This window comes from Hesperophylax consimilis, chromosome 13, assembly GCF_061612785.1.
Source record: "Hesperophylax consimilis isolate HC1 chromosome 13, BYU_Hcon_1.0, whole genome shotgun sequence".
Lineage (NCBI taxonomy): Eukaryota > Metazoa > Arthropoda > Insecta > Trichoptera > Limnephilidae > Hesperophylax > Hesperophylax consimilis.
In genome coordinates this window covers 5464280-5536368 of record NC_142848.1, presented here as the reverse complement: position 1 = coordinate 5536368, position 72089 = coordinate 5464280, and the positions used below count along the sequence as shown (strand labels likewise).

Here is a 72089-nt window from a genome sequence, read left to right as displayed (position 1 = left end):
GTTGCACAGTAACTTTGCGCATACATTGCACCCTGTTTTGGTCCATAAAAGAGTGTAATGTACGCGCAATTAATTTCTTTTGGTCTAAATAAAAAATTGAAAAATTAGTTAAATTACTCGTAGTAACATACTGTAACGTAGTTACTTCAAGAAATGTAGATGCACCTTGTTTTTGTGTTATGGCAAGTTTACCGGTGGAAGTGGCAACAGCGAAGGAAGGGCAAAATGGCGATCGACCTCAATTTGGGTTTTTGCGGGCTGGCGAATTTTCCCTGGAATATCGACGCAGTTTTAAAAGGGATGTTTTTATTTCTACCTAGTGATGGTATTGAAAGGAGTTTTTAAACAAGTTCGGCATTCCTCCCATTAACGGCGTGTTCAGATGCGCTCAGTGTCTCATGTTGAGCGTTGGGTGCGCAATCGGTTTTGAAAACAAGCCCTGAATATTGTGCCGAGAGCCACGCTGTCATCCTCCCGCTTATGAACCCAGTGGACTGGCTGAGAAAGGATCGAAGCTGGGGCTGCTTAATTCACGGACATGAGGGATAGACCTCGTTGCCATAATTCCAGAAGAGGTCCTGTAAGAGCACGCTTGGAAGGGAGTGATACCTGCAATTCAGAAGAACTCGCGTTCATAAAATTACTCTCTTTCCTGTCTTCCTGGTTTTATTTGCCAAATGTATTGATTATTACGAGCATTTTTTTCTTATTTTATCAACAATCTCTAGACTGAAAAAAATATCGTGTCGTCCCACGAATTCTGAGTTTTTGTTGAGAGTGATATTATTGTACGTCATATTAAATATGCGTGACATTACAACATTATATTTACACCAAACAAGTGAAAACACAAAAAAATAAAAAATCAAAATATTTTAAAATTCTTGTGTTTGTGTAAATAAGTAAAAATACAAACTATACTTACGTGAGTAGTCGCGCAGTGAGCGATTTGCCGCCGCGCGCTACTTTTAGGTAACAACCTTTTCTTCCGCACTCTCAAACATACAAAACTGCTAGGCGAGGAACGGAGGGGCAGCTACTAGGCTATGATCTCGACTAGTGCATATTTCAAAAAATAGTTACATTTAGTTGCAGAGGGCGTCAAAATGCTCATCTAACGCTAGCACTAGCACTCTAGGGTTAAAAAGCTTTGTTTTCTAAAACAAAACATGATTTTAATATGTTCGATGAATGCAAACCATCATTATTAATACCATTCAACTTTTCATATTATTTTTATCACTCGGTTTTACAATATAAGTACTTATAAATGTATTTATGATTTATGAAATCATTGACACAGTGACGCAGTCAGATCCTTTTTACATCAATGCTTTTGGCGTTGATAGGGTGTGATGACAAAAAACATATACTTTTGACTGTCCTAAAACGGGAATTCCTCCTAGTTGGGCAGTCAAAGTATTTTTTTATTTATATGTACAAGTGTCATTGTATCATCACCTGTACTAAATAAATAAAATAAATAAATAAATATTCTAAATTATACTATTATCATCCGGTTTATCTACTATGATCATACATTTGTATAATATTATGTAGAAAGAAAAAAAATAAGACAATTTTTTGAGAAAGGAACGAAATAACTGGATAAACGTTGATTCACATTGGAGATGAGTATTAACTTGTTTTAAAGTCGTTTTTCGTACAAAAGAACTGAACGAGAACCAAACCAATATTGTCTTCATTCCCTTAAATGTGTCATGAAAATGTTTGGTTCTGAAAACGGTTTGCCCACTGCGTCCTTCAAAAAATAATCTCTACATAAAAAAATCGATTAAGACGTTTTTAAGTTATAACCAAAATGGGAAAAGAAGCCAAATTTAATGTAAGAGGAAGATTAACATCCCTTCTGATTCTTCTCGGTATGAGCAAAATAAAGTCGGCTTAGGACTCGTATTCTAGTCTACGCGTTTCATCCCCTTTATTCAGAATTCAAAATCCACCCTAATTCTTAAAATATAATAAATTCTGCTATTTTGGGCACTTATTCAAAAGCGACAGTTATTTAAGGTCCAATTTCATTAATTATTATAAAAGCTTTTTCTTTTTGTCTATAAAGGTGGTTTTTTTCTTTTTTTTTTAACTTTCAAGCTTTGTAAAAAAATAAAATAGTAAATGCCCGTATTCTATGGGTAGAAAACTTGATGGAGTTTTTCTAAAACAGTTCAAATTTCACGCTTTTAGGCAACTTATTTATGGCAACTTAAAACTTAGGAGACAAAAATACAACTCGCGTATCATATCTTACGCCGAAATATTCGGTCAATGTTTTAGCCAAACAAAATTTAGGCGGGTCCAAAAGTTAGTTATTCACTAATACGAGTTATTCGCTAACACTTTTTTGACAACGCTAAATTATTCCCTCCACGCAAAACATGTTTACATGGGTGGTCTTTCTAAAAAAACGTGGTGAAAAAATTTATTCAATTGATAACGTAACGTTAAATAGAAACTGACATAAAATAGTTCTGGAAAAATATATATATCTTTCCAGAACTATTTTTTTTTCCAAGGCATTTTAAATGTTCTACGTATGTCGATGTCGGATGTCATACAAACAAATACCATTTTAGAATTAAGATAAAATGAAATTTTAGATTTTTGAATTTGAAATATTATTTTATATTTAGAAAGTGCAATATTTTCATTTCAAATACGGAAAAACTTTCCATAAACATTTTGATCAAAGGGTCGCAAAATTAAAAGAAAATAATAAAAAAAACAGGTCCTTTTATTGTAGTAGTTTGCAAGAAAACTGTCTCTTTGCTTTTTATCGTTCACACAATTAAAAATTATTAAAAAATAATGTTAATTATATTATTAAGGTATTTATATATTAAACAAACAAATATTAATTTCACGGAAGTTTTAAAAATTCACGGAGTAAAAGCAAATAAAAAATAATATGTACGAAATAACCTGACTTTTCCATGACATGAAACTATATTCACAATATTACATTATTAATACATTAAAACTGACTTCAAATATTGAATTATACTAATATAATAGGGATATGGTCATTAGAATGGAAAATATTAACGAAAACATGTTTTAACTCACAAATCAAAACCGTCATTTTGCCGGAAAAAACTTGCGCATGGTTTCTTTTAATGTTTTTCTTATAATTATGATAACAAAAGTTACTTTAACTACCTTTTTATTTTACCACAAAATAAAAATTACATAACTCTTTTTATCAAACTCCATTGTGTAACTTTGGGTGTATCTTTATATCGTTCTGCTTCTTTTATGGCTGTATTACTTAAGATATGTTCTACAAAACACCCAAGCAGTCGTAATAATGGTTTGCTAAACATAAACATGCTTTACAACAAACTATTCATGTTTACTTTCATAAATATCAATAAAGTTACTACATGTCGCTATGTAACTACTTTCATAGTACCCTAAGTACTTTTTTTATACTCTTTAGTATATACTATATTTATATAGTATAAATATAAGTACATATTTTATACTGTTAGTATTTACAATTTTTTAACTTCTTTGTAAAGCAGAACTTTTTATAATAACTTGTTTTTACCTGCTTTTTATTATACACTTATTATTGTACTCCTGAATAACAACCAATAACCATAACAACATACAGATGTAAATGCCTTCAAGTCGTGAATAAATAAATAAATTTATTGTGCCATAGTTCTGCTCACACCATAAGTTAGATCTCGTGTTTGGTATTGAAAAAGGTACTAATCGCTCAACAAGTAACCTAATTGAAACAATATCATTATCACGTCAATTATATGGTGTTCCTCGTTCCCTTAACCCTTGTCAGCATCATGGGCGAGTCAACCAACGCTCCATTTAAAGAGTACAGGGTGTCATAAACAGAATTTGTAATATAATGTTTAACACGATACAATTACATTGTTTTCCGACCTTTAAAATTGGACATACAATGTCAAGGGACGAAAAGGGGCATAGCTCTTTGTGGAAATCCCTTTGAAAATTTGAACTCACCATTATTTGTATCGAAATTTGAAATACACATTCGGGCAATAGCAAAATAACAGTGATCTACTTATGGTCAATTTAATATGTTGAATAAAGTGGGTACTTGATTAGTTAAATAAGCAGCCATTTAGAAATGCACGCAAGATGAATAGTTTTTTTATACAACCATCGACCAACAATTAATAGTCCAAACTATTAGGCCAATTAAGGGAATGGATTGATGAGAAGGATAGGAAGAAAAAGGGGATTAGAAATATAGAAAAATAACTGGCTACAGAGCCTAATCCAAATTACAGCCATTTCAAAAAACGTTTCAATCTTTCTACAATTACCTAATTGTATTAGAAAATAATAATGTTGTTGAATGAGCATAATTTTTTAGCACAATTGTATAATGTGTTTGAATATTTTTTTCCTTTTTACAGTGATGAAAACAGATTTTATGAAAACATGTTTTTAAACATTGGTTTCTTTTCCTTACGCCGTATACGTCAGATAAATATTTATATCGTCTTAAAGTGATTTATTTTTGGGGTATTATGTCGTGTGGCGCTATGGACACTGTAATGCTGTCCGAAACGTTGGCTAAAGAAGGAGGTTAAATATATATTGACGCTTTCAGTTTTTATTACAATTCGTTCGTCTTAAAAATTCCAAATCAATTCTTCATTTCGTTCCATTTCCTTATTTTCCTTGTAGAGTAGGTTGCTAGATTAGGTTGTAGGGTGAGATCTATTGTATCAATAACAAAGGAGTCACCCTAATCAAAGTGCTTAATCTCAATAATAGCATATAACAGGAGATCATAGTTTTTAAACTTTTTTTCAAGCAACTGTTAATCTGAAACATGATATTAATAGTAAATATTATAAGTTGTTTAAAAACCAATGTTAATTAGAAAATTTTGATACCAAAATCATCGCCGTCACTAACGAAATAATAAAAATAATTATATTTTTAGCTATTTGTTGATTTGAGAGGAACCAAATTACAAAGAGTGCAAGCAATAAGTATCATTTAAAAATGATTAACTTAAAATTTGTAATTAATAGTTAGTCACGTTTAAACTCTTGGCTTTGTTTCTTAAAGGGGGAATTACATGAAAACTATTTTGGGAATGATATAAAATACGTAACAATGATTGCATGGGTTCATTAAAAAAATGAAATACTGTTTCAAAAACATTATTTTGATTTATCGCTAAGAATAAACTTTTTTTTGCTGCAACACATTATCGATAGAAAAAACCTATGAGAATCTGTACCAAGTATCTGTACGTGTATTTCAATACAATATAATCTACAACTACACAACACACATACACATCCTTAAAGTATGTGTTTGAGAATGTTGGGATTTAAAGACTGAGCACATGTTCCCTCTCGTTCGGGAAAGAATCCTTAATTTTGAATTACTACAAATCCATTCTGCCAGCAGCCACCCCTCATGCCTTATTCACAAAAAATCCAAAGAAATTCAATGCAAACATTAGCCAGAGTGCACCGATGCACGAATACATCTGAGTGCACCACTACACCCATAACACGATATGCACACACTGCCAAGCCGCAGTGAAGAGTAGTTACGAAGAAAGAACTTAAGACGAAACAATACTCTAAAATAATGCCAGAAACGACGTAAATAAAGTCGCCGTACACAAAAATATGCGACGCGCGGCCCATGTGTACTGAACAGACCTGCAGTTGAATTTTCCTCATCTAATCTTTAAGATAAAGTAGGAATCTTAACGACATAAGTGATGGAGTCGTGTAAAATCAATGTTCGGCGCGCGGCCCGGCCTAATGGACGGACTTGGAATGGAACTTCGTCATAGCAGGCCTACAAAAACGATACTTCCGTGGGGTTTATTTTAATTACTTCTGTTGAACATACTACTTAAATCTCAAATGTTTCTTTAGGGATCCCTTGCGAACTTACTAATTCATCGTTTAGACAAATAAAATCTGGTGCTTCCCGCTAATTTATAATTGAAATTTTTTTTATTTAACTTTTAAATCGTTTTATTCAAAATATGTTAATGATAAGGTACTGTTTTTATTCATCTAAATTTAAATACTGTACATCAGTGGGGATCCCTCTTCAAACATTTGAGATTTTAGTAATACGTTTATCAGAAATAATTAAAATCAGAGCATCTAGCAAACTCCAGTTGTTAGAGTCTTATGTCGCCTTAAGTCTTAAACTACACTAATGCATTTACACTTGAACTTACATTATTTATTGACCATCAAGCGTAGATTTGTGAACATCAAGGATATTATAATTTTACATTGTAGAAGAAGATAATAATAGTAAATCTAAACAAAACAAGAAACAGAACAAGACTCTAAAAAATAAAAAAAGGATTAATGGCTCTACTGGGAATAGAACCCGGGATCTATGTATTATCGGGACAACGTCTTTAACCACTCGACCATTTGGACCTAATTATTTAAGGTCATTTTTCAAATTCATAATTAGAAATATCATTTTATTCAATTAATTCAATTTAATTAAATCAACTCAATTTAATTACACCAGTTCAATTAAATAAAATCAATTCAATTTACTTTAATCAATTCAATTAAATTAAATCAATACAATATAACTAAATCAATTCAATTAAATAATATCAATTCAGTTCATACAATTTAATCAAATCAATTAAAATACTTATTTTAATTTAATTAAATTAAATCAATGTAATTAAAATAAAACAATTCAATTTAATTGAATCAATTCAACTCATTCAATTTAAATTAATCAATTCAATTCATTCAAATTAATTGAATCCATTCAATCAACATCACTTAATTAAACTTAAGTCTACTCATTCTTATGTAAAATATTTTGTATTTACTTTTTTCTCCTTCTAGAGCTTGTATTAATTGTATACTTTCTGTCGTCATTTTTGATCAAATGCGACATAAATTTTTATGCTTGTTTTCTTTGACACGTAATTATTCTGTATGGTATATTTATGTAGTGGATATTAAATGAATCATCTTGCAACTACTTTTCCATATTTTGGCAGTTATCTTTTTGAATGATTAAAAATAACTGAAGATTTTTTATTGTATCCTAGATAGTGGCTCGAATAATCTTATTCGATTTTTATTTATATGGGATACCTATTAAGGTTTTCTTAAAATTTAATTGAATATTCAATTTCTTATTGAAAACACTTTTCTTTAATAACTTTTGATATAAAAAGATAAAGTTTGATTTAAAAGAAAAATAACTTAGATTACATCACATTATTTTTATATATACGATCTAAATGTTTCGCAAACAACGTTCTGGTCATCAAGAGGAAAGAAAAGAAAACATATTGTTTATCTTCTCAGAGGAGGCAAAAAATGCTCACCCTCTTTCAACTATTGAATCACTTCCCAATCTGTTAGATTCAATTGTTTTTTTTTTTTTTTAAATACATATTTTAAGTATCGCCTTGTTGAAAGATAACCATTGTTCCTTGCAATGGTTCTTCTTTCCCAATCCCTTCCCCTCTCTACTACCTTCAGCCTCACAACAATTGGAGATGCCATAGTATCAATGGCTCCAGAGGGTTGATAGCAGTTAGAACTCTTATGCGGTACTCACATAAAAATATTATATTTACTAAATCCGACATACTTCAGGGATAATATTAGAATTCCACATTGGACTGAAAGCTCTGAACAATTTGGAAGGATCTTTCGCAATTACACCATTCTCAGTATTTGTAAAAATTCCTAAAAAACAGTAATAAAGTCGTAGTTTTTCTTTTCTAAAAAAATCAATTGAAAATAGCTATCTCTATTGTTATTGTCAGTACCTGGTGGAGGGAACTAGTCCTTCTCTAGCCCCGCCACTGTACGTTCCTACCCCTTCAACCACCCACCCCACAGTCGGTGAACCGAACGAGTGAACTCGGGGAAGGTTGGGCTGAAACGGATAAATTAAATGCATTTCACGTAAAATTGGTAGCTATTTGTTAATCCAATGGGTTGCAGCGGTGCAGACAAAATACCAAATGCAGAATAACTCAGCTGGGCGCAGTTTCGTCTCGCTGGAATTTTTTTATTATGCTAATTTCCACGAATATTTCAAATAACAACGCTAACAGTTTGGAATGATTTTGCTTTGAGAGGATTTTGTCGGAATTTTAATTTGATTTGCGTTTCTTTTCATGACGTGCACGATGAACATATTAAAATAACAGTACTGATTTTAGTATTTACAACAAAAAATATTAAACTTTTTCATCGTGTATCTTTTAGTGGGGACATGCAGTTTACAGATTTCGCAATTGGAACAAAAAATACCTGTTTTTTTTGTTCGGATGTTGTCTCTTGTGCTACGGCTATAGTATTACTGATTGACTTCACATTTTTCATCATATTTTCTAAACTTCGATAAATAATGGCAGAATACCTTCTGCATTTATTTATCTCTTTATTCTGAGAATGTGTTCAAGAGTTTATTCCGTCATTATTTTGCGATTCATTTCATACTTAATATTTATAAATTAACGTTTTTTTATAAACTGCTGATACATAAGTATTCATCAAGCAGTCGTCCACACTTCAGAGACCTCTTATTTTGATTTTGTGACCAATCTTACAAAAAATCTTTGAATGTACATAATGCTTAGAAAAATATTACGCATTGTGTAAAAAGGGGATATTAGAAAAACTATTCGATATTTTAGACAATTCAGTCAAATAAAATACAATTCGGATAAGCCTATCCGAGACAATACCTAGGTTACAAAAAAATTCATGTAGAACTTCGTAATCATACAAAAAAATAGCAGTAAAAAATGTCCGGAAAATTAGTTAAGGATAATATTTTTAATTCTGGGATTGAAATATGAGAATGATAAAAATTACGTTAAAAAATTAGATCGCAACGGTCGAGTGGTTGGAGGCGTTGTGCCGATGAGACACATATCCTGGGTTTGATTTCTAGTTCCTTTTTTCTTTTCTATGTGTTGTTCTTTTTCAAATGCTGTTTTATTTGTATAAGTATTATTTTCTTCTTCTATTATTAAATTGAGTAATCATTTTATCTAGAAGTTAGGATTAATAATAATAATAATAAGAAGAATTTATTCCGGATTGTATGCAGGGGTAGAGCAATGCAATACATTCCATATTTGAAACAATATACATAATTAGAGTAAGAAAAATAATAATAATACATAAGTGATTCCGATAGGCACAAAAAAGCGGAATTTAAGTGAAAAAAGATAAAATATAAACACAAAAATTAGTGTAAGCAGCCGTTAATGGAGGATATTTCGACATCTCCCGTCTCCAGAGGGCCATCAGAGGGGACTCCATCCAGGCAACCATGGCAGTGATGATTTTGTTACTTGATTGGCGTAGTCTGCGCCATAAGCTTCCCATGTGGTGGCGATGAAGCGCTCTGAAAGAGTGTACTCATCCCTCCAGGAACATTTCCGTGGCGCTGCAGTATCTCGGTAGGCGGAATAGTTGGCGATAAGAATTATTGTAAGCTACTTTTAGCTTATGCCATTGGGCTGCAGTGTAATCCACCTACAGTTCTGACGTGTACAACGAAGTGCGAAATGCGTTGAAAAGTATCTTTTTCACGTTTGTACTGAAAAAGTGAGAACGCCTTGACAGCATACCTGCTATAACAGATATCTCTCTTCTTTGCCTTTCCATATCATCGATGTCTGTCAGGTCGTCTGTGATAATATGTCCAGGTATTTGACGCTACGACTAACATCCATTTTCCTTCCATCTAGCCACCAAGGTAGCCACCCTACTAACTAGGTATATTTTTAACAGTTCGGTTTGGACAGCATTTGCCTAATTAACAACAAAAAAATTAGTTTCATGCATCTGTTGCGATAGATTAAAGATTTTTTTCTTATAGAGTAATCTACTTTATCTTCAATAGCTTTGAGGAGAAAAATTGGACAGTTGGGAGAAATAGTCTGTCCCTACCATTTTTCTGTATTCTATACTGTGAAGTATATGAGTTCAATTTCAGAATTTATCCATTATACTCTCTCAACTTAGGGCACTATTCATTAGGATAAACTTCAAAATAATCGTAATCGTAAAGAAAAAATATAACGACCTTTTAAATGCATATTTTTCACACTAATAGCTTTCTTTTTAAGTGCTGAAAAGTCTTTAAAGCAGAGTTATCATTAATAATTGAAAGTCATAACATAAATCTCGCAAATAAAAGATAATATTTAAGGGCTTAATTCCGAAGAACCGTTGCGCAATCTCCCCTAACTTTGACCGCAAAAAAATCTGACCGTAAACTATCTCGATACAATAACACATAAACTAGGAGATATCATCCCTTTTAGGAGAGAATTATCTCTTTCGCCCCCTTTGGGTCTCTTTCGCTAGTTGTCCCTTTTTCTCAAAGCAACTGCCTGCCTAGTACCTACTCCTATTCCAAAGGAGCTACCTATCTACTAAGGGTTTCAAAAACCCTCCAGCGCCGAATAATAATGCCTGTACGGTTTGTATAAGTTATGAAATTTTAATGAGACTGTGAAACATGTCGACATGTCTTAAATTTCTAAATAAACAAATAAGTTGAAGTATTTCTTTTGAGTTATAAAACTAGAAGATCCTTAGTTAAAACTTGTAAATAATAAAACAATTTCATGGACAATTTCAAAAAAACATCTCGGTTACCAGATTGGTTTTTTTCGTAAAAAGCTATTAAATTTTGTTTGTTTTACGTAAATCTCGATGGTATGTATTATTTTCTAAAAACAACTGTTCACTGTGTTTTTCAATAGGAGTAATGAAAAACTTGTTTGTTAAGATGGATAATACAACACAGTGTATTATTTTACAACTTTAATAACATTTCGGTCAGTGGTTGAGTGGGCATAGCGCTTGGGTCTCACCCGAGCGTCGCGTGTTCGATTCCTCGGCTGGCTAAGTCCTCCATCACAACACAAGCAACATTTTCGGCTTTCTGTGGTGGTAGTAGGAGATTTTCAAACATTGTTGGGTTATTCGTAACCCGGGAATGTTTGTCTTTCTTTAAAAAAAAAAAAAAATTTAATCGATATGCTGGAATCCATAGTCCCATCTATGAAATTATAAAAATAACTCTCAGCCGCATGAGATATATATTGAAATTGTTCCTGAAACGTCTGAAATTTAAATTGTTTTTATAAATCATCATCATACACGGAGAAAATTTACTAATATAAAATATTACTAATTTACTAAGAATTTTTTTAATTATTCGTAATACGGTTAAAAATTATGGATTGACATGTCTCTTAATAAACTTTCAGTAAAATACGAATCTATTATCGTGAAGTTCATGAAAATTCTAATATTTTCGCATGTATATAATGTGAGTGCATGAACACGTCTTCCGATATATTACGGATGTACCAAAAGTTTATTAGTAAACGGTCAGCAGTCTCGTTTTCAACGGGATTTTAATGAATCAGCAATACTAATTTTTCTCCGTGTAAAAATGCCATCGAGGAGCTATTGGTTTATATGGAAGACAGTTCAAGCGTCAAGTTGTAATCTAATCTCTTTTCTCACAATACTTATATAACGCCGTTTTCGTAAACTAAATTAATAAACAAATATTAAAATGGCGATACTAAAAAAATAAATTTTATGTTTGATTGGAGAGATAGAATCCAAAAGATTATTTGTCAACCCTAGGCGGCAGCAAAATGAAAAGTAAAATGAGAATTTTAAAAATAAAAATGTATTTCATAAAACGTCTGAATGCAAAGTGATTTTTAATCCTGAAAATAATAATCATGGCATTTATTTAAAATGCCTGAATTGTACCGAACAAAGCTCGCGATCGGAGGGTTACCCCCTCCCCACCCACCGGCCCACAATAAACAATTACCCCTCGGGACAAGTGCCGCACGAAACCGGGCAATAAAACCCTCGCATCCTCTCGATGCAAAACCGAATGGCACCAATTGAATTTAAAAGCTCAAACTGCCTGATGCCACAATCGGACTATTTGGATCGGTCACGGAAATAAACATGCGAGGAACAAGAGGCGCCCATACTGCCCCTCCCCTTTCCCTTCTCATCCCTTTGGAGCACACTTAGCCATGGCTAAACCAAACCGAATCTACGAGCGGAATGATCATTTGCTTTCCGAACTTTTTAAAAGAATTTCGTAAATCGAGGCGGAACTTTTGGTACTTGGTGGACCCTTGGTGGGTTATTTGTAGAAAGGCGAATCTACAAAAGTGCTCACCGTTTTACTGACTCATACATATTATAATATTATTCTAGGTTTCTTTATAACCTATTTTTTTACCAACCCATCAGTTAAGTAAACAACTTTGTATCCGCAGTCGAGCGATTAGTTGTTAGATTTAAATGTATATTTCTATATTATTCAATTAATACCATTTCTCGAAATATTCATATGAAAACATATCAAACTGTTTACTGCGGTTTAGAGCAAATAAATGCATCAAGTTTTTATCGCTAGAAAGCGATAGCTCAAAACGTTTTTGCAAACTTGGCATAGTATGCCAAAAATCGCTCGAGGCACTTAAGGCGATGCACCACGTCGTGTAACATTTAGAATTTGGCGGTTTACAATAAAATTCCTCGTGTAGAAGGCGATAAGGTTTAAATTCCTGCCTAACACTTGCCAACCGCATTGGTTTTGAAAAAAAAAATCTCAAAAAAGTATGTTTTATTTTGTTTTGCAAAGTTCAAGCAAAAATATTTAAATTTTGTAAAATCATTTTATAAACAACTTCATTTTCCACGTGACTCAATAAAACTATTACAGAAAAAGGGTTCGTTAGTAAGAGATTTTGAACTTTAAAGCAGCCTTTATGGACCTGATACTTTTTTGTGGGCTTATAAAAATACTCGATTATTTTAGAAGTCAAGATGTGTTCTACTGTGCAGTATTTAATTAAAGAATTTAAAATATTTCTAAGCGATCAAATGTTCAAATCAAAACACATGATTTTGCATTACCGCATAGTGTTTTTTTTTTTTTTATTTATTCTTAAATATATTTGTATTACAAAGGTATAGTAAGTATAGTTTATTGTCCTCCACGTTAGGAGTTCACCTGTGTTGTGGAAGATTTTTTCAATTGTAAAGTAATATAATACTAAAACAATACAGTGGAGTTAGTTACACAGAGTAACAATAAATATTAAAATATAAAATAGATTTTTCCATAGTTACAACAAAAAAAAGTGTGAAATATAAAAAATTAAATACTTAAAGGATTGTAGCCAGTTCCATATGTGTTTTTTTGTGTTCTGTAAGATTAGATGTTTTATATTGTGTTGGAAGTGAATTGTATAGTTTTATAGCCTGGAATCTGTAGTGTTTTTGTCCAAAGGATGTGTTGGTTTTTGGTATTAGTAGTTGGTGTGTAAGTCTTGTTCTAGTATTTCGGGAAATTTGTGAAGTTTTAAATGTGTTTAGGTTCTTGTAAAGGAAAGTAAGTATTTGTTTTGAATATAATTTTTGAATCTTCAACACTGGGAATTTTTTTTAATATGGTTGAAGTGGATGTTACTTTAAGTATTACTTTTATGTTAGGTACTTTAAGTATTACTTTTATTAAGATTTTCTGAGCTTTATACAGTGTGTCTATGTATTTTTTACTGGCATAGCCCCAGGCAATAATGCCGTATTCCATTATGGATTGTGCTTTTGCGAGGTATATATTCTTTATATCACATATGTTTAGTATATTTCTCACGTTTTTGAAAAAGTAAATCAACTTGTTTAGCTTTCCTTTAACCGACTCTATATGTCTGTCCCATTTTAAATAACGGTCGAAGTATATATCAATATATTTGATATTTTCGGTTTGTGTGATTGGAGGACAATTGCATGGAGTGCTCGCTGAGTGACAGGAATTTATTTTAAGGTAGATGTTTTTGGAGGGTTGGCCTCTCGAGTTTATGCTAAAGGTTATGAATGTAGTCTTATCTATATTTAAAGTTAATAAGTTAGAGTCAAGCAATTTTTTTGTAATATTTAGGCCAACTTCAGCTTTTGTGATTAGTGTGTTCCAGTCAGTGGCCTTAAAAAGTAACACAGTGTCATCAGCAAAGCTTTTAATTACCCCGTCTATTTGTAGGTGACATAGATCGTTAATATAAATAAGGAATAGGATTGGGCCAAGTACGCTGCCGTATGGTACTCCGTAGGATACTTGTTCCTTGTCACTACATGTGTTTTCTATTGAGGTATATTGGGTGCGATTTTCCATGTAGCTTTCAATTAATTTGAGTTTTGTTCCCGTGATTCCGACATATTTTAGTTTATTGAACAGGTTTTGGTGGTGAATTGTGTCAAAAGCTTTTGCCAGATCTAGAAATATTCCAAGGCATTTATTACCCTGATTTATATTTGTTTTGAGGAAGTCTGTTACTGAGGCTATGGCATGTGAGGTGCTCATATTTTCCCTGAATCCAAATTGATTTGGTGATAGTATATTGTTTTTGTTAAGAAAAATAAAAAAGGTGGTTTTTGATATGTTTCTCGAGAATTTTTGAATGCGTGTTCAGAATTGTAATTGGAATGGAATTATTAATTTCTTCCTTGTTTCCATTTTTGTGGATTGGAATTACTTTGCCCGTTTTCAAAATAGTTGGGAACATCCCTTCTTTAATGGACCAATTTATAAGTAAAGTTAGTGGGATAAGAAGTGCTGACTTTAATATTTTTAGTGTCATCAGTGATATTTTGTCGCTAACCTGTGAGTTTGTATTTTTTAGTTCGTTTATAAGTTTTAGTGTTTGTGTTTGGGTAATGTATAGAATTTTAAAGGGAGAAACACCAGTGTGTGTATAGCGGGTTGAGAATTCTGGGATATCTTCATTTATAGTGATTCTGTTTGCTAGTTCCTTGCCTACGTTAGCGAAATAGTTATTCACAAAATTACATACTTCGCCTACTTACTTACTTTCGCCTTGAACAAAGGCTTGGTTAAAAATGTGTTTACTCGTCTAGACTTTTTTTGTTAAATTAAACTGATTTTTACATAATAAGGTTGTGACTTCAAACTTAAACGTTAAAAAAATGTTGAAAATTGTACCTTAAAAAATATTAACAATTCCACAAAATTATTAAATATGTTTTATTATTCACGTTAAATGTAAAAGATTCTGATAATAATAAAATGACAATCGAAAGAATGTATGTTTTTCTATCTTATATTTGTATAAATCACGTGTCACTGTGTTCGTACACGCTTTTGTCGATTTTTTCGGCAAACCGAAAATTTTTCACACTTGACCTTCAAAAAAAAAGAATGTGACTTTCTTCATAAAATTTCAATAAACTACTTCATCTCCCATTTCCCACCACTTACAGCAGAATTTCGATACTTATTGATGAAATTTTGCACACTTTAATTTTTAATAAGATAAAAATCTTATGTGTGAAACCTGTGAAACGCCGGGGACTTTAACTAGTGTTTAGCCGCATCTAGTCGAAGGTTAAAATTTATGTGAGTAAATTTCGAGGTGAACCAAAATAATTATAATAATTATTATAGTTTGCATTCGCGGACAAATCAGTATTTGCGAAGACCGTGAAAATTTCAATATTATTAACAACATCGCCTCCGCTTATTTTCTTGGTGATATATTCAACAATACAAGCAATGATATATTTATTTTGTGTACGAAAGGAGAAATTATTTTTTGTGTATTTGTATTTAAAGTTTGATCACGTACCATCACGAATCAAAGCCCTACACTCCCACACTATCTTATTGAAAGTTGCATCTGATTTAGGAAACTTTTGACCCCGATCGCCGCAATAATCATAACTTTCACTTGTTTCACCCTTATTTTTGAAAATGCTTTTGCAAAACGTTTGAAAAAACGCACGAATATTTCAAAAATTACCGGACAGGATAAATAAACAGAAATAATGCATCATATTAATTAAGCATACTGAGGACAGAACTTTTATTTATTTATTTTGAATTTCACGCCCAGCTTTCAGATGTGTATTTTTTGAAGCAAATAACATCTAAATAAGCACAACATCACAAAAACTAGACAGTCTTCAATGCAAGATGGAAGAATAGCTGATTGGGAATAGTACAACAAATAAATTAAAGAAATTGAAGCAGAGCTAGACAGTTTGTTTAGTTAGATTTTTGTTCTGCTTGCCGATATTAATTCCACTAAGACCTGTATATATTTATACAGTGTTATTTATATTATAATTATTAGTGATTGATTCGTTAAATATGTCAACAATATCCTTATGATCATTGCCCAATTTCTGTATTTCGGCAAACCGGATTATGCAATTGTAATTACCTGTTTTTGTCACCATCAACAACTTAAGTACCGTTTTCGATATAGATTTCATGTATAAAAAAACTCCATTTTTAGATATCGTCATACAACGTTTTCAAAAATTTTGTTTTCACCATTTCCAAAAACTAAAAATTATTTAAATCACTTTTTATTGGATACTCGTAATTTGGATTAGTATTGCATACTTCGTTCCCTATAAACTAATCCCCCGTTTGATACATTGAATATATTATTATCACGTCGTGTGGGTGCGGGAGGAACGTCAGAAGAGGGGGGGATAACGGGGGATGAAGGGAATTTCAAGGGGGAATTAGGGGGATTAAGGGAGGAGGGTGCTACAGGATGCACCAAATGAAATTGCTCCCAGCGCTGTCACCACTGGGAATGGATATTGAGTTAGTCTTTGATGCCGACTGATTTGATGAAACTAGCTTTTTTTAAAGTGGAACTGTTCGTCAATTATTTTGATTAATGGAATTATTTACTGGATAGTGGATCGAATGGTGGATTTGATTTATGCTCGGTTTAGAAATGGATTGTATTATACTCGTATAAATTATATCATGTCTGCGGGTGCTAAAGTATTATTCATTTAACGGGAAATACACAGCTTGGGTATATAATACAATATCCATGTGTTTTTTTTGAATAGTGATGAAATTTCGATTCCTAAGACTAGTTGTTTTTTCAAACAGGTCTATGATTACAATTTATGAAAATGAATGAAATTCAATGGTTTTGGTAACAATATGTTTCTAAAGAAATGCTCGTCATTATTAATTATTATTTTTAAAATAATATATTTATCAGTATTTTGTTGTAAAAACGTGCATAGGTACGAGTATATTGATAGAGTGCAAAAATTATAAAACAAAATTCATCTTGAATTGGCAAGAGAAATAAACAAAAAAATATGCTTTAAATATCTATCATGGTTCCAAAAGTACTTAAACGAGAGATTTCAATATGTCAAAATCAATAATACCCTTAGTGAACCCAAAACCTCATCTTTTGGCATAGCGCAAGGAACTGTCATCGGTCCAATCCTTTTTATTATATATGTAAATCAAATTTTCACTCTTCCCATTGTTAGAGATATCATATTTTACGCAGACGACATTGTAGTTATCACAAAAGGAAAATCATGCGAGGAAACAATGAGGATAGCCAATGTCAATATAAACTTACTCAAAACATGGTTCGACCTAAATTGTCTCTCACTAAATACCGAGAAAACATATTTCATCCCATTCTGTTTGCAGGAAAAAAAATTCGAAAACAATGTGATAATTAAAATCCATTCTGATGAATGTGATCAGTGTGGAAATAAAAAAGAATGCGGCAATGCAAATTGTTTACCAATAACATGCAAAAATAGTATAAAGTATCTGGGTATCATAGTAGATAGACACTTGGAACGAACAAGTCCAAAATATGGCAACCAGAGTAAGAAAACTTATTTATTTATTCATTAGATTGAGAAACATCCTATCATATAATATGACTAAAACTATTTATTTCTTTCTTGCCCACTCTATTCTACAATATGGAATAATTAGGTGGGGGAGACTTCCAAAACTAACCTCGTAGAAAAGGCACAGAGGTTGATTCTAAACATCATCCTACGTAAACCATCTATATTTCCAACAACACAGTTATTTAATTCTTTTAGGGTTCTCAGTCTTAATAATATATTCAAAAAGAACTCAATATCATTTCCAAAAATAGGTAACAGATCAAGATCACGTGGCAACTTATAAATCCCTAAATTTAAAATGAGCGCTTCTCAACACCATTATATTTATCAAGGTAAATTTTTTTTTAATGCACTCCCATATAAAATCAAATAAAAAAATTATAAAGCCTTTAAATTACAAATAAAACAATTTCTATCAAACAAATAATAATTATAAGTTTTAATTTAATTAATAAAATAATTAAAACACTTTGTTTTTACCACGATAATCCTTATTTTTTATATAAAGTCAACATGTTTCGAGAACGATGTTCTCTTCATCAGGAATATTAATGTACTAAAAACTAAATTGTCAAGTATATAGAGACAGGTGTGGGTAGAAAAGGAAGTAGTGTGGGGGGGGTTGAGGGGAGGGGTGAGATGTGGAAAGGGGAGGTGCTTAGAAGATCAAAGACATAAAATTACAATGGAAATATGTTTAAGACAGGGTTATTCACAAAATTAGTTTGATTATTAATAATATTTAAATTTCTATTGACATTTTTCCTAATTTCTAATATTTCTAAAAGGTCTAACTGAAAACCACTAAAATTAGTGTGTAAAATTTTAAAACCAGTATTTATGACAAATGAATGGTTGAATTCAATTAGATGGTTAGCAAATTTAATTTAATATTTAAAAATTAATATTTAATTTAATTTTTTACGTATCTTTTAATTACAGGTACATATTAGTAGTAATTGATCAAAATCAAATTTTAATAGTACGTACTTAGTTTATAATTAACTATTTAATTTCATCATTAATTAACAAAAAAAAATATTTTTCTTCTTTTACCATATCCTCTTGAAATATTATATCAGCATTCGAACCACCAATAGCTTATTGTCGCAATTTATTATTTACCTTCGCTTGTAATATCATCAGTTCCGTTTGCTCCAAATGAATAAAATAATTCCATGTACTTATACCACCTACTACCTACTTATTAATCGAAATGTAATAATATTATTTTTATTTTACAACTGTTCTTAAATTAATGTTAAATGTAAAAAAATATATTCTTAAATTTATTTACATTTACTGTGTATCTAATTTAGTAACTGCTATTTTAGCCTTTTTTCATTATGTATACTTTTGTTATCATGCTATATACATTTAGTTTATTTCGAACTTTATAAATAAAAACTTTTTTTTCTTTTCTTTACCCAATGTATATTGTAATGGCACTACTCCCCAACTCAAACACGAGAAACGTTCTTCTATATTGAATTGGGTAGTTACGTCAAAAAGAAAACATTTTTTATTGTAATTAGTTTCTTTAGTATAACATATTTATTTTATTATATAAAAGAAATATATTTTTTCAAATTAAAAATAAAATAATGCTATGAAGGGTAAAGAATTTGTGTTAAAAAATGTAGATAACATAGAAAAGGTTAAAAACAAAAAATCCTTCATGGACAACGCCATTTGGGAGTCAACCTGAAATAGTTCAGTTTTTTACATATTTTATAATATAAAATATGGAAAAAAAAATCTCTTAACTTTATTGCCTAAACACTCTATAACTCTCTTCCAGATATGTATAAAAACACCCAGTATATACCAAAAATTAAGAATATTCTTAAAAACACATAAAAACCAAAGTACGTAATTCTTGTCGTGTTGTATTTTGTCTTTTTTATCTTTCTGTCTCCTTTTCTATCCCCTGTATTTTTAAATGAGCATAATTTTCATAACCTTCTTCTAAATTTCTATCCTGACTTTGTGCTTTTGTGTACCAGTATATCCCTGTCTGTTTCCTTTTTTGTTTCTTGTTGTTTGTTCTACTTAAATTCCCTCTTTCTATTTTTGTAATTTTTCGTATGTGAAACTTATAATTTCGATGTCAAAATACCAATGTAAAATTTTACTTATTAACTCCCACCTATAATATTGTAAGTTCCTCTTGTTTTAAGTTTTGCAACTCATCGGGATTGCTCTAGCAAGAAATAAAAATAGTAATAAATGAATAATAATAATAGAATGCCAACATTTTTATAAATCCCAACCAGGAATTATTAGATTCCTGGTCAAATAAAATTTTACACGCAAAACACTTCAATTATCTCAACCAAACGTATGTTGACAAAATTTCGTCAAACAAATGGTTGAGTATTGGAGAGTTGAGCGCAGAAATAGAAGGATTTATGCTTGCCATTCAGGATAGAGTCATTAATACTAAAAATTATAGAAAGCATATAATCAAAGATACCAATCAAATTGATGATTTGTGTAGAAAATGTTTGGCTTTTCCGGAAACTAAGGAACATATTATATCGGGATGTTCTATATTAGCACCGTCCGAGTATACATTTAGGCACAATCAAGTTTTAAAAATAATTCACCAAAATTTGGTAATTAAACATAACTTGATTGACTGCCGTAATGTAGTACCATATTATGAATATGAACGAAATTCATTTTTAGAAAACGAATTTTATAAAATATATTATGATAAAACTATACTAACAGACCGAGCGATTAGTCATAATAGACCCGATATAGTTTTACATGACAAAATTTAAAAAATAACTTATATCATTGATTTCGCTATTCCAAATTCCTGTAATATTCAAAAATCTGTAAGTGAAAAAATAAGAAAATACACAGATTTAGGAAATTAAATAAAAAGAATTTGGCATTCTCAGACTACAAAAATATTACCATTCGTTATTTCGGCTACTGGCATTATACCTAGCTCTCTAATTAAAAATTTAGGCGTATTAGATCTATCAAAAAAATTATATATTAAGATGCAAAAGTCGGTCATTTTGAATACATGTAGGATAACAAAAGATTTTTTAAATATTTATGTTGAGGAATCAGTAGGATTTATAGGCCCTGTTAGAAGTTCTACCGAGCCGAACCCTCTGATATGAAAATATCTGGAGTCGGTGAATTATTTTCCCATTTGATCTCTGGTGAGTTGACGTGTTGTTCTTGTATTGTTTTGTATTTATTTTGCTTATATAATGCACTTACATAATGTTGATTGACTAGATGATCATTTGTGGAAAAGTGAGTGGAAGGGTTAAGTTTTTCCTTTGGGGAAGATTTAACCCGGACAACTAAATCGGAAGTTAAAAAATAAAAAAAAAGTATTTGCATGGGAATGATATTAGTTTTTATTTAAATATAAATTCATACTTGATATTAGCATAAAATAAGAAAAATAAAACAGAATTCATATTTACGGAATAAAAAAAAATAAAAAATTAATCTAACGATTAAGAAATTGTACCTAACTGAAGTGACAGCAGGTAAATATTAGAATCGTTGGTTGTAATACACCTGAATTAAATGTTTAAGAACTAGACCCTGCTATTAATATGATCCATTGTAAATATTAATGTTTATAAAATCTGTTAATTCTTATAGAATATCCTAGCAAAACAACAAACAGGCGTGAAACAGGCAATATTAAACTGTAAGACTAAAATCATTGGACCTATGAAAGTAATTACCTATGAACCGTTGAACATTTGAATATTTAAGCATATTAAATATTGAATCTATAAACTATTGAACCTACGCACCTTAGAACATTCAACATTTTTAAAACTATGAATCTTTAAACCTACAAAACTTTGAACCTATGAACCATTGAATATTTAAATTTTTGAAACCATGAATCGCTAAGCTTACAAACCCATACACTTTTGAGTGTTAAGTAACTTAACTTAACTTAACTGTTAACTTTTGAATCGTTAAACCTACAAACGTTTGGACCTGTACACCTTCGAATATTTAAATATTTAAACATGTGAATCTTTAAACCTACAAACCCTTGAACCTGTGCACCTTCGAACATTTAAAATTTTTAACCTATGAATCTTTAAACCTACGATCCTATGCACCTTTGAATTTTTAATTACAGAATTAATTTCTATTACTTTATTATATTTTATATAATACTTGAACATATGAATCTTTAAACTTATGAACCTATACACCTTTGAACTCTTAAATATTTGAACATATGAATCTTTAAAACTACAAACCCTTGAACCTGTGCTCCTTTGATCATTTAATAATTTTGAACCGAAGAATCTTTGAACCTACAAACCTAAGCACCTTTGAACTTTTAAAGTATTTGAACTTATGAATCTTTAAGCCTATGAACTTACTCGTATTTGCTCATATACAGCATTTTCCCAGACACATCGCGCTAAGCTTTAAATTCCCGAGAACTCAAACGGCTCCAAAATGCAATCTAATTAAAAATATGTGATTGCGAAACCTTATTCGGCAAAAAGAAATGAACTCGTGCTATCGCATTTCTTTGATTAAACTCCCACTGCATGTTTTATCTGCCGGGTAGATTTTGCCACCGGATAGAGGAAATGCCGGATAGGTAGTTAGTAGGTATGGAATAGAAGCTGGATTGCAGACAAACCATTTTAATTGCGAACCACTTTGTTTGATGCACACTTTACTTAACGGCTTCGCGGACACACCTACCAGGCAGTAACCAGGTAAAGGGAGAACGTCTCCTAAATCCGTGGGCCGCGATAAACTTTTCATCGTTAATTTCATGCTATCTGTAGGGACTGTAGGATAAATCCAGCTGATGAGTAAAACGATAACTTTTTAATAACAACGCATCTCAGTTTTGTGTAAACTTATATTTTGAAAATTGAATTGAGTTTAAAAAAATTAAAACCTAAAAAACAAAGTTTTAATAACGTTATTTTAAAACGTATTTGAATATTTTTTATTTGGTTTGGCTGAGGATCAAACCTTCTTTCCCAGAGACTGGAATCAATCGCAATGCTAACCTCGCCAGATACTGAGTGGGTAGGATCGACATTTATTTCATATATGAAGTGCTGTATGTCATCAGATTTCAGAGAAATGCGTATATGATACCAAAATTGATAGAATGCATTGTCATCAACAACGAGTTTATTTGCCAAGTTTCAGCTAGAAACTGAAAAGTGGGTCGATTTATGCTTATCGAAAACAAAAGTACAAATGAAATCGATGTATTTAAAAACGTATTTTCAGATGCTCTTCTGGTTGTCATGGTTTATCTATTGGAGATTTTAGAGTGTGTCATGGCTAGACTAAATTTCTTTTTCAAAAAGTACCAAAACCGAGACGTTAGAAACGGTTTCATTTTTTCTGTATAGACATGCAGTTTAACACAACGAATATTTGTATTATTAATTTAGATATAAAAAACGGATTTTCCGGGTCTGCATCAACTTCTGGAAACGTCTAGAATGACTAACAAATACTTTATACTGATGTCTAATATGTTTACTGGGGAAAAACATTCTGAAATACAGTTTTTTATGGCCATGGGCAATCGTTAGTGGTAAATTTATCAATACTTAAGTTTTTTCGTACAAATCACATCTAAGAGTTAGGTATGCATTTTATTGTATGTTAGGAGAGCTGTGAATCAGTAATTAAAGAATCACAACATCCGGATAAAAATTCCTTAATACTGTAACAAGATTCCGTCCAAAGCGATGTTGGTACTTCAAGGAACAATTGAATTTATTGCACGAGAACTGGAAAAACAGCAAACACCGAGGAGCTGTACATTCCAAGAGTTAGTTCATTGTTTTCTGAGGCAACGGAAACAGAGAATTGGCCACAGTTGAATTTCAAGCTTTTTAGCTTGAAAGAAACTGCAAAAAAACGTGACAAGAAGAGTGACATACAAATTAAGTCATACATTATAGGCAATTGAAGAAAACGTGATTTTCATTTTCGGAATATTTTTTAACACTGAAGATGTTTGTGTGCGTGTCCGAAGAAATGACAATTTTCTCTTACTTCGTGTGAATTTGATTACCTTTTCAAATATCGATATCACTTATTGAACAGATAACCAAAATCATTAAACTTTCGTTAATTTAGTAGTAAAAATATCTTGTGTGTGTGTCAAAGATATCAATTTTTATAGCTGAAAACCATGAATATTAATAAATATATATATATATTGGAAAATACTTTTGTTTTTTTACATTAGTTCCACACAGGAGGCTGTGAGGAAAATAATTTCCCTCTTGACCTACATCACATTGGGGCTGCTGTGTGGAGAATCATTTTAAGGAAATAAAGGAGGGAAGTTCTGGGAAGGAAACAAGTATGAAGGGTGGGTAGAAATCTGAGGTTCAGTATGTTCAGGAGTGATGGACGTATGCGTAAAATAGAGTCATTTTGGAGAGGTCAAAGGGTCTCCCTCAACTAATGTCTCATGGTCCAGCCTGCCACGCAATAATTTGGCAGACGCGCCAGCCGCCAAGACCTAGAAAAATCTCTCCCATGAATCGGGTACTCTTGCTACATCACACTACTTGTGAACCACTTGGGGTGACATAATATAGCAGAGGTGTTGGTTAAATGGTAAATGGTTCCCGGGCGGTGGTACCCATAACCGCCTTCCAAATTGTGATTGGTAAGGTATATTATTTGGTTTTTCACATATTGGTTATGAAATGAAAAAAAATTCAATCATTATTTGAACGCGAATCTAACCTTTTTAGTATTGAAGGAGTGTAGGGTTGACAGCTAATTATACAGTTGTACAGAATCCGGAACCATCGTCCCATAGTTTCAATTCAATCATCTGCCTGCAGCGATCGGCTACTGCGCGGACTTTATGGTCTCCATAAAAACAGCCATAACATATTTATAGGTGATAACGCTTCAAGTAATTGCCATGGGGCCAAATTTATATTTATATAATCCAGTTTTATGTTGGGACGGTTTGATGGCGGATGTATGAACTCTGGGCCTGTAAAACAAGCGATATATTTATTCAGAGATCAGCAGTTAAACGCGTGGAAGGAGAGAATGTCGAAACTTGGCAAGTATGTAGGTACGTAACGTGACCTTGGATACTATATGCTATAAGTTATGTACGTTCCGTGACCTTAAATACTATACGCTATAAATTATGTATGTGACGTGACCTTGAATACAATACGCCATAAAGTATGGACGTGACGTGACCTTGGATAATTTATGCCATAATGTATGAACGTGACGTGACCTTGGATACTATTCGCCATAAAGTATGTACGTGACGTGACTTTGGATAATATACGCCATAAAGTATATACGTGACGTGACGTGACCTTGGATACTATATGCCATAAAGTATGTACGTGACGTGACGTGATCTTGGATACTATATGCCATAAAGTATGTATATGACGTCACCTTGGATAAAATACTCCGTAAAGCTATTACGGTTGGAAAGCTTGTAATACTATACGCCAAAAACATAATAATTTTTTTATTAACATTATCATTATATATGAGGAAAACAAATTTCAAAGTACCCCACAGAATCTATTGTCACAATTACTTTCTGAGTAAATCGGTTTAACCGGTAATAAATCATTTTAGACATCATAAAAATGAAATTGAAATATTATCATGTAAATAACTCGTCTCAACGTGGCCTAACCACGCTTTTAAGATGGCCTTGAACGCAGGAACAGTTGTCACAATCATAAAATTTAAAAAAAAACTATAATCTTGCAGAACTTAAATAACATTATTAAATTAGATTTACATTAAATTTAAAAAAATATATATAAGAATAATAAAAAGTCATGAATACGTCAGAAACGATAAATCCTTTTATCAAATCATAAGTAAGTGCGAAATAGAAGCAACATTGGTTATGGCTAATAAGCTAACAAGTGGAATGTTTCCTCCATGAATCAGTGGAGTACGTACAAGAAGAAAGTTAGACGTACGCACTGAACAAATAATATCTAAAACCTAGAAGTGTTATCTCTTAAAATTTGAAAGAAAACTTATTTACACAACACCTACTCCTTGGCTAAGGGCAGGTCAATGAAATCGATTAAACTAAACTCATTAATGCAATTAAGTCTGGTGTTTAAAAGAGAGAGTAGGGGAGACCGAGGGGTTTTGAAACAAAGGTGAGTTGAAACAGTACCGATTTATCCGAACTTAAAACCTTTGGCAAATTGGCAACGTCGCTTTTCAACCGTTTACCTCCGTCTGCTGGCTCGTCAGTTCGCTTCGGTGCCGCGAGTCGAGCGGTTGTGGAGTTGTGCGTGGCGTGTCTCAAAAATCGTCAAAAGTAAGTATTTAACGTTTTTTTACGATGCTTATATTTTGATAACGGTTTTTGTATTTTGGTTTAAGTTATATGTGTTTCGAAAGCTCATTAACTAACGATTTATTACATATGTTTGGTACAATTGATTTTTGTGTATTTGCTTCTTGATTGTGGATTAACTAAAAAATGGGAGGTTTTTTCGTACTGAGGAGAGTTGAAACAGACTGTTTCAACTCTCCTCGTTTTCAATTTTATTTGTTTATTATTTTACGGGCACAAAATAAAATGTTTTTGTTTGTTGATTTAATTTGTTTCAGAATGCCTACTTTTTATAAAAGAAAGACTGTCAGAGGTATGATGAGTCTCGAAATATATGATCTCGCAGCAGAAGAAGTAACTTTGCGACAGAAAAGTCTCCGTGACGCGGCTTCGAGTTACAACCTGAACCATACCTCCCTCTACAGGTATATTAAAAAAAAACTGCATATGAAGCTAAGGAAATGGCGACTGCCCCAACGGTTGGATATCCCGAAAAGACCGTTTTTTAAATCTTCAATTTACCGGCTACTCCTCCTCAAATCAGCTAGGAAACAGAAGACGTACCCAAGTCTGCAGAAAACTCTGATAAGAATTCACCTGATCTGGCGATATCTGAAGTAATGCTTAATACTATCACGATGCCTTCAACCACTGAAGATATAATACCTGTAGCATCTACATCACGAGATACTTCAGTTACTGTGACAGCAATTCCATTCTCACCTAAAACTCGTGGACCCTTGCCAAAAGCTCCACCAAGGAAAGGAAATCAAACAAACAGACGCAAAGTGAAATCCGCTGTCTTAACTGATACTCCCGTAAAGGATGAACTATTTGCAATCGAAGCAGCTAGAACGGCTAAGAAAAAGGTGAAAAAACCTAGCTTTAAAGAAACAAAAACAACAAAGAGATCAAAACCAGGCACTAAAATTGAAAAGGTCAAGGTTGTCAAGAAACGAAGACAGTGCAGAAGAAGAAGAATCCTTTTGCCTTTGTTGTTTAGAGCCATATTTAAATAGCAGAGCCAAAGAAAAGTGGGTGTAATGTCTGGAATGCAGCAACTGGGCTCATGAAGCTTGCACTAGTGGGGAACTTTCTTATGTTTGCCTAACTGCTTTTCAGACTGACGTTTTTTATTTTCATAATATTTTTATTTCTGTTAGTTTGTTTTGTACTTGAAAAGTTTAATTTTAATAAATACCTTTAAATTGTATCATCATTTTTATTTTACAGCCCTTAATACTTCTCAAAAATCATTTGTTTCAACTCTCCTCGACCCCTGTTTCATCTTACCTCGGTATGAGGGGAGTTGAAACAAGTTGACTTGTTACGGTTAAGTCGATTTTTAACCACAATATTTAACGCTTACAATTTCTTTATGTTAGTCATTCGCAAGGGTAAAGAATGTCCTATCGATTGGTACTAATATCATACGATTTCTGTCTATAGTATTTGGTGTATGAAACAAAATGTGAAAATTGTTTCAACTCCCCTCGGTCTCCCCTACGAAAACAGTATGCAATATCGTTGTTAATATTGAATACTTGGAGAAAGTGGATGAGTTTGTGTATTTGGGAAATATATTTACGAGAGATGGAAAGCTGATAGATATAATGAAAGAATGTTAAATACAGGTAACTCCATTAATATAGGACAGAACGCGAGTTGGTGCAAGCAAAATAATGTTCATTGAACGAAGCTAGCAGACCACCATGGAATGCTGTTACCTACCCCGATTTATGGAACTGGCAGAGGAAGGATGAAATTAGACTAAATGCTGAAAAAATGAGAATTCTAAGGCTTTATATGTGGTAAAACCATGTATGGTAGTGTGAGAAATGTGTAGATCCGCAAAGAAAGTAAGGTTAATGTAAGCTTAATTAGCGATTGGCCAATCTCATTGCTCTTTTCACTTAGAATCTAAATATTTAACCGAAAAATTAACAGTTGTCTCTTTTAGTTCAATCTGAATGGCCAAATTGCCATATCGGCAGAAATAGCCACTTCGTTGAAAAGTCAAATCAGATTTTATGTCGGGCGTCGAAGTTTTTGCAGGTACTTCTTATATTATCTTATCGAATTTTGTATTATAATTGATAGAAAATCAAAATTGTCAGTTTTTTTACGATTTTCAATGGAATAACTAAAGTGGGCAATCACTGTTATCATTATGGGCGACCACTTAAAGAAGTGGCGCAGTCGCAGTACATTTGGCTTTACTTTATTGTTTATTTATAAAAAAGGCATTTATTTATGGTACAATATAATCGATGGAAGAATTTTATATGTATTTGATTAAGTATTATGCAATTATGTATCATTTTTTTAACATGGTGAGTTGGTTCAAAACTGCACCCGTTCAAAGTTAAAATTTCCTTATTACTTTCCTTAATCTATTTTTCTTCTTTGTTCAAAAAGTATACATATTTCTGTAAATTTGTGTCCAATTTCACCAGAAACTTATTTCGGGTATGTAAGGCATAGTTCGGAAAATTAAATAATAATAATAAATGCTTTATTTACTTACTTTTTTGTAACAAATATAGAAAATGACACCCTCTTTGGTATATCTAGTGTTTAGGATTTCATTCATATATTAATATTAAAATTTAAAAAAATAAAGTAATCATAAATACCTTATGTTCCTTTTTTTCTGAAATAATTAAAAAATTTATTCTTGCAATGTGTTCAGGTATTATTTCATTTTTTTATTCAGTTGAGTGATTTCGGTTTCAGTCTGTATTTGGTGTTAGTATCTTATTTCTGATTTTATCAAGCTTTTTAGTTCAGATTTAAATGTTGAAATATTGTTGTGAGTTTTAAATGAGAGTGGGATTAAGTTGTAGAATTAAGTACTATAGTACTTAAGCTTAAAGCTTTTTTTACCAAATTTTGTATTTGTAATTGCTTGCTGGATATATTTTTGACCTTGAAATCTAGTGGATCTAATATACGTGTTAGTTGTTATCTCGTGTGTTTTTTTATTAATGTAAAAGAACATTGCTATAGAGTAAAGTTGCTTATTTGTCATGGTGTTAAATTTGTTGAAGATTACAGCAACTTTTAGAATAATTTTCATTATGGCTTTTTGGAATTTAATTTGTGATTTTAGAATACTTTTATTTGCACTGTCGTATCCAACAATACCGCGGTCCAACAGTTATTGACTAAGAGACATGTAGATCTTGATTTAGTCTTTTTATACTGAGAACATTCCTGATAGTTTTGAAAACCAAAAAAATCCTAGAAGCGTCATCCGTACCGATCTTAAAGAAAACTGATGTTGTCAGTTTTCATAAACCTTTCGACTCGTATGCCGCAGATCGCTGGAGGCCCTGAAATCGATTACCAGTACAAACATAAATTTCCGTAGACAACGTGATTTTACTTTAGGCACACTGACACGCCCTTAATGCACTTCTAACGTCGTATCTGTTCATTGAAGGTATGTGACGATTGCCCGGGGGTAAAGTGTACAACTGCCGCCCTCACTGCCGGTCAATATTGACTCTAATAATTAATAACCTTTGTGTTTGTTCCGCCCTCTGGTTCAACGTTACAGACCCTTAGTGATTTGGTAAAACTATGAAATTTTCTGCATGAAATTTCTTTCCTGATCATTGATATATTATAAAGAGATGTGCAATAAGGAATCAAGTCAGAAACAAATTTATTTTCCTGGCCATTATGAAAATATAATAATATATAAAATATATATTATACTAGCACAGACCCGCGAAATTTCATAGAATGTTTTAATTCCAATTTTGAAAAAACACACGAGAAATATGTTTCTCTGCAAATATTATATTATATCTAGGAACTATCTAAATTGACTTCTCTAAATTTATTCAAACAAAAAGTTCCAATTTTGAAAATGACATAATTTCCAAGTGAATCCGATTTCTAAAGTTCATTGTACAGAAGTTATACAATCGACATTAATAAACCATTTTATTGCTGATGTAATTCCCATTGTATGTTTATTCCAGATGTTAAAAATTTATTTGAAAATCAAGGTCTTTTATCGATTTGAATTTTGATTTTGTTTTCTTGAATTAATGATTAAAGAAATGAATTAATGTACCTGAGAAATATGTTTCTGTGCAAATATCATATTATATCTAGGAACTAGGTATCTAAATTGACTTCTCTGAATTTATTCAAACAAAAAGTTCCAATTTCGAAAATGACATAATTTCCAAGTGAATCCGATTTCTAAAGTTCATTGTACAGAAGTTACACAATCGAAATTAGTAAACCAAAATTAACCATTTTATTGCTGATGTAATTCCCATTGCATGTTTATTCCAGATGTAAAAAATTAATTTGAAAATCAAGGTCTTTTATCGATTTGAATTTTGATTTTGTTTTCTTGAATTATTTATTAAAGAAATGAAGAGGATTCTTGAAAAACGAAATTAACCCACTTCCCGTCATCTGATTGACCTGAAATTCGACAAATCGACTCGTTGTCGATGACTGCACATTTATTCTTTAGGTAGCTCTTATCGATACCAACGCACGTACAAACAGATGTTTCGGCATTTGGATGGTTATATTTAAAAAATGATAATTAATATGTTACAAGTACAATAAGTTTGAACCATTATAAATATACGTAATTGTAAAAAGCATTCACTTTGTGGCTCATCATAATTTACAATAAAAACACATAAATCTGTTTTTGACCACTATTGTTTTATTTTCACTCTACCGGTTTCGGAAGAACCCTTCAATAAAACAATAGTGGTCAAAAACAAATTTATGTGTTTTTATTGTACATTATAAATATGTTTCTGAACTACACTTTAAGTTACTATAATTAAAAATATAAATTCATTATTTTATTTGACAATCACTTTACAAATAACATTTAGTTGGCCTTAGCACGGGCAAGCCACCCAGTGAGGCCAACATTACTGGAAAACTTTGAAATGTAAAAAATATTGTACCAAATAAAAAAATAAATAAAAAAAAAACATTGAGGACAGAATCATTTAAATAAATAACATTCGTTTTCCCCAAAATAACATTGTCACTATTTTTTTTATCTGTGCCTATATTATTAATAAAGAATTAAATGTAACTCTCTAAAAGGTTGTAACTAACTAACCATCGCCGTTCAAAGAATGGATTGATTCTCGTTGGCGGCAAAACAGATACAACTAGCGACATCTATCGGTACAACGGAATACAAGAAAACTTCTTTCGCATTGCATACAATATTTTTGTTCACAACATCAACGATTGTGATTATTTAAAACTGAAGTTATTATTAACAACAACAAAAAATTATTTCAATGTACTCAATTAACTTGAAAATAAGGAAAATGTAATTGGATAATGAAAAAAATTGTCAGCGCTTTTGGTCTAAAAATTTAATAATGTTACCAAGATGAAGAAAATATTATTCATCATCAATAACACTGGTTTAATTTGTGAGTCTGTCTGTGATTATAAATCTGTTTAAATTATCTGAAATTAAAAAAAAATAAGTGTTATTTTCAAAATTGGACTTGATGTGCCAAGAATTCAGGTGACTGATAAAGTACCTAACGACCTATAATATGATATATCTACTATATTCCAGAAAATTATTTTACAATCCGAGTACTACACGAGTAAAGTTAGATTTGATGATATTTCAAGGGTCTGCCTTTTTAGCTAACATTCCATAAATTATAATTCATACAATTATAATATTCTGTGATTTTTCACTCGTCTGCCCGAGTACCTATAATATAAAAGGAACGCCGATGTCTTTTAGTTTATACCAACATGAGTAAAAATCAACCAATAAAAAACAATTTTGGTTTGACTGAGGGTTAAACCTTTCTATACAGGAACTGGAGTAAACTGCGTTGCCAACCTCGCCTAAATACCGTTAGGGTAGGACGGACATTTAATTCGTATATTAACTGCTCTAACGTTATCCGATTCCAGAAAAATGCGTATTTGTCATGTGAGCACGCGATTCCCACTAAAAGTTGTTATAAACTTCCTGAAAAAAAATCCTAATTGATTAAGAATCTCTTCAAATTATTCTAAATATAATATATATTGTGGGCCATTGACGAATGAATTTGAAGGTATCCTGATAAACTTTAAGTAAAATACCAAAGTTTTGTCAAGATGTCCGAACACGTGTTCATAAAAATCCTAACATTTTTGCATTTCGCAATGATATACTATTAAGACCAACGCAGGTGCTTGAACACGTGTTCCGATATTATTACGAATTTACTAACACTTTATCAATAAACGGTTTGTAGTTCCGTTTTTAAAAGAATTAGGTACCAATAATTTTCATTACTCATATTTTTTCTCCGTGCATGATTCAGATATATCTGCCTTTGTGCGATCACCATGCATGTTTGTTTGCTGTGATTAATACCAGTAGTTCCATCCTACCACGGCACGGCGAGAGTCTAGATAAAAGTTGGTTGCAGCCCCCCAACATCATTCATCCCTTGTGACGGTGACGTCATATCAATCACACCGTGTTGCACTGTGTACTTTTTTCGGCGAAACTTTTCCGCAAAACCTTGGAAATAATGTATGGCTTTGTAAAAAGGTAACCGAAACTATAAATTACTTGATGGTTTGAAAAGATAACATTTAAAAATATAACACGTAGTTTTAGGGGTGGAAATGATTAACAATAGAAATAAAGTAAATGCAGTAAGGAATTTGGTATTTGTATTACAAATTAATTTAACTTAAAGTTTTAATATTACTCTATTTTTAAATTAAAATAATTTATTAACGTTTCATTTCATGTTAGTACCTACTTATTATACAAACATTATTAATAAAAACAGCATCCTTATCTTTTCTGAGTCTTTTTCTATGTCACATTCTTAACCCCTTTCGCTTGTGATGAATATTCCCCATGGCGTCTATTTTTTCTGCTAGATTTACAATCCTTATTCCAACCACAAATATTGAAAATATAATGACAGATGCCGTTTCGACTAGTTTGCTGGGACTGGGTTCCATCATTATTTTTATCATTTTTGTGTTATCTTTATATTTGTGCATGTTACATTGAAAATCGATATTTTTAAAATTAATTAAGTAACAATTTTTTGTGTTATAGCTTTTTTTTCTTTGCTTATAAAAATAACCCTTTGAGGCTTAAAAATAATGAAAATAAGAGTTCTTTTAAATCTAAACTATTGAGCAAAAAATAATTAACTCAATAAATTATAAAATAATTATTTAAGGGTGAATATATATTTTTCGGAATAACTTTATTTAGTAAAACCTCAAATTGTAATATTTTATTATTGAAGACAATATTAGCGATTTCTAAACGAAAATCTGAAACAGAAAAATCAGAAAAGGATACGGTCACATCTAGGACTCGAACCCAGGACCCTTGTCTTTCCGGGACACTGCTCTACCAACTGAGCTAATGGGATCCTATCCCCCTCGGTCACTTTTAACTGTATCATACTTCGAATAAGAACTACCAACATTGTCTTCACCGCACATTTTTTTGCGATATTATAGCATACAAACAATTCAACTTTTTTCTAAAAAAACTACCTTTTTCACTTGTAGAATCACCTCCCGAAATGTTTTATATATTTTGGAAAAATTCTATTTTAATTTCAATTTTGGTTTCTCGATTAAAATAATAAATGAATGAATGAATAAAATGGAATGTTGGAAATGGAAATTAACCTACTTTGTGACATCCGATCGAGCTGAAACTCGGCAGATAGACAAGTTTTTGATGAGAATGTAGTCTATCAACTTTTGGTGACATTTACACAAACAAACTCGCAAACCCACGCATTTTTTTCCAATTGGATCACGTTATATTTTTAAAAATTACAGCAGTTAATATACTAAATAAAAATCGGTAATAATCAATTAAGATTTAGCTTAGATGTTAGAGGTGTTGACTTTGAAATTGGTTACTGGGTGACCCAAGAGATAGTGCAATAAATCGAAAATTGAAATTTCGAAAATGTTTTTTACCTTTTGTTTTTTTTCTTCTGTGTTAAAATTAAACAATGTATAGCGTAATACATTTAAAATGTCTTCCGACGATAAAAGTTCCGAGTAAGTAAACAAAGAAACTGAACACCCTCAAAAAAGGAAAACACAAATAAAATTAATCAAATAACGTTTTCAATGTTGATTTTCTTTTTGTCAGAAGCATTAGTTTAAGGTGAATTGACATTTGCTTTGTATCATTTTAATGGTGTTTTAAATTTGATTATAGGTGTGAGTCATCGAACTACGGTAGTGGATAGTCGTGCTCTGTGTTTGACGAATTGCCTACCTGCTGTCGCGGACTTCGTACAGATAAGAAATTATTGTTACATTTTTGTTTTCTATTATTTGTTTGTTATATTTAGGTTTTGAAATTCGTGTGTACAGTCAATCAAATAGACTGTATTATTGTTTTTTTTGTTAATTAATTTATAAATATGGAGGAAGATGAAGATCGACCTCCTGACCCCGAGTCCATATTTAATATTGGAGATGAGTATGAATCGGATGTTTCTATAATACTCCCTTCCAGAAAACGAAGACCATCGCTCTGTCTTAATGTACCTCCCAAAATTAAACCTTCGCAATCCGATGAAACCTCAAACCCTAAGGAAATTCGTAAGGATACCATATTATCAGAATCTAAAAATACTGAACTAAGTTATTCCCCATCCTCCTCGGCTCCATTCATTGTCAATGTCCAAAGTACTGAACAAGGAAAAATTATTCATCCTCTGGATTTCGGGAAATTCATTTTTAGTTCAAAAAACAATAACCTTGGCATAGTTAACGGATCTATTAAGCCGGAAGGCCGCTATAAGTTATCCCTAGAATTTAAATCCGCAAACTTTGCAAATGAATTTGTCCAAAAAATTGATACGCTTTCACACCACAAATTTAAAGCTTATATTCCAACTTACAACCTTACTAGAATGGGCCGAGTGAGAGGTATACCAACCGATCTCTCAGAATCTGAAATTGTTGATGCACTTAATGATTCTCAAGTGACCCCTAAGGTTTTAAAAGCACGTAGATTAAATTACAAAGATACATCTAATGGAACCACTACATGGAAACCCTCACAATCGGTTGTTATTACTTTTGAAGGCCAAACTTTGCCATCTCGGGTATTTATTTATTACAACGCACTCCCTGTGGAAGTATATAAATTCCCGACGATACAGTGTTTTAACTGCTGCCGTTTCGGACACTCTAAACCCATATGTCGTTCCCCTCCACGTTGTTTTCATTGCGGAGAGGACCACCCCTTTGATCTTTGCCAAAAATCATCGAATGATCCACGTTGCATTAACTGCAAGGGAAATCATACAGCGGTTAGTGTGGCCTGTCCAGAATTGACCAGACAAAGGAATATTAAACAATCAATGGCTTCAGACAACATTTCCTATTTCCAGGCATCAAAATTATTCCCACCTGCAATAAAATCGTTTGCAGAGGTAACATCTACCTCAATTCCTTGCAATCTATCTTACTCTAAATCTCCTCCATCATCTTCTCACAGGGAAACAATTTTTATACCACTAAAACCAAAACCAAAATTTATTGCTTCTATTGATAAAAATCAACATAATGATATTTTGTTTAACCCAAATGGGAATTATAAATCTCAGACACTCAATGGGAGTGCTTTAAATAGTTCCCAATCTTCCCCTAATTTAGGGAAAGTGGTGAATGAAAATTCTGCTTTCATTCAGACTTTAATTACCCTCTTAATTTCTATTCTTTCAAACAACAATAATATACCGTCCAACGCTGCCGATTGCATTAAATCTTTACTATCCTGTCTTCCTAATGTCTCCGAAACTGAACAGAATTCTTCAGTGGAATATCAGAAGTCTAATCTGTAATAAATTTGAACTTGTAAAATTACTCGATGAACATGAAATTTCAGTTGCCGCTATTTCTGAAACGTGGTTTAAACCCTCGTATCTATTTAAGATTTCGGGATATAATTGTCTTAGACATGATAGACTGGATGGTAAAGGTGGCGCTGCCTTAATCATCCATGACTCTATCCCTTTCAAACCAATCATGTTTCATACTCTCTCTAACAATTTTCAGATAGTAGCAGCTGTTGTATGTGATATTACAATACTATCAATATATGTCCCTCCCTCCACTATTTTTGATGAAAACGAATGGTCATCATTTATGTCTCAGATCCGTCCCCCGTATATGTTACTGGGCGACTTTAACGCTCATTCTACCTCTTGGGGTAGTGAATTAACGAATCGTTCTGGCCGTAATCTTTTAGATTTTATTGATTCCCATAATTTATGTATTTTAAACGACGGATCTCCAACCCGATTCACCCCCCCTCAACAAAGGAAAAGTGTGGTTGATTTATCTCTCTGTTCATCTTCGGTGATACGTAAATGTTCTTGGAACATACTTAAAGACCCCCTTTCCAGTGATCATTTCCCTATTATAATCCTCTTTCACTATCTAACCACCTCGCATTCCTTTACAATTAACAATAATTTTAAATTTAAAACGAAAGATGCGAAATGGAGATTTTTTTCTTCTGTATTAGACTCTCTTGTTCACTCTGTAAAATCTTCTCTTGGGAACATCAGAACTCAATGTGAATTATTTCCTAGTATAGTTATAAAAGCAGCAGAAAAATCCATTCCAAAGCGTAAAGTTAACATTAAAACTAAACATTCGACTCCGTGGTGGGACGAAGAATGCACTCGTGCTGTTAACTCTAGAAAAGAAGCAGTTTCCATTTACCGCAAATGCATGTCTTTTGAAAATTTCTTATCAGTAAAACGCGTCCAATCAGAAACTAAACGTATTTTGAAAAATAAAAAGCGGTCTGGATGGCGAAAATTTTGTGAAAACTTGTCTCCTGAAACTCCCCAGTCATCTGTTTGGACTAATTTAAAAAAATTCGGTTCGTCATATGCTCCGGAGCGTACCAAACATATTCCGGAGGAAATTATTATAGGTTTTGCTGATAAGATTGCCCCTCCTTCAGTTGCCAGATGTGAAGAAATGCCCTCTTTTATTTCATATCCATCTCACTCTAACTGGCTAGACTCTCCTTTCTTAGTTAGTGAACTAAAACGAGTAATTAAATCTCTTTCTGACTCTTCTCCGGGTCCTGATGGAATATTATATAGCTTCTTTAAAGCATTCTCCGACATGTCGGTTGAATATTTCTTATCCTTAATTAATAACATGTTTGAAACAGGATTTATTCCGGATGTCTGGAAAGTTCAAAAAATCCTCCCGGTTTTAAAACCAGGGAAAAATCCGTCCGAAGTCTCATCCTATCGTCCTATTGCTCTTTCGTCGTGTTTAATTAAAGTAGTGGAACATTTGATAAAGAACAGATTAGAATGGTTTGTTGAAAATCACAGTATTATCCCTCCTAATCAATACGGCTTTCGGAAAAAGAAATCTACTATGGATAATTTAAGTTTGTTAACAACAGATATCCGTATTTCTCAATCCCTTAACTCTTGTACATTGGCCACATTTCTAGATCTTTCTTCAGCTTACGACGATGTATTAATTGATGTTTTGAAGGAAAAATTAATTAAAATAAAAATCCCTATAAAATTAGTTCAATTTATTATCAACTTGCTAACAGACAGATCCATTATTATCCACTCTTCCTCAAACATATTGAAGCGCAAACTTTGGAAAGGGCTACCCCAGGGGTCTGTAATCAGTCCATTATTATTTAATATTTATATTAGTGATTTAGACATTGTAATCCCTTTGTCTATTAAGCGACTTTATTTTGCGGACGATTTTCTCATATATTTATCTCACAAAAATTTATCACATGCTGCGAAGGAATTAAATTTGGCCTTACATAATATTAAAGTTTGGATGTTGACAAATGGAATGAATTTAGCTACCTCTAAAACCAAGGTAGTGGCTTTTACTCGCAAAAGAAAACTGCCTCACTTTACAGTCTCTTTTGATAATTTCCCCCTTCAAATCGTTAAGCAAATAAAATTTCTTGGCTTGCTTTTGGACCATAAGCTTTCCTGGCTCCCGCATATTCAGAACGTTTCTGCTAAGTGTGAAAAGGGGCTTAATATGATGCGAGCTGTTTCCAGAGTATGGTGGGGATCCCATCCTACTACTCTTAAACTAATGTATAATTCCCTCGTTCGAAGTCACTTGGATTATGGCACATTTCTTTTCGACCCACTTCCTAAATATCTGGATAAGAAACTTGAAAGAATCCAATCAAAAGGGCTCAGAATGATTATTGGGGCAATGCAATCTGCTCCAATTAATGCTCTTCAGATAGAATGTGTAGATCCTCCCTTATTTTTGAGAAGACAATACCTCGCGGATAGATATATCTTCAAAGCGTTATCTTTATCGCGTCACTCATTGGAACAGAGTCTCGATCGTTTGTTCAGTATTTTGAATAACAGAAGGAGGGTAATAGATAGAGATCGGTTCCCTCTCTTATTAAAAAGTTTTCTATCATTTAGATCTCTGTCTTCTAACCTTCAAAATCTACAAGATGATCCAATCCTTCCTATTTACAGTACCCCGTTTAATGCTATTAATTTTATCCCAAACGTAATAATTTCTGACTTCCGGACGAACATTTTATCATCAGCTAATAACTTTAAAAATGTTGAAGAACATTTTAAAAACTTTATATTTTCAAAGTTTCCTGGATTTTCCCTCATATACACAGATGGTTCCAAATCCGACCACAAAGAATGTGGCGCATCGGTATATATTCCTGAATTCAATGTTAATCTGTCTTATAAATTGCCTAAAGAAATTTCCATATTTACTGCAGAATGCTTCGCAATTGAACAAGCTTTAATTCAAATCCAACTCCTCAATATTCGTCGAGCCTTACTGTGTACTGACTCTCTAAGTGCAGTATTAAAAATTTCCTCTTATATCGTTCGAAGTCCAGAAGACTATGTTATTTGTAATATTAAAAACATCCTCGATTCTTTAAACGAATCTATGTTTGAGACAATACTGGTTTGGGTGCCTGGCCATCTAGGAATTGAGGGTAACGAGCAAGCTGATTCTCTCGCTAAACTTGGAACTGTATCTGGTTCTATTCCTTTAGATTTTAAAATTCCTGTCTCTGACGTCTTCTCTATTCTTAAATCCAACATGTCTCGTTCCTGGGAAGAAAATTGGACAGTCACGAAAACTCAAACTGGATCTTTCTATGCTGGAATACAAAATCATATTCCAAGTAAACCCTGGTTCCACGGAATAAAAAAGTCCAAAAGATTTATTTCCTGTATCTCGAGAATGAGAATTGGCCACTGCTCTATAGCAACTCATTTGTTTAAAATTCGGGTACTCGAAAGTTCATTATGCCAGTGTGGTGTGGAGGATGAGACTCTTGACCATGTCTTCTTCAATTGTAAAAACCATTCTTCTTTCAAGGGCATGTATCGATTGCTTATTAAAATCACCCACCAGTCTCCCCTTAGTATTCCATATTTGCTGTCTCTCAACAACTCTCGCGTATATTCTATTCTTTATAAGTTTATAGATTTGAATGACTTTAATATATGATATGTCCAGTCCCCTTATAGATAATTCACATCAGTTTAACCATATATCTTAACCCAATCGGCACAAAGCACTCTCTTTAGGGTGAATTGCCTAATACAAAAAAAAAAAAAAAAAAAAAATTTGATTATACTTGAACCGTTATTTGGGCGTTTGATGTTTTATGCAAACTGTTTGTTTTTTTGGTATACTGCCATGTAATATAACCGGTGAGGAAAATTTGTTTTGTGTGTAGTGTCGATCGTAAGGTTTTGTTTGCCGCGTTTATTGTGTATGTTGTAAATACTTTTCATTACTATGCGTATTTTTGTGAAGACTGAACTAATAGATGTAGGTAGCAGAACTAATACACCTAGCTAATTGTATATATTGTGCATGAAGCGGTTGATATTGAGATTATCTTCACTGTATCACAGATATCGTCTAGTAACATTGTACCACCCCATGCCAAGAACGTTCTCGGTGAGACAGGCTAGGACTTGGAACACAAACTCGGAGGATCGAAAGGAGGTTGAATTTTAGTCGTCAGGTATACATGGCAACCTAATAAGCCAATATTGAAACATAGGATGGCAGGAATAAAGGAACTTATTGGTTCCCCCAGATTCGCGCTTCGGTCTTTCTTCACCACATCGCTACAGGACCTACTCACCTACACCCGGTTTTGCACGGACTATAATTATGGACTCCTTTCGATCACCTCAGCGCCCTGGCCCCGGCTATCATTTTTGGCTAGCGCTGACCTCATGCGCCTAGACCCTGCGACCACTTCGCCGGTATGCGCCTCAGTCCCGCAGCATTGTCACCGGCCTGCATCTCCCGCTCATCTGCCAACCAGGTCCATCGCACCTTCGGCTACTTCATTCACACTGGAGTACCCGGAAGACTACACGTCTTCATCAGTGCTGAATACATCCACGAGTCCGGTCTCCACCAACGCGGTGACTCACTGACCACCGCCTCGACCACTTCATCGCCGTCTACACCTGGTGTCATCCTCATCGGTCGCAGTCATCTCCCAACTGTGCAATTATACTGACTCGCAATAAACGCTGTGACACAACAACAACATCATCTTTCATTGTCTCACTACCAGATCCCCACACATCTTTTTGCCACGTTTTGGTTCTTCCTGGTTCATTTTGTCTCTTTTTGCCTCTTCTTGTCTCTTCGTGTCTCTCCTTATCCTTTCTTTTCTATGCTTGTCTTTTCTTGGCTCTTCTTGAATCTTCTTACTTTTTACACCGCTTCTCGTCTCTTCTAGTCTCTTTTAGTCTCTTCTTAGTTCTTATTGCATCTTCTCGCACCCTTTTAGCCCGTTTTGTCTCTTTTTGTTTAGTCTTACGTGTACTGTTCATAAAATAGTATTAAATAAATTATTAATCATACAACACGCCTTGTCTTCTAGATACAATAGGAAGAATAAATTAGGTGTAATAATGCTAAATGATTAAATAATAACAAAAATTCCGAGATAGCAGTGCTAGCTGAATTTCATTTTTACAGCGTCATTATAGGTCTAAAACAACCTGGTTACAAACGTACGAGTATCTCCCAAGTATTTTATTTTCATTTCAGTTTAATTCTTGCCTTCACCGTAATTCTCAGACGACAAAAATACGACTCCCGGGAGATTTGCCTTGGGAATCCTTGTTGCTCGGAAATTATTATACTTATAAAGCTGGGCTCATCATGCGTAGTGCAAGGGGCTTTCACCGACAGATAGTAAATGTATGTCTGCGTTAATTCATCACTTGAAAATACACATAATATGTATCAATTCGGAAGAGAAATACCTGTATATGTGTATGGAATGATGGTACTAACGATTTAGATTGAAACAGTGGTTTTAATAAATAAGTCACCAACAGAAATAAAATAAATATACCTTAGTGAGACAAATTGTTTTTTTTCAACTAAATTGTTCGATATACAGAGTAAGGCCATCTCCCAATTCACGTTCGTTTCGATATATTGTTTTTGTGTCAACTATTGAAGAAAGGGTGAGCTCACGTAGATGCGACGCAAAAAACGTGATGGATATTTTCAGTGTTTCTGCTGTAATTTCATGATAACTTGGAAGAAGTTGTAAGAAGAATTTGGAAGATTTTTTTCAAAAGATATAATTTTATAATTTCCTATGGGTGAATCTGAGTGCGCTTGTGCAAAGTGCGATATTTATGAGAAATGCACACCAGTTATACATAAAAGGGTTGGTGGGTTGTGTGTAGGTGATTTCTTTGTTGTTTTTGAATATCTTCCACCCTGAACTGTAGTTTATAGTAATTTTTACTACTTTTTAAGCTACTCTGTGAATTTAGTAAAGCAGTATCAGCAGGAACCTAAAAAAGATTTATTATAGACGGCTATATTAAATGGGTCATTTTCACAAACTATGAAGATAGTTGAAAATGTGTGGAAGATTAAAATTTATTTTTCTGAGTATAGTACTAAAAATAAGAAATTTACAATATTTTTATTGAAAATTATTGATTTTAACAACGATCTTATTTCACATTCCGAAACGGTTCCAACTGACTACAACGTCATTGCTACATATAAACGGCCAATATCTAAGACGACTGTCACAAACTTCACCCGGCATGAAGTTAAACGTGTTGTTTTGGCGCAGATCAAAAATGGCACATTTTTAATCATTATAGGAAATTTATTCGTCAACATAAAAATACCTTTGTTTTCGCAATTTGTTCCAGACTAAAAGAACAGTGAAAATATCCTATGCACTTGTTATTTTCTTTGCAATATTTTCGTAAGTCATGTCACAACCAGTCTGTACAATTCTTTCTACTGACTCGTTTCTTTGCCTTGTACACTTCTCCACTGTTCTCGTTGGTAGAAGATTACGCTGTCAGCCCGCAAAGGGCAAACTGCGCCCTTTTATTAGAATCTCTCCTGCACTTCTTTGAAATCTCGTGTCGTATCATTTTTGATGTGGGGTGTACAAATAAACAAAATATATGTGGGGTGGTTCATGGATGGGGGGTGTTTCTTTTTATGGTGTGTCTTTGAATGGGTGGTTAAGTAAAGATAATGCTTGATTAAGGATTCAGAGGTTTATAAACCCTAAAATTAAAATAAATTATTTATTTAAATGCACGTGAAGAGGTAATCGCAGTGTCGCTCTTTGAAATAATTCATTTTAATAATTCTTTAGTTGCCAAATACTGGATGCCTTAGCCCCACTGACCCTAGCTAGCTGGGAGCAGTCGGGCTCTTGTTCCAAAATATTGTTTATTTCTAAATAGTAAAAAATAAGGTCGCTATCGGCATCTGTCTGTTTGTACGTTTAGTTTTTCTAAACTACTCGACAGATTTTGATAGAATTTTCACTATGATACATGCATATTATACGTATGGAAAGTTGAGAAAAGTCGATGTGTCGATCAAGTCGTAAAAAAATGTTTTTGGGTGCTTACATTGCTAACGCTGGCTTAACCTTATGAGATACATTAAAATAAGCGCTTTACAGAATTGTATATCTTTAAAAGGCCTACAGTAAAGTCGGCTATGACATATGTCTATCTCCTTAAAATAACCCCAAGCAACGCTGGGTACACATCAGCTAGTTTTCACTACAGAAGACAATATCTCTTGTTTTTCGTTTAATGCCATACGTAGTAATGCAAAATCATGTGTTTTTGGTTTGAAAATTTGTTCGCCTAGAAATGTTTCAGATGCTTTAATTAAATACTGCGAGTAGAATACATCTTGGCCTTTGAAATAATCGAGTAGTTTTTAGATAAATCTTTTTATAAGCCCAGAAAAAAATAATGTATAAGGCCTATGAAAACTGCTTTAAAGTTGAAAATCTCCTACTTACGAACACATTTTCGGTTATGATTTTATTGTATAATGTGGATAATTAAGTTATTTCTAAAACGATCGAAAAAAATTAAATATTTATGCCTGAACATCCACAAAATAAAATAAAAGGCACTTTTTGGCCATGTTTTTTTTTTGCAAAAATTAAAACATGCGGATGGTGTTAAGAGGGAATTTAAACCTTATCGCCATCTACGTAAGGGTTGTTATTGATAGCGACTCAATTTAAAATACTACGCGACGTAGTGCATCGCCTTAATTTCGTTTCAGTGTATTTATTATGTTTATGGAAAACTTTATATCAAATGTTCCTAAATTAATGAATTTGATTGTAAGTCCATGGGTAAATAAGTATTCCTGCGTAATGCGTAATATTATTCAGTGTAGAATTAAGTTTAGTGAACTATTATATTAGACAATCGATAAAGTAGGTACAGTTATATTGTTCAAATGCTTGACAGATGCTTAGGTGAATTAATAAAGTGACGAATGTTAGGTCTAGGTCCAGTGGAAATACTTTAGCGGTCCATTCATCTAAACATAGTATTTAAATGACTATTCTTTTCAAAAGCGGTGCTACATTTTTTTCGATCAGTATGAATATAATGTGTCGTCTTGTATTCAATATAATAATTTATTCCACAATGTATGCAGGGGTAGTGCAATGCAATACATTCCATATTTGAAATAATATACATAATTAGCGCAAGAAAAATAATAATAATACATAGGTGATTTCGATAGGCACAAAAAAGCGGAATTGAAGTGAAAAAAGATAAAATATAAACACAAAAATGTGTGTAAGCAGCCGTTTATGGAGGATATTTGCACATCATCTGTCATTAAAAGTGTACCACCTACATGTAAAAGCCCTCTGGGCGTTAAATAAATACATAAATAAATAAAAGTGAAAACGCCTTGACAGCATACCTGCTCTAACGGATATTACTCTTCTTTGCCTTTCCATATCCTCGATGTCTTTCAGGTCGTCTGTGATAATATGTCCAGGTATTTGACGCTAGGACTAACATCTATTTTCCTTCCATCTAGCCATACTGAAGGTGTTAGTATGTTTTCTTTTTTGCATTTGAAAACCATAACTATTGATTTGGACGTATTATATACAAGGTTATTGTTGAAATGATAACAACAATATAAGACTAGTGCTGCCATCTATGTATTTAATATGTAAACTTATATAAAAAAAATGACAGTCTATTCTCCATCTTTGATCAAACAGCGTTTCATTACAGGTTATGGGCCGTTCGCTTATAAATCTTCGCGATTTTGTTGTTATTTTGTTTGACCAGTATAAAAAACACGATTACAAAACGCGATTGAACTGTGTCGTGACGGATTGTTATAATAAAAGTGTACAACTTTAGTATATCGCAGTTTAAAAATGTCGGCGAACTATCTTGTCAACGTACCCAAGCTAACGGGACGTGATAATTACGACATATGGTGTTTTGCGGCACATAATTTTTTAATCCTCGAAGGCATGAAGCATTGTGTGCAGCCAGAAGTCGGGATTGAAATAAAACCTGCAGATGATGCAAAAACCAAAGCAAAATTGATTATGACAATCGACTCGTCTTTATATGTTCACGTAAAAGATGCTACATCCAGTAAAGAGTTATGGGATAAATTAAAAAAATTATTCGACGACAACGGATTTTCACGGAGAATAAGTTTGCTGAGAAATTTAATTTCGATTCGCCGAGAGAATTGCAGTTCGATGACGTCTTATGTGACGCAGATTATCGAAACAGCACAGAAGCTTTCAGGAACGGGATTCGAAATTAATGACACATGGACAGCATCATTGCTACTCGCTGGTTTGCCAGATCGTTTCTCGCCGATGGTTATGGCATTAGAACATTCAGGAATTCCTATAACGACAGACTCCATAAAAACAAAATTGTTAGATATGGATTCAGCAAGTCATGACGGGAGTGAAGTTAGCGGAGCTTTAGCAATTCGTTCAACTTCAAAGTACAAAGAAAAAAATAATACGAATATGTCTATGGCCAGCAAAAGTTATGTTGGCAGCACTGGCTTGTCAAAGTCAAACGTCAACAAGCATATAAAGTGCTACAGATGTAAACAAATCGGGCATTACAAGAACCAGTGTACAAATACAGAAAATAACTTGTCAAATCAGATAAATAAGGATCGAAAGCAGTATAATGCGTTTAGCGCAGTGTTTCTGAGTGGAAATTTTAACAAAGACGATTGGTATATCGACTCGGGCGCGAGTGTACATCTGACAGCAAATGAAAGTTGGATTATAAATGCGCAGTATGAACAAGAAAAAATAATTGTTGTCGCAAACAGTGAAAAGGTGTCAGTATTGTGTTCTGGCGATGTAAAAATCATGACTAAAACAGATAATCATGAGTATGACATCATGGTGAAAAACGTATATTGTGTACCAAGTCTAACAACGAATTTATTATCTGTTAGCCAACTGATTATGAAAGGCAACCGTGTATCTTTCACTGGAAATGGTTGTTCAGTTTATAATAAAAATAACGAGTTGGTTGCTACGGCAGTGTTGGTCAATGGAGTATATAAAGTGAATTTGTTAAAACAAGACTGTTTAGCAGCATCAGTTGTGTCAGGAATGACTTGGCATCGAAGGTTAGGACACATAAACAAAGATTATTTGAATCAGATGGAAAAAGCTGTGCATGGTATGTCACTTGATAAAAAAGTTGACATAAGCAAATCTTCATGCACAACATGTTGTGAAGGCAAACAATGCCGGTTACCTTTTAAGAGCAGTGGCCAACGAAGCATTAATCTCCTAGATATTGTGCACACAGACATATGTGGGCCTATGGAGAATGTGTCTATGGGCGGCTCGAGATACTTCTTGTTATTTGTTGATGATCATAGTAGGATGACATTTGTTTATTTCTTAAAACACAAAAATCAGGCTTTGAAGTATTTCAAGATTTTTAAAGCTCAGGTGGAAAATCAAACAAAAAAAACAATCAAAGTATTAAGGAGTGACAACGGACTGGAGTATTGCAATAAAGAATTTGATGATTTCCTGAATAGTGCCGGTGTGATTCATCAGAAAAGCAACCCTTACACCCCACAACAGAATGGATTGTGTGAACGATTTAATCGCACAATAGTTGAAAAAGCAAGATGTCTACTTTTTGATGCAAACTTAGGCAAAGAGTTCTGGGGTGAGGCCACCAATACGGCAGTGTACCTGCAGAATCGGATTGTGGCAGCGGCATTGGAAAATAAAACTCCATATGAGTTGTGGACTGGCTCCAAACCGGATATAAGTCATATCAGAGTTTTCGGTAGCACTGTGATGGTCCATGTAGCTAAAGAAAAGCGAAAGAAGTGGGATAAGAAAACAACCAAATGTATTCTCATAGGATATCCAGATAATATAAAAGGATATAGGGTCTTCAATCCAGAAACAAGGAATGTAACGACTAGTAGAGATGTGATCATCATTGAAAAGGAATCAAAATCTGAAAATTTAATGGAAGTGCAAGGTCAGAATATTGATTCAGTGGGGGATAGTAAGGAACTTGATGATACAGAACAATGTGGTCAGAATGTTGATTCAGTGGGGGATAGTAAGGAACTTGATGATACAGAACAATGTGAAATTGAACCTGTGCCTAGTCAAGAACACTCAAGTTTCATGGACAGTTTTATAGATAATGATGAAACATATGTTCCCAGTGATTATGAAGATGCAGACAGTGAGAAAGAAAGCCCGCAGTGCCGACCTAACCGGGAGAGGAAGATTCCAGAGAGGTATGGGTTATCAAATCTGTGCGTTGACAGTGAGACATATGATAATGCGGCTGGTTTGTCTCTGCATGACGCTTTAAATGGACCAGAAAAAGAACAGTGGGAGTTGGCTATAACAGAAGAGTTGCAGTGTTTCAAAGACAATGATGCGTGGGAGTTAAGTGATGCTCCAAAAGATGGAAGAGTTGTACAGTGCAAGTGGGTGCTTCGTAAAAAGTATGATAGTGAAAATAAAGTCCGCTTTCGTGCACGTTTAGTGGCAAAAGGTTTTTCACAAGTTGAAGGTGTGGACTTTACAGAAACATTTTCTCCCGTAGTGAGACATACTACATTAAGATTACTTTTTGCATTGTCAGTACAACTAAATTTGAAAACAACACATCTTGATGTAACAACGGCTTTCTTGAATGGTACACTTAAGGAAACTGTTTACATGAAAATACCAAAAGGTTTTTCTGAAAAAACACAAAATGGTCAAGTACTTAAATTAAAAAAGGCCATTTACGGGCTTAAACAATCATCAAGAGCTTGGTATAAAAAAGTAGATGAATGTTTGTTAAGCATAGGTTATATTAGATCTAAAATAGAACCATGTATGTATACAAAAATGAAAGATCAGTTTAAAACTATTGTCGCATTGTTTGTAGATGACTTTTTTGTTTTTTCAAATGATACTAATGAAACTAAGCATTTAAAGGATGTCTTAACAAGTCATTTCAAAATAAAAGATTTAGGAGAAATAAAGAAATGTCTGGGTGTTAACATAACTGTTAACAAATCTAAGCAAACAATAATATTAAGTCAGAAAGATTATATTGATCAGCTGTTGCATAAGTTTAATATGAGCCAAAGTAAACCTGCACAGACTCCAATGGAAACAAAGTTAAATGTGTCAAAAAATGAACATTGTGTTGGTAATTTTCCATATCAACAAATAATTGGATGTCTTATGTATTTAGCGGTTCTAACCAGACCGGACATTGCATATACGGTTGGTTTTTTAAGCCAATTTAATAATTGTTATTCCAAAGAACATTGTTCTTATGTAAAAAGGTTATTGAGATACCTAAAATGTACTAAAGATTATGGTTTAAAGTATTCCGCTAGTGGAAGCTCAATATTAAAAGGGTTTGTAGATGCTGATTGGGGCGGAAACATTATAGATAGGAGGTCATACACTGGAATTTGTTTTACTTTATCCGGTTGTGTTATATCTTGGGAAACAAAAAAACAGAATACTGTTGCACTATCTAGTAGTGAGGCTGAATATATGGCCATCACCGAAGCCTGCAAAGAAGCAATTTATTTGAGAAATTTACAATATGAAATAACTCAAAAAATGTATACTATTGATATTTTCAATGACAATCAGAGTGCGCAAAAGTTAACAGCAAATCCAGTTTTTCATAAGCGCACCAAACATATTGATATTAAATATCATTTTTGTAGAGAATGTGTAGCAAATAATATTGTAAATGTTAAGTATTTGCCAACAGCTGAAATGCCTGCTGATTTGTTCACCAAAAGTTTGGGTTCCACAAAACATTATGAATTTTTGGATAAACTAGGTGTGCAAATTGTTTAATTTAATTGTATTTATATTGTTAGTTATAGTGGGGGTGTTGAAATGATAACAACAATATAAGACTAGTGCTGCCATCTATGTATTTAATATGTAAACTTATATAAAAAAAATGACAGTCTATTCTCCATCTTTGATCAAACAGCGTTTCATTACAGTTATGATTTTTTCCAAAATCTTCACATATTTGGAGTAGTTTCATTAGTGGGCTTAGTGACGGTGCTAGAAGAACCATATTATCTGCATAATTAATATTCTTTACAAATAGTCCTTGAACATAGCAACCTATTTTAGTGTCGTGACATTGCGATAATTGTATAATGTCATAGGATAGATATCATAATGTCATAGGATAGATATCATAATTTTTCAAGTTTACTAACGTTCAATATGTCAATTTATTTTTTTAGAAAGCAACGATCCTGACATTTTTTAAATACTTTCAGCTTCTCAAATCCTACAATTAAAATATCCCTTGATATTTCACGGCTCTTTTTTTTTCTTTAGTTTTGTAATAAAAAAAAAAGAAAGTCAAATTTATTTATTATTTTTTTGATAAATTAATGTTTTTAAGACAAGATTTTATTTATGCATAGCACAAAGGATAATAATTATTTTTATAAGCAATAATTGTTCGCCTGAAACACTCATCCACATTGAAAAAATCTCCTGATAAAAAATAAATGTCGCCAACGGGACATAAAATAAATAAATGTCCCGTTGGCGACATTTATTTTTTATCAGGAGATTTTTTCAATGTGGATGAGTGTTTCAGGCGAACAATTATTGCTTATAAAAATAATTGTTATCAAATTTATTTCCTGTTTGAAGTGTCGATATTAATTTGCTGTCGCAATTGTATAACTTTTATTTGTATTTTATTTCCTGTGTAGATTATGAAGTTATTTTGCAGAACCTTAAATAAATCACAAAGTTTCATGTAGCCAGTGACGTGCAGAAGAAAAAGAGACACAATTTTGTCCCCTCAGGACAGTGATACACAACCATTGATTGGTTTACGACTAACCGGAAAAAAAACTGGTTATAATTTATTTGTAAAAGATATTTGGAATCTTCATTACGCTTATCGCAATTCACGGCACTTGTAACGGGAAAAATATCGACACAACCTCAAGATAAAAATGGCGGGGTTAAAAAAAAGTTTTTTTACAACGATATTTTCATAAACGTAAAAACATACATATTACTACCAATTACAAAAAATAGGCCTTTAAATAAGCAGAAGAAGGCACATCATGATTTTGTCAATAAAAGAGTAATTAAGTAAGAAGTTGAAAAAATATACAAGAGTCTAAAGTTGTGAAATATATGTCCCAAAATGTGTACGAAGATTTTGCTAGCGATAAGTGTTTTTTTTAAGAGTCAAAACTGCTCCCCGCCGTCTGGAGCCAGTGAGACTATGGCATCCCAAGTTAGGGTATGGGTAGATTAGGGAGGAAGGTGGCAATGTACCTGACTATTCAGATTTGGTCACCAAATACGGCCAAAGCCATTTCAAGCAACGTTTCAATTCTGATTGGTAGTCTTAGACCAGGGCGATACTGGGGATATCTTCCACTCCAGAATGTGCCGTAAGTATACTATACATTATTTTACATGAATAAATTGTGAAAGACCACAAATTCGTCAAATAAAATTTACTTGCGTACGCCGGGATTTGAACAAGCGACCTTCGAATTGCTAGTCGAGAGCCTTACCCCTCGACCACGGAGGCCGAGTAGTAGTAAAATTATATCATAAATGTAGTAAATAAATTATAACAGTAAATTGTATCATAAATGTAAGTATCGCAGAAAATCTATTTGTGTGTCTCACTAAAAACTCACGAAATTACCTTAATCATCTTGAATTGTAATGTTTTCTGTTTAATTGAACTTATTTTTCTTCAGTTTATTCCTCATCACGATCTGTGCAGTTTTCGCGCATCCACCAGTTTGTCAAAATACCACATGTTTGACCACATTTATTTGGTCAACAATCGGAAAATGTCATAAATTGATAGTTAAAAAAAGTACTTTGGCAAGAGCGAGTTGTAATGATAGACAATGATGAAGTAAAATTCCAGCTGAGAGCTAATGTTTTTGACAATCTATCGTCACGGTAAAGTTTGTGAAGATCTTGTATTCAGGTTTCTCCTTACACGAAGATGACAAGGATCTAGTCCTAGCGTATTTTGTGTTTCAAAGCCAGTTTCTAAAGACTTACCCTTCAAGGAAAGTTCGCACGCCGCTGCCTTAAGCTCTCGGAGGAAATTAATTACGTCCCCTCATTGTCAAATGTTGGAAAGAACAAAATCCCATAAATAGTTTAGTAATTCTTAAGCAGTAAATCATGAATCCTCCATAAATAACAACAATATTTTAAGAACTTCGTTATTATGTAAGAAAACCTCTGATATGCTTAACGATATTTTTTGTTTAGTTTTTAACAACTTATCGCTGAGTAGGATTTGATTTACTGATATACGTTATATTTGCGAAGAAAAAAATGTTTCGGAAAATTTACATACATAACTTATTGCTGTGTTATTAGTGCAAGGAAGTAGAAACAATTCTTTCTTCTGAAGTTGCTTAACTTACATAATCTATTGCGATGTAAAGACAAAAGAAAAACATTTTTTATCGTTTTCGGACAGAAAAATGTTTTTATGTGTCCTAAATTTTATATAAATAGATTAAGAAGCCTTTTTTGTGAAATATTGAGACAAATGAATGTGATAAAAAAATCTATGGGCTTCCGCTCATAACTTTTATCTAAAACAAGGGGTAAGTCCTTGCAATGAAACGTCTTCAGGACCAAAAAGTCGCACATCAAATAAATTCTTATTTCACGGGAAATTGACACTGCCTCCCTACATTATTTGTGATTTCCGATTTATTTTAATTTTAAAAGCGTTAGATAAAATGCGAGGATTACTTAATTACCAAAATGTTTGTAATTTGAATAAAATTATTAACGTTAGAGGTTTATTACATTTTGGTAGTACGGGTTGTATCGTTATCTAGTCTAGCTTTAAATATTTTACTTATCAAAATTACACAAAGACGAAATTAAACGTCGAGAGAATTAAACATACTTAAATTGTGCATATTGGAATAACAAAAGACAAAAAATCATTTTTTTATAATTTTGAATTTTAGCCCCTAACTCATAAATATTACGCAGCGCGTAAGGTTAGAACACTTGGTTTAGACGGTCTTAAACCAGGCTCAAGGCCGGCTTCACCACACCAGCGTTAAACCGGCGTGTAAGAACCTAATTATTAAGACGGTTAATTTTGAAGAGTGTGCTAAATAAATTTCATTAGAAAGAAACAGTTAGGAGAGGTTAAGTTAAGTTTTTTTGACGTGTGTAATTACAATAGGTGTAATTTAATCATTTGTAATTCTCTCAGTGTGTAATTTCGACTTTGCATAAATCATTTCAGTGGAATTCTAGCTGTGAAATGTTGGTACATAAAATTCACGCTTTTTTAATTGTAATGTCACGTAGCCTTGATAATACCATGTATTGTTGCAGCTTAGTAGAAATTAAGACATTTTTATTATAGTATCAATATAAATGCGAGATACGGCATCTTTACTTGGTATTATTTCAAAATCACATAATTGAACGTAAAAAAGCTACTTTACGCAAACTGCCTGATATATGGCAATAATTAATTTTGGCTTATGACAGTCCATGTTTCCTCATTTTATTACTGTAAACAACCCTGCAGTGTTTACAATGGTACACCTTATTAACTCTGCAACTTCTATAAAACTAAAATATTTTTACTACTGTGAGTACCCTGCAGTATTGATAATGATATACCTTATTAACTCTGAAAACTTATAAAAAATAAAAAATATTTTTCCAGAAAGCCTTCGTTACGTTCTGTCACTTATCCCTTGATAGGCGTGCACAAGGGCGCTACGGGCGGTGGCGCTCAGGGCGTGCGCTCAGAGCGAAGGGCGCACTCAAAAGCTCCCCGAGGTCCGCTGCAATAGGCGGACTTCAGCGAGTTAGATAACCGTTCCCCTAAAACTAAAACAACAACAAAATAACGAAGGGGATTGTGACCACGTGGTTAAAACCATCAATGGTTGACACGTGATTTTTATTTTAGATTATTTGATTTGTATGTAGTGAGATTGAAGGTAGCAGTGAGGGGAAAGAGCTAGTGAATATGAAGGTGATGGAGTACCTGGCTATTTAGATAGTCATCAAACACGGCCAAATCCATTTGAAGCAACGTTTCAATTCTGAATGGTGGTCTTACACCAGGGCAATACTCAGGGTATCTTCCACTTTGAAACTTGCCTCAAAAACTGAATATTATTTTAAATGAATAAATTGTGAAATAACACAAACTCATTACTAAAAAATTACATTTTATACCCGCGACCTTCTGGTCATTTTATTATTATATCCCAACAATGTGGTATTATACATTAAATTATACCGGTAGAGGGTGTATTTACTGTATATTTTTTACAATGAAATTAAATTAAAATAACAATTAATAAACAACTTTAACACCCGGTTTATTTTTATTTTAAAAAAATACAATCATTCGTGTCATGCTTTAACGTTGTGAAAATGAAAATTATTAATCTTAACCCAAATCCAAATTAAAATAAATAATGTACGTCATTATTCTCCGGTGGTACAAAACATGGTCACTTCATTTATAACACTCCGGGGACTCTGATAAGAACATTATAGGCTCTGCCACATGTACACTTCGGAGCGGCAGTACCACGCACCGCTCCAGGCCATCGCACAGAAAAGTAAAGTTCCAAAGTAAGATGATGGTTTACAGCGCAGTCCGTTGTTAGACTTTTCTGCGCGGCGGCCTGGAGCGACGTGTGGTACATAATACTAAGCGCACTAATCGCGTAACATTGAGCCACCTTATAAAAAAGCTTTTTTTCATAAAACCACGTCTTTTTAACAGTGAATTGTTGATTATGACACTTTGACATGAATGCAGTACTTATCGGTATATTTGATTTTCAAAGCTCCAAGCTAAAGTCAACTCTTCTGCTATAAAAGTTAAAGCCGTTGTAAATCAACACCTTTTAATATGTGGATTGTGAATAGTTTTTTTCATTATATTAGTAAAAAAATTTCACATCGCAGTTTAATATATTTCTTTTCATTTGAAAATATATTTTTATTTAGTAATACCCTTTTTCGGGACTTGTATATATGAAAATTAAAAATTATACAGCATTTATTTTAGATAACTAAACTGCCTCAGTATTATTATTTGTTAATTGATAAATTGAAGATTTCCACTGATTCGGTATAATTATCTCACTCCATATGTATTCTGGGCAACGAGGAATACATTTGGTAGTTATTCATAGAATTTCTGCAATGAAATAAATCCCGACATTTAGTATTACGTAGTTGAATCCGAAAGCTTATCAATGCAAGCAATTCTGAACTATCAAACGCATCATTTAGAATTTAATGTAGAAATGTCAGTGAAAATCCTTCTGTCAGATAATTTGAGCATATTCAATTAATTTAAAAGAGTGTTGTAATTTAACAAAAATGATTGAATATCCATTTAGAAAACCAAAACTTAGAAAACCTAAGAATTTATTTTGTATTCTTTCAATAACGTGTACCTATGTAAACAACAACAGAAAAGTTACTCACTATAGATACTATTCGGTTAATTCGATGATTTACATGACTCGACCAAAGTTTTTTTAAATCATTTAAACACTCCGCTTGTCTTTCTAAGACGCTCCCAAACTACATTCATTCTGCGTGTATTCTTAAGACGCTCCTACCCTACATTCATTCCGCGTGTCTTCCTAAGACGCTCCCAACCTACATTTATTCCGCGTGTCTTCCTAAGACGCTCCCAACCTACATTTATTCCGCGTGTCTTCCTAAGACGCTCCCAACCTACATTTATTCCGCGTGTCTTCCTAAGACGCTCCCAACCTACATTTATTCCGCGTGTCTTCCTAAGACGCTCCCAAACTACATTTATTCCGCGTGTCTTCCTAAGACGCTCCCAACCTACATTTATTCCGCGTGTCTTCCTAAGACGCTCCCAACCTACATTCATTCCGCGTGTCTTCCTAAGACGCTCCCAATCTACATTCAAAATTATGAAGCGTTTTACAAGATATATTGTCTACAAAAAAAAAAACGAGACAGCTTATTAAAGTTTATACAATGTATATATATATCTTATATATAGATATCTTTCAATGCACCTTTGATTAAGTGTTAGACATGATTCGTAATAAAAAAACCCAACTCAAGGTGAAAAGCCATCTTTATTTAAAAATGATGCCGAAAATAACGTTTTTCTTTCAATGCAATTGATCATTTCAATAAAAACTAAAGTTATTTCTTAAAACGAAACATAAATAAATTCTTGTCAAAATTTTTTGGGATTTTTCTGTGAATAAGTGTTTTTTGCTCATAAAATACGCTTGAACTAAATAAAATCCAATAAAAATTTCACATAAATTCCTTTTAGATTTATAAGGTTAGCCTTATTTTTGTTCCTTTTTGTGCTCATTAGAGATCATTTCCACCAATCCTCGGTGGCAGCAAACCGAAATGTCAAAACTCTCCCCTAGCGGTTGTAACAAACAGTTGATTCGACACTTTTATTTTGGACAAATAACGGCATAAATAAGGAGGATATGTTTCATGGGTCACTTTAAAAAATGTTTCGTCAAAGTTATAAAGACACCTCAAATTAAGTTCCCCTTGTCCAATTCTGGCCGGAGAGAGACACATTAGGCTTGTCCACACGTACGCTTTGGAACGATCGTTCTTAGTGCCACCGCCGCTTCAGCCCACCGCGCCGAAAATTCAGCAAAGTAACAGTGAAGCGACGCGCCGAACGTTCATTACGAAACGTACGTGTAATGTACATGGGGCTTCCACGCATCCCTGTTCTATAGTCCTTCTGTGGCCTCCGTCCATTGAAGTTCCAGGCCTTTCTCCGCCTGAGGAAACCCATCATTCGTCTTTTCCTTATAATTTGTCTCTTCATCATTTCATGTTTACAAATACAAATTTCAATTTATTAAATGTTTCAGAAACTGGCCACCTATTCTGAAGCCTAAAGGCTGGCCAATTCCTGCCAGCTACTGACTGAACTGGCCACTGATGCTGACAACCCAAAGGCTGGCCAATTCCTGCTGGCTACCGACTGAACTAGTTTCTGATACCGACAACCCAAAGGCAGACAAATTTCTGCTAGCTACCGACTGAACTAGCCACTGATGCTCACAACCTAGAGGCTGGCCAATTCCTGCTGGCTACCGACTGAATTAGCCACTGATATTGATAAAATAAAGGCTGGCCAATTCTCGCTGCTGCCGATTGCTGGCCACCGATGCTGACAACCTTAACAACTGAACTAACCACTGCTGCAGCAGTCGCCTGCGCCATTTGCCGTATCGTATAGCGCGCTGACGCACAATGTGCTCCAATCTGAAATCATTCCGGTTTTCTCAGCTTCTATCTGTGTATTAAAACCCAGTTGTATTGAAATACATATAGCTATTTTTTGTGAATTGGGTTGGCTGTAAAAAATAGGAAGTACCTATAAGCTTTGTACGTTATGTATACCAGTACAATAAATGTAATTAAAATGTGAATTTTGATTTGAATCGTATTTGTTTTATGATGATTTGGATAGAACACCTAACGGTGTTTTACTTAAATCATTACCCAGGTTGAGGGCTGATGTGTGTCGGTGCTTATTATTTACAGTATTTTCTTGTACAGGCAAACAAGTCCCGTACAACAATTCTGCGTTTGATGGTACTGCTGTGATAATGTTAAAAGTCTGGATATTAATCTTAGTTATTAGCCACTAGTTACTAGCTATTAAACCTTGTTATAAACCACATGTAATAAGTTATAAGTCAATTTTATAGAAATACATTAAATTTATAAACTATTATTCTACACAAATTGGGTAACTTGGATTAATTTTGCGTTCTTAAGCCATATAAAGATTCACATCGCAGTTCTGCATCCTTACAATAAAATAATCTATGCGGTGGCCTTGTCGGGCCACTGCCGCTACTGCTTTGCTCGTTTGTCGTAATTTTTCCTAATGGCTCCCTTCCGATAGTTTCTTTCCTTTCACGACGCCTTTGGCCGCCCTTTTCCCTTCCCTTCTCTTTCCCTCTCCATTTTTCTTCTACACCTCTCCCTCTCACCTCCTGCCGGCCCTGCCGCCCTGATAAGAATTTCAGGACCGAATCGTAACTTTTTGAACATTAGATCAGTATCAGTGAGGTGAGATGCGGATTTTTAAAAAACTGGCAATGAATTGAGGTTATCGCAGAAAACCTCATTTTTGAGTGCTGATAAGAGCTTTTAATGATTATATTTAATTAGAAACAACTTTTTCTAACATTTATAACAATATTTATCTATTTAAAACAATATTCGGATTACCAAATTGTCAACAGCGAAGATAGAATTGAATAGAAAACTTTCGTTTTATTTAAAAAATTACGCAATTAATTATTTAATTAATTAGTGTACGGAACGAAGTTTAATTATTTTCCCCACTATTATATTAATTAAATATTTGCTAGTGATCAACCGAATTTTTTTCAGGTTATATTATTTAAATTGTTTTAGGTTTTGTAATTTATAATAATATAAGTCCTCGTCGTAAGACTTTCGGCTGCAATCCGAAGATTGCGGTTTCAAATCCCGGCATGCGCAAGTAAATTTTATTTGATGAATTTGTTTTATTTTACTATTTATTTATTTAAAATAATACACAGTGTAATTTTGGCATGTTCCCGAGTAGAGGATACTCTCTGTATCGCCCTGGTGTAAGACAACAATTCAGAATTGAAACGTTGCTTGAAATGGCTTTTTGCGGAGTTTGGTGATCAGATCTGAATAGCCGGAAACTCCCCACATTCTTATTCCTTATCTCCTTTCCCTCTGCCACTAACTTCAACATACTCCAAATGGGGACGCCATAGTCTCACTGGCTCAATACGTTTGGGAGCAAGTGTGGTGGAGGAGTTGCGCGGTACTCGCGTAAAAAGATTATGTATTCAAACAAATTTTTAAAAAATTCCACTTATTTTGTAATGTATCATTATAATGGAATTCCATAACAAATTGTCAGTATCAAAAATAGAAATATTACAGTACATTTATTTTATTGTTATTTTGATATGTAAAAAAAATATGTGTTAAATTTTCTGCCAACTAAATAAATTATTTATTTTCCAACCATTTTGTACATTTCTGTAAGTTAGCACATTTTAAGAACATGCAAACCTAAAGTATTGACCGCAACTTTTCACGAGCGTTTTTCGCAAGCTTGCAGTGAATAAAACAACACCACATCCATAATTATTTTCGTTGCGAAAGCTCACCGCGATTTTCGTCAAGAGTTATTTCCCGCTTCGGCGGTGAAACGTCGCCAATTAGGCCTCCTTTTCCGGATCAAATAAAGGGAGCGCGACCACTAAAAGATTTCCCAGCCGTAGACCAAAGGACGACGGGGAAATGTGGGAGGGGAGGTCCTGATGGTCACTTTGTGATTTGATACATCTTTTCAAAATCAAGCTTTGAAGTTCCTGACGGATGAAAGCTTCAAATGAAGCCAGCGGTCGATTGATGGTGCGATGGTAAAACGCTTGCTTTGTGATTACGGACTCTTTGTGATTGAGTTTGCTTCCTTTTCAATGGAATCTGACGTGAAGTTTTATTTTATGAACTGAATGAAAGTTTTGTGATTTAACGCGTTTTTTATTGTGACAGTTGTCATTGATTTAGTGCTATAAATGCTTGCAGCAAATATCATTTTACATCAGGCAGAATTTTCCTGCCAAGATCACATAACATGAAATTATCAAATATCAAAGATTTTTATATTGTTACTTCATGAGTGAACTATGTAAATTTAGTGTTATTATTTTGTTGTAGTTTCGATGGCGCCCACCAGATATCGGTAGTGTGTAAAGATCTTAGTTTTTTACTATTCAAAAAAAAAACTATTTAAATAATTTTAACTTAAAAGAAAAACATGCCGATAGTATCGAAGGTATAGTTAATCTCTTTGCTGATTCATAGCATAACATATTCATATTCATATTCTAGTTAGAAGCATAATTTAATACAACTCAGTAGTTTGGTCTCCCTCTTACAAAATTCACATTAATAACATTGAGCGAATACAAAAAAAAATTCTACGTTTTATAAATTTTAAATTTAATATCCCACTAGAAGACTTACAATATCATTTCTTATTAAATACTCTAAAAATACACACATTGCAAGACGGGCGTAAAATAAACGAATTAACTTTTTTATTCAAGATTCTTAACTCTAAATTCTACTGTTGCAAACTTTTGCAACTCATAAACTTACGAATACCTACAATAAAAACACGACAAAATACACTATTCCACTGCAACACACATAAGCGCAATTACATTTCAAACCCCCCAATACAACGTTGTCACACTATGGGAAACCCATACTTAGGTGATGTCGATATATTTAATATTAACTTTGCGAATTTTGTGGATCGCGTAAAAGACTTATTTCAATATTCCTAAATGGAAGTTATATTTTTTTAAACCAGTCAAATCGATGTATTTTTTAATTTATGTTCTTGTTATTTTTATTTTTTTTCTTGCATGTATTATTCTTTAATTTTTTCAAAACTGTCTGTCATTAAAATTGTACCACCTAAATGTAAAAACCCTCTGGGCGTTAAATAAATAAAAATAAAATAACTGTGCTAACGACGCAGTGCAGTTAATGTTTCTATCAATACTGTTCCCGATATTTCAGTGGAAGAGTTATTCAATCTCAGCCAATGTTTTATCAAAATAGAAGCCATAGAAAAAAGCATAAAAAATTAGATAGCAATAAATCTGCTGGACTGGATGGTATTCCTCCAATATTTTTCATAACTTGTGTTAGTAGTCTGATATATCCTCTTTATAAACTTTTTAACAAATCTTTATCTTCTGGGTCTTCTTCGTGACCGGGTTTGTCATCAAAATGACAATTCAATACACCTCCAAAATATGATATAAAGTCATGAAAAGTGATAGGTACATACACACTAACTACCGTAGTACCCTTGTACCTATCATCTATACCTACAATTTGGCCTACGCCAAACCAACTTTAGCATTTGGCATATTTGGCATGGCAGAACCTTTTTCTTTCCCAAAACTTCCCACCCTTCCTTTCACGAAATACCCTCCCACACAGCGTCCCCAATAATGACATAGGTCCTCTAAGGGATTGTTTTCCTCAGGGCCTCCTGTGTGGAGCTAATTTAAAAAATTACAAATTCAAAAAACACACACTGACTCGCGAATTGTGTTCAAAATTAACAAGACTTATTAAATTTGAACTTATCACTTCCAGATGCAGTAAGCACTGCACACGGTGCAGTTTACTACTCATCTCTTATTGCGCTAACTTCTAACTCTCAAAACCTTTGACTGACTCTAACATGGAAATCCACTACATGTAATTATTATTCCTCGCAAAGAGATCTTCTTTCACAGTAAGTTAGCATTAACTATTAAATGCACCTTCTCGGAAGACGATCCATAACAGAATTCTCGCTGATTAAAGTTACTTCGCTAGAAGGATTAGACTTACGAGTGAACTGTAGTATTCCTCTAACTTTCGTTTTGTGAAGAAAATTTATGAAGAAATTTTTGCTGGTGCAGTAAAACTGATGTTTAATATTCATTATCTCGCTTTAACTTCGTAAAATATATTCGCTTACCAACGTATTTTACTTAGTATTTATTTATGTTCTCCTTTAAATATTCTTTTTACATTTTTATCAGCATGTCAAAATATTACAAGAAGAATATTATAAAGCAGTTCTAGAAGAAAAACGTAGCAAAGGCGTTAATATTAGGTTGCAACATTATGTATATCTCAATACTTCTTTTGAAGTCGGTTTATTTTTAATCTTTTTTAATACAAGTGGCAGGATATTAAATAATTTTAGAACTATTGCATATTTCTTCGCCCGAAAAAGTTTCAGTTGTAGGTTGATGGAATGAATGTCGCAATAAGGATTTTGTGAATCATCCCGAGTTTGAATATGAAAATTTATCCTGGTTTTTCAAATAATTTTTCATAAATATTAAATTCAGGGTTCAACACTTAAACATAGACTGTAGGAGAATTGGGATCAGGTTTCATTTGTTTTTTTAATGTTAACTGATAGCTTAACTAAAACCTGCTTTTAAACATGCATTCGATTATAAAACCATTTAATTGAAAAGTCACAACTCCCTCGTGTAAAGTTTATAATTTTTTCTCACACCTCGGTACGTATAATAATCTTCATTTGTTTTCACTAGCACCAGTTTTCATTAAACTACCTTTAAAAAGTGGGTAAATTACTAAACAACTGTTTCACAACAAATTATACGTAATAAACGCCAAAAACGTATTAAAAGAAACCTTTCTTATTTTTACCTTGATAACAATCTTTCCTTTCTGTGAACTGTAGGTTAATATTTCATAGTCATTGAAGAACTAATGCATTTTTTTCTCATTTATTTTCCAATAGTATAACATCTTAAGAGAGAAGTCCAATATAACTAACTAATCATCACACCAATAACTCCGCCTTGGCACATACCTTTTGCTTCATTCACATTCATACATTGTCTCATACACACCCTTCTGTTATTCTGACTCTTGAGATGGCCCTACTCTAGAATTTAGTTCACTTGATCGTGCAATGTCTTTATCGGGCATCCCCTTCTACCATTCTAATGTATTTCATATATTCTTCTTACATTCCCTTCCTCCTTTATTTGTTCTACATGTCCAAACCGTCTAAGCGTTCCTATCCTAAATAATTAAGTTTACTTCAGCCTTGCATTCTTTGCGAATTACACTATTTGTTATACGGTCATACACGTTTTTTCGCCTAAGGGATTTTTTCTCTACTTTTTACGTAATTTAAAGACCGTTAGAAAGAAAACCGCTTTGCGGACAGACTATATCTTTGGTTCATCATCGCTTTTTGAATTTGTCGATCCTTTTTGATTAAATAGTGGTTAAAACAAAGTCTTTTTTTATGTATCTATATATATGAAAAATATCATCTGTGACAGTTGACGTGGATTTCATTTTTATACAAATCCACAGTTTCATTCCGAGATTGATAAAATTTTGCACACTTGACCATTAAACAGAAGAAAGGTCACTGTTTACATGAGATTTCTAAAAACCACGTAACAATTTTCCCCTCCCCAGATTTGTAGAACTATGAAATTTGTTGATGACATTTTCCACACATGAAATTCAAAATAAGAAAAAAATACTACATCTGTTTTCGAAAAACTCTTCATGAAGCCCGAGCAACGCGGGGGCTTTGGAAAGAACAGTTATAATTTCGCTTTTACTTATTTTACTTTGTCCAGTTACTAGTATATTCCGCACCATTTCATTCCGCAAATTAAGTATGTATGAGTAATTAATAAGTAACTTAACCGCAGTAATTTCCCATTCTTTCTTTTCCTTCTTCACCTCTAACCCTTTTCACAGCTGGTATTAATGTCGCCATATATCAAGCTCGTGCCTAAGCCTCGCACTGAATGCATAACGCAGATATACCAAAATGGCCAATGATGTTGAATTTTAATTAATTTACTGCAGCGCCTTTGAATATTTTAAGCAAATTCGGATGTAATTTATAACCAAACCAGACAAAAGCATGTTCTTTTTAAAAGCGTCTATTTGAACTTCACTTTTGTTTTCGTGTATGAATTATTTCAAATCTTGAAAGTGTAAATTAACACATTTCCCGATATCCGATTGAGCTGAATAGATTCATTGTCGATGACAATGCATCGTTTCATCTTTTGGTGACAATGAGCTACATATATGCGGACCTATACGCGTGAAATCGGATTACATCACTTGTTCAATCCAAAATAACAACAAAAAATGGAAAATACTTAGTACGATTTTTTTTAATTAAAACCTTTGGTTCCACCTTAGTTACTATAAAATGCACCAATTTGCAATTGGGAAAATTTTAACATTCTCATTTTTAATTACGTACGATGAAAATTGTATGGAATTACAACTATTTACAATATTTTTTGTCAAGTGTCAACGATATTTTCATATGTTGGTATTCCGGATACGCGGGGCTAGAAGAAACCTGTCCTACACCTATCCTAACCTAATCCAACCTATACTGACCTAATCTATAATAAACTAACTTTTTTTAATATTTTTTATTTATAAAACGTGCTTAAATTTAGTTATTTTATTTAGTTCGGCCAAAATAGTACCTACCTATTTCGTAAAGTAAGTGGTAATCACGTCTTTTCTAGCCACTTGTATTGTATCGAACATGAAAAATGATTTAATTGCATTTAATATCAATTGCGGCTAAAGTTGGACACCTGCAAGTGTGATGACCCTTTTTTCCAAATCATAATATTTACCAATTGAAAAATGCATCAATAATAATGTGTTACTAGGCGATTCAAGCCGCAAAAATGAATATTGAACACCTGCATTTTGGAAACGTAACCATGTTTTTGTAAGCTGACGTCACACGAACGATTGTAGGAGATATTATAAATAGCCCTTTAAAACAAAATATTGAAGGATTGAGTTTTAAAACTAAGAGGAGCGACAGCGCCGGTAACAACGCGATCTGTTCTTACAATAACTGTCAACTGAAAGCTGTATTCGTTTCTGTTCCTCCATCATGGCACAATCATTTTAAAGATTACAATCGTGTACAACGAGCTGTTTACTGCCGACACTCTATCAGCTGAGCCAGACGCATCTGACATAATTACAAGTGCCGGCCCTTATAATCAAATGACCATGCCGCCGCCGAATTCCTGCTGGCTACCGACTGAACTCACCAACGCTGTTTATCGCGTAAAGGCTGACCAATTTCTGCTACTGCTGATTGCTGGTCACCGATGCTGACAACCTAGAGGCTGGCCAATTCCTCCTGGCTACCGACTGAATTAAGAACTGATGCTGACAACCTAGAGGCTGGCCAATTTCTCCTGGCTACCGACTGAATTAGCTACTGATTCTGAACCTAAAGGCTGTCCAATTCTTGCTGCTTGCCACCGTTATTGATCACCTAAAGGCTGGCCAATCCTTGCTGGCTACCAATTAAACTGGCCACTGCTGCAGCAGTTGCTTGCGCCATTTGCTATATCGTATGGCGCGATGATGCACAATTTGCTTCAATCTGAAATTATCGCTGAAAGAATTTTAATTGTCTCAGTTTATATCTGTGTATTAAAACCCAGTTGTATTGAAATACATATAACTATTTTTTATGTATTGGGTTGGCTGTAAGAAATAAGAAGTACCTATAAGCTACACCCCTTTGTAAGTTCTGTATACCAGTACAATACATCTTTGGGGATCAATGGTGAGGCACGAGAATAAAAGGCGTGTCGTGAAGTTCACAGTGTTTATTGATGAGTCAGTTGCCGTGACGAAGAGATGATGTAGGACAGATGTTAAATACTCCGGTTGCTGCGGTGATGTGCTGGTCAGGCGCGGGTCAGTGAGTCGACGCCGGGCGCTGGTGACCGGGACTCGATGAAGGTCAGGCACTGGCGAAGAACGTAGGTCTTCAGGCACTCCAGTGCTGACGAGACGGCCGAAGGTGCGGCGGACCTTGTAGGCGGTTGAACGGGAACGGCGTGACCAGTGAGGATGCTGCGTGTCCTCGTGATGGTCATGATGGCGTGAAAGAAGCGCTGGTCAGAGACGCTGGAACCAGGGCGCTTGTAATCCGAGTGGCGCTTGCCAGGGACGGCGATCTGGACAAGGCGCTAAGATGATGTCCCGATAGAGTCCATGATGGTACGGGCGAAGCCGGGTATATGTCCTTCGCGGAGGGGCGCGGGGCGCACCAGTTGTCTCTCGTGAGATTAGTAAATCGTTGGCGGCAGAATGATGACTGACTGACTGACTCGCTGCGTTGGGCATATTTATACTACACGGCCGACGGTAGCAGTAGGTAGATGGACGGCAACTAAATCCTAGGCACTCGCACAGACTGTATGTTTCAGGAACCTTCGATAGCGCGGCAATTATGCATAGGCCGTAGACTCGAACCTTCTGGCGAGTTCTCGTAATGTCCAAGACTGACTGCGCGATAGTATTGTCGCGAGTAGATAAGTAGGTGTTTGTCTGCTTGTAGTACGTAGGTTGCTCTGTTTACGATGCGACTTGGACTGCAGGTACATAATTCGGGAGTAGATACTAAGTAGGTCGAGCGGTTTATTATTAATTAGTTAATCTAGATTTTTCTCGACGCTACACATCTAATTAAAATGTAAATTCTGATCTTGGTCTTTATTTTATGATGGTTTGGATAGAACATATATATTGATAGAATAATCATTACCCAGGTTGAGGGCTGATGTGTTCCGGTGCTTATTATTTACAGTCTTTTCTTGTACAGGCAAATACGTCCCATAAATATATGTTACCAGGAATACCAACATAAGAAAATTTCATCAAAAGAAATAATTTTGGCTGTCATCGCATACAAACAAACCGAATTTTCATTTAACGTAATTAAAAATGAAAATGTTAAATTAAAAATTTCCCAAATGCAGACAGTTCCCTTGTATGGTAATTAAGATAAATCAAAAAGTTTTATTTAAAAAAAATCGTATTACGATTAATCGTATTACTTAATTTTAATTTTTTTAAGTTAACTTTTAAATATATCTGTAAATAAAAATAGATGTATCATAGTAAAAGTTTACACAATACATAGTTTACACACAGTTTACACAATAAGTATCAATAATCACAAAGCACTCTCTTTAGGGTGAATTGCCTAAAAAATTTACAAAAAAAAGTATCAATAATTCAAAAATGCTAATAGTCAGTAGTCACTGTGTGGGTTATTAGTAGTGTTTTGTGAAAAAGCACTAGGTAAATCTGCACTGAGGTGATAGATAAAGGTTATTATGCCGTCACAGCATCGTCCTCATCATCAGCAAATTGCGTTTTTTTAGATATAGCTAATGAATAAAGATATTTAAATAGTTTAGGATTAATTCGGATTTTCAAGGCCAAAAGTATTATGGTGATTTATTTTTGGGGTATTATGCCGTGTTCTGCCACCTCCTCATTTAGCCAACACACGGACATCATTACAGTGTCCATTATGACAGCAGATGTGGACGATGATTATGGACACTATAATGCTGAACCGAAACGTTGGCTAAAGAAGGAGTTAACGCAACACGGCATAATACCCCAAAAGTGAATCTTTATAGTAGATTAATTCAATTGTTACGGATAAAGTACAAACGCACGCAATGACGTACCTAATAATAGTATTTACACATATCCAAAAAGCAAATAAAATCAATTGAATGAAGCAAAATAACATTCTGTTTACTAGTTGTTTTAACTCGACCGGTTTGCGTTTCGTCTGTCTGTATATTTGTTTGTAAGTTCTGTTTCTAGTTCAAAAAAGTTTTTAATGGTTCCATAATTTTTTTTTTCAAATATGAAATCTTCGTGTTTCGTCAAGTTGAAAAAAGAATTTTCATTGATATAGTGACGTTTATTTGGTTACATTAAACAAAAAAAGGAATGAAATAAAAATATTAGGTAGATACATGGTTTATAAATAAGTAGGTAGGTATTACGTGCTAACTTTCAAATCTTATGTTTTCAGAGGAAATACTTCGAATTAGAACTAACAACATTGTCTTCATTTTTGAAGACAATGTTAGTTGTTTCATTCATGAAGACAATTTGTTAGTTCTTATGATGCAGTTAAATATGACCGAAGGAGATAGGGTCACATTAGCTCAGTTGGTAGAGCGGTGCCTCGCCAAGGCAAGGGTCCTAGATGTGATAGTATATTTTTCTTATTTTTCTGTTTCAAATTTTCGTTTAGGAATCGCTAATATTGTCTTCAATAATTAAATATTACAATTTCAGGTTTTACTTATTAAGTTATTCCAAAATATAAAATATAAAAAAAATTATGTGTGTTTTACAATTCTTAGATAAATTCATCTTGGTTTTCCAAGTTTCCAAGAATTTTTGATTCTTATTTAAGTATATTTATGCAAATTAACGTTGTTATTGTGTGATTTGGTTATTTATTCACTTAAATAATTGTATTCAGTCTAGATTTTGTTATTGCGGGTCTTACAAGCTAAGATCGAAAAATTATGCAATCAAATTTGCGCTGCGAGCATGATTTTGTCTGAAATGTAAATAGCAACACAGTATACCTTATTTATGCATATTATTTCGCCTCCTACGTATCACATAGCTGGTAGTTGCACCATCTTGAATATCCATGAGAGAATATTTCCTTAGAAAACTAAGTTCCCTCTCGGAGCCAGGACCGAAGCACGGTTCCGTGTTCGGCTAAAGTGTTACTTAAGTTCCAATATTATTAGAAGCCAGAATATTCCTATGCGGAGCCGGCGGCAGCGAAGGCTATGCATTTTCAATTAAGGATTATGCTCGTGCTCCTGATCATCTTGCTTTTGGACCAGTGGCGGCTTTCTCTAAGGTGCGTTTGTACAGTGAATTCCCATAATAAGATAAGAAACTAAGATAAAGCTGAATTATAATTTTTACACACTTTAAAGAGCGCGCCATTCAATTTCTACCATAAAAAGTCCAGCGGTCCGAATTATATTTCCCAATAGCGAATTCGAAATGAATCCCATTTGTTCGTTATGAAAGTCAGCGACTAGGAGACTTTTGGTTCTAAAAAACATAATGAACTAGTGGAGCCAGAGCGGTAGACGTGCAAACCTTGGGTTTTTACTAGGTTACACCAAATCTGTATGAAATATTATTTTGCAAGCATCAACAATTTTTTCTGTGATTATCGTGTTTTATGTAGTTATGAAAATAAGTTGATCACTTAATATGTTACTTTTTATATATTAAAACAATTACATTGTCTTGTTTTAATTATAACACACACCATCTATAAGATAATTTAATTACAGTTGCACTAGACCAGACATTAATAATTTATTGAACATATTCATGATAATTTTATTTGTAATTTCTTTTGGAGTACACATATGACCTTGTTCGGGAATTCCAGAGTAATAATAGATAATATAAATACTCCGGAGTAAGTAATAGTATAGTAGTTGTGTACCTAGTATGACTACCACAACACGGGCATTAGCCTAGTGTGATAGTCAAAAGAAAATGTACTGCATCATCTAAATATTTATTAAATAAAAAAAATTAAATTAAATTCAAAAAATTATGCATATTTATTTTATACTTCACATTTCCTATAATTAATTTGCAATTATTGTACAACATTTTTGACTAATTGAACATAGGAACAAAACAATAACATATTGTTTATTGTATAAACGCACTTCAAATTGTGCTGAATCCTTCATTAATCCAATAATTACAGTACAAAAAGTAATACTTAGAATTATATTGAAATTTCAACCTACCCACCCCTCCAATATGCTATTTGCTAAAATCGGGGTCTTAGATATTCGCTAACTATTCACTAGGACAAGCTTATCCTAAGTTCTATGCAGGCTATCCTGGTGGCTCCACAACATCAAGTATACACCCGCTTTTCAGCAAACCTGAGATGCGAGGTCCCAAAAACTAGAAACACATTCGCTCAACGACAATTCTGGTTCATCGACTCTAAAATATACAACGCATTGAGCACAGATATAAAATTGAATAAGATATCCCTTTTTACTATGGGTGTTCAACGCTGGATATTTGAAAGAGGGCGAAAACTATTTAAAGTATTTCTAAAAGATTTCCTAAAAATTAATATATATTTTTATATATACTGTATCTTCGCCTTTATATTATTTTAACACTTTTTAAATTTTATTTTTTTTCACATTGTATAATTTGTATGACAACCATTACACGGGCATTAGCCTAGTATGGTACTTATGGTAATTGTAATATTTAAAAAATCGATAAAATAAACGAAAAGAAAATTTAACTTAGATTAGAAACTTTAACAATTGAAAATGACAATAGGTGACAGCAATATCATATGAAAATGTAAAAACGGATGGTTTTGTTAATTTAAACAAGGATATATAAAAATAATTCATTTCGGTTCACATTTCCTTTTAAACCTTGATTCCTAACATTATAAAATCAGTTGGAAAACTTGCTAAAGTATCATATTATTAGTTTGAGAAGGGAGAAGGATTTTTCAATAATTCTGTGGTAACCACACGCAGAATACTCTGGTGCAATGATGTGATGATATCCCTTCATATCTAAAAAAATTAGAAAATGGGAATCTTTTTCTCTCTCTTTTAACCTCCAGTTAAACTCTCAATGATAGACCATAGATAGACCACGAACCACCAGTGTTTGGGACCCATTTCTGGCAACTTTCAAACATCAGCTATGTTGGGGGGTTATGTTTTTGATAATCTAGATAGTGAGCGGTTTTTATTTTTTTTTAAATTGAGTGGATGGTATCATGATAGTTAAAAAGATAAAATGAAAGTAAACACTGCCTTCATGGACGTGTTTTCAAGAACAAAAAAACAAAAAAATAACACAATTCAATAAATTGCAGTCATGTCATTATAAAACAATTTAGAAAACATTGCCATTTATTGTGGGGAAACAGATTTCAAAATACCCCAAAAGATGAAAAACCTATATTCATAAATACATTCTCAATAAATCAGTTTAACCAGAAATTAATGAATTTTATACAAGACAAAAATTGAAATTGCAATAGAATAATATGAATAAGTGGACTCAACGTAGCCTAACCACAGTTTGAAAATGGCGTTAACACCGAAAAAACTGTCACTTTTGATATCTAAGTTATTTCCTCGGCATTTTTTATGTTAAAATGTTACTGAAAATATTACAAATTGGAGGTATGTGTAAGTGTAAAACATATCGTTGGTACCCAACATGAAGTATTTTATTCCTGTATATTGTTTCATCTCTGTAAATCATGTACTGTTTGTTTCATAATAAAATTTAAAAAAAAAAAAGTTCAACTCAAAACACAGAAAATCAGTAGGTCTTGGATTGCTAGGGTGGATGTGGAGGGTTGGTTGGTTACTCGGCTGAGTGACCAATGAATACATGTGAAAAAAAATTGATTATAATCCTGGAATAAAAATTTTTATTATAAAAACATCAAAAAAGTCACCGGAGATTAAAATTTCCGCAAACATTTTTTACTTTAAATAATGTCAGGAATCACTGGTTTACAGTCTCACATTGAATCAATCACAGTGAATTACGTCCCTTAACACCCTGTTTAGGTAACGCACAAAACTTTTTTGTACTTTTTCTATTTCTAGGATTTGGTTTTGTCCAGAAGGGACCAAATAATGGAGCTTTATTTCAGAATTTTTACGAAGCTAACTATTATTGTTTTGCGATCCCGTCTAAACGGCATATGCCTCTCTAAGAAAATAATCATTCCGTACTACGATACAAATTGTACATAATGGTTGGAAATCCGAAACAGTTGCCATTGGTAATTGTATAAATATTACATACGCAATTTATGTACAAAGTACAAAGAAATCTGTTTTTACTTCTTAAACTGTTAATGATCAAGCCATTAATCGTTCGAATTATCTCTTTGTTTTTAAATTACCTATTATTATTATTTTTGTAACATAGTAAATTAGGCTATTCTTCCAAATAGTCCTGACGCTAGCAATGAGCAAGTCCTTGAGTTATCGTGACACTTCATAAGATAGCATGAAATGTAGGCCCGCCATTAATTTTGTTTCCGGTGGTCACAGCCATTGATAGCCAAAATAAGCAAATTTTCCTTTCGCAATATGAGCGAGAAAGGCTTGCAAAGGGCAATAATAAGAAATAATGTGGAAAAAGCGCGGGCATTATCGTTAAATGCTAAATGGATAATGAAAACGAAGCAGATTGCCACGATTAATTGCCTAATAAATAAGATCGAACATTGAACAGCGGAGTAAACAAAACCAAAATATTCAAGGAACGGCAGCGCCAGGGAATGCAAAAACAGATACGGACGCAGAAACTGAGCCACCAACTTGTATTTACAAACTCAAGCACAAATAATTCTACCCATAGTCGACTTTTTATCTTTTTTCTAGAACGAAACATTAAATAGAAATGTATTACCAGTATTTTAACTTAAGTATTTACTTTACCTGATTTGTTTTTCGCGTGTATATTAGATTATATAATCACAGCTAGAATATGCATCTCCAACTTACACCGTTTGGAGAAAGTACAAAGGAAATTTCTTTTATGAACCCCACACAAGAGGGCCTTAGGAAAATAACTTCCCTTAGGGCCTAAGTCATCTTCGGGGATGCTCTGTAGAGGGGTATTTTTTTACGACAAGAGGAAGTTCTAGGAGGGTAAAAGATATGAGGGTTGGGTGGGAATCTAGGGATCAGACATTTGAATATATCCCTCTTACTGCAACGCGAGGCGATAGGTAGAAAGACCAGTGGGAGAGGTCAAAGGGTCTCCCCAAACCATCCTCTCCAGATCTGGCACGCCACGCAGATGGTGGGCAGGCGCATCCTGATCCCACCTCGCACGATGAACCCTGCTAAATCACCAAACGTTGTGAGAGGTGTTGATTATTCAATAAATGGTTACCGAGACGGCGGTACCCAAACCCACCACCCAAATTGAAACAACCTGTGATTGATATCTGCTACAAAACATTAATGTCTAATCTGAAACTACCGCTACTTTCTTCCCGGAGGATTATTAATGATATTCTTATACTTTTTAAATTACTGAATAACTTCATAGATTGCCCTCAAATTGTATATAAATATTCGTGTCCCTGTTAAATCTACTCGACTCCACCATCTTCTCCACTGTGACAACCATAGCACTAACTATTCATGTCACTCCCCACTAGCGCGATTTCACCGAATTGCCAATATACATACAATATAAATTGAACGAAATGTATTATGTTTGTAACAGCCTTACGGGCATTAAATAAATAAATTTAAAGAAAAGTTAGATTAAAAAAATATATGAAAAAAAATCTATTCTTGTACAGGGTATTCCAATAAGAGGTGTTATTTTGATATTCCATCGTAAAAGATCAATGGTTTCCTTGCTTTTGTGGCACGTAGCGCCGTTTTGG

General features: G+C 33.3%; 1 protein-coding gene across 1 annotated transcript; it reads left to right on the top strand.

Moving 5' to 3' along the window:
- The first annotated feature begins 45562 nt into the window (after positions 1-45562).
- On the top strand, positions 45563-52923 carry LOC149418356 (uncharacterized). The gene is made up of 3 exons (XM_089639101.1): positions 45563-45644; positions 46728-47529; positions 52794-52923. Exons 1-3 carry the CDS (start codon positions 45563-45565, stop codon positions 52921-52923), a joined length of 1014 nt encoding a protein of 337 aa, XP_089495227.1.
- The last annotated feature ends 19166 nt before the right edge of the window (positions 52924-72089 follow it).

Coding starts and splice junctions, on each gene's coding strand:
- LOC149418356 (XM_089639101.1), top strand. CDS start 45,563: ATGTCTATGGCCAGCAAAAGTTATGTTGGCAGCACTGGCTTGTCAAAG. Junction 45,645..46,727: donor GCATATAAAGTGCTACAGAT/GTAAACAAATCG, acceptor ATGCAAACTTAG/GCAAAGAGTTCTGGGGTGAG. Junction 47,530..52,793: donor GGAAGAGTTGTACAGTGCAA/GTGGGTGCTTCG, acceptor ATATTTTTCCAG/AAAGCCTTCGTTACGTTCTG.